Genomic DNA, 72,089 nt, shown 5'->3' with positions numbered 1-72,089 from the left:
TATGAGCCAGATAGTTTTGGTGGGTTTACATTGATTCGGTTGATGTCCTCAGGAAAGCTTGAATCACAGAGATATTATGCTTCATGGGATCTTGTAAAGAAGTCAGAAATAGCCCACAATAACTCCTTGTCTGATTTTAAAGATTATATGTACAGTATGGGTGATTTGGAATATGAATATATTAAGAAATTTAAGTATTTCAAACTTGCCTACCTATACGAATATTTTTGGAATGCTGATCTTGCTAAACTCCTCATTTGGAATATGAAGAAGCCTTGTGGGGGTCCCCTACAAGAGCCATCTTTTAATGTAGACTTTCGTGATCTTATTCTTGAAAAATTGAAGGCTTGTGGGTTCTCAAGATCATCTTCAGTTTCTGATGTTTTTAGAGATATTAGCATTCCGACAAGCATACATGAAGTTACTTGGAGGAGACTATGGTCAGGACTCCCTGTTGGTCTTTTACAGTGGGCATTTTCAAGCTACTCTGAATTCCTTGAAGTACTTGTGGACAAGAAGCAGGTATCCTTGGAATTCTTAATTGTACCAGACTCACCCCAGTTGCCTCCTTTCTTCTTAAGAAGGCCTTCATGCCGTAGCAATAAGTGGTCTCACAAAGTGCAACGTGATGATGCTCTTGTGGGTCCAGTACTTCCTCTTCCTATTTTATCTTTGCTTCGAGATATTCATGATACTGGGTGCTTTGATTTGGAAGAAGCAGATGGGTTTTCATTTCAGGAAGAAGTTTCCCTAGAATGCAATGAAGTCATGAAGGTCACTAGTGAAATGGCTGTGTCAGACTCTAGCTCTGAACTTCATGGTGACCATGCTATCTCCCTTGCTAATGACAGGGAAGAGACATGGATTGACACTCAGAATCTAAAGCCTTTCTACTTATATGATCAGCAACCATTTTCAGCTAAATGCTCTAGACTGGATCCTAGGCAGGATACCTCTGGTTATAAGGATGAGAGATTTGATACCTTGATTTTCAAAAAGCCTAAGGAACTTCTTGTTGATGGTGAGGTGGAAACAAGGGTTGGGCTAGAATTGTTTGATGACCTTTCCTCAGTAGAATTGAAGTTTGATGCTCCTGCTATGAACTTTGAAGCAAAGGAATTGCAAGCGTACAAAGCATTAAAGAGGCAGTTCTTGAAATCAAGAAGTTTTGACTTATATCAGGACTTCTTTAATCGATACAAAGTCCAAGACCAACATCCATAGTTTTCATAGGGAATCCTCAAAAATTTTGGTGAGTATTTAACCCCTGTTTTAAAAGAAATGCGAAAAGCCATTTTGATAAAGTGTAAAAAGAATAGAAAAAACAAATAGCTTTATGTACATCATACATGGATGAATGAAAAGGTTCCCATTTCCATTGAAATCAATGATGATATTAGTCTACTTTGTATTTCTCTACATTGAGATAAATTCTTCACAAATTTCTAGTCATGTTTATAATTGCTTTTGTTGGGAAGACTTCCTTGGGCTTCTTAGCAGTTTGACTGGAGCCTAGCATGATGTTTATTTGTTTATTTATTTGTTTTGTTGCTTGTTTCTTCTTTTGCCTTTTTCAGTTTCTTGATGCATAGGTATAATTTGTATGATTTGAGCCTTGCCTTTATACTAAAGAAATTAATGAATGACAAGACACTCATAAGACATCTATGTGCATGTGAGAGAACGGATTTTGCTTGGTGTATTTTTCATAGATAGGAACATTATTCACAAATCATTTGGTAGCTCATAAGATATTGATATTTAGACAAGCTAAAGAGATAAAAGGTAGTGAAACTGAAGATGTGTTAAAATTAGTTATATCTAAAAGAGTTTCAAGCATCCATTGCAGGTTATATTTCAAAATACTGGTGCTGAGGTGGTCAAGGACAAAGATGGAATGAATTCTTAGGAAAACAAACTGAATCAGTATTGTCAGAGTTAAGTTTCCTTATGGGTGGTGATTTTGATGCTCAATGTTAGAAGTTTAAGGTACACTTAAGTGACGCGGGATCTTAAAATTTCCAGTGGTGTAAGAGACACTCTCTTAAGTTGGTATGTTTCTTTTAAGGACAAGAAGCATAGAAAGGTTTGACGGGCAGTCCCTCTTTGTTTATTTTGGATGGTTTGGAAGGAAAGAAATAGGATAGTTTTTTATAATGAGGTCTTGTCAATTCAAAGATTGAAAAATTCCTTTGTTTGTAATATCTTTTCCTTGGCTAAATCTTCTATAGTTGTAGGCCCCTTAACTTTGTTTAACTTTGTGGACTGGTTGGGTTCTTGTTGAGGGCCGGTGAGTGCTTGTCCCTTTTTTTTTTTTAGGTGACGCTTGTATACTCCTTGTATGCTTTGGATCGCCTTTCAAGCACCCTTTATCTAATATATCTTTGTGCGTTTATATATAAAAAAAAATAAAATTCCCAGCGGTGTATAATTTTCTTGGGTTATAGAATGAAGTGAAAAGAAACATTCGACAATCACATCAAGTTTCCTAGGCAATCACACTTAGGGTTTCCTACACAGGCAATACTTAGGAAGAAGACAATCACACCCTCAAAAGAAACATAATAGATGCTGAAACTTTAATTAAAATTCTGATTATCCACTTTGAAAGACTACATAGGCATGTATAATTGACTCTTATGACCTTTCCCTATTAGGATAACTTCTATAATTCCTTCTCTTACCTTGTAAGCATAGGAAAGAGACAGAAAAACAATGTTATTTTGAAACTAAAAGAAATAGAAACTTTTTTAATGTAAGAAGAAGACTAAAAGAAATAGGAGCTTGTCAAGAAGTCAACCACTAAAGTGGTTTTTGTTTTTTTTTTTACTTAATTTTAAATAGAACTTAAAACTAAATAGTGCTTAATAGTTTTAAGTATTAAGTTGTTTGTTTTTTTAATATTTTATTTTTATTAAGTATTAAGAAGTAAAAATAAACCAATAGGTTACTTTTCACATTCAGAAAAAGCCAAATATTTTGGATTTTTCTATTCAATAAAAAATTTAAGAAATAAGTAATAAGTTAAAAAAAAGGAAAAAAAAAAAAAACTATCTAAAATTTGAAAGCAAGTCAATAAAAAGTTAAAAAAACAAGCAATACCTAACTAAAATAGAAATTTGACAAACTAAAATAAAACTAAAGAACAGGTAAGGAATGTTATTGACATTGGAAATGGTTTTGCATCTGAAGCTTTAAGAACATTATGTTTGGCTTACAAAGATAAGATGAAACCTTCAATGGAGACAATATTCTATGCAATGGTTCTTCATTGATAATGGTCAAAGGAATTAAGGATCTAGTGTGTCTGGAGTCAAGGATGTAAGTCAAACTATTTTAGCAGCTGCAATTGTTGTGCATACTGTAGAATTTGGTATACTTAAGATGATGGTTTTGGTCATATAAGAATCTAAACTTCACAAGCATCTTGAAGAGATGAAGGAAATAATATCAAGAATTCAGGTTTGTAACTGATTATAATGAAAACTTTAAACTTTGAATTCGTGGTTTGGAAGACCCAGAGATGCATTTACTTACATAATTGCTCAGTATGGATACATGTTAGCTTGGGGGGACCAGCAAACCTCAGCAGCCCATCCAAATACTATGCATGGAAAAGCTGTTTCAGTGACTAGTGATGAGACCAACGATGCTCCTGCTTTGCATGATTTTTGACTTGCCCTGAGCCTAGCTGGAACAAAGGTTTGCTTTTCTTCTTGGAGGAACTATTTTGAAAGTTCCTTCATTGTGTTCATCCAATCATCCTACTTTGTTTAACTTTTCATATTATGTTCACCTGTGGAGCTAAATTTCAAATTATCATATTTCATTTTTGTCTTTTTGTTTTTTCTGACATGGTCTATTGTTGTGTTGTTATTTGCACATCTCTTGTTTGTGTTATTTTATACTTGCTTAATGTTGGAGGCCATTTAATGATATGAATTTTTTTTCCTACTCTAGAATATTTTGTATGCAGTGATACATGCTGTTCTTGAAATACATGCTGTAAACATATAAGTGGGCTTTTACCAAAAAATAAAAAATAGAATGAAAAGAACAAAGAAAAAGAATGTTCACAATAATTTTCTGAATGTCATAAGTGCTCTATTAGCTTTCCGATGTATGAAGAGTATCGATAATGGAGTTCATCTAGTTCACTTTTGTATTTGTATGGATGCCACTATTTCTGCATGTTAATCCAGTTATCTAGTCTTATTCCTACTTTTGCATTTCCTGAACTTAACTGAATTCATGTATGCCATCTAGAGGTTGCCAAAGAAATTGCTGAGGCATCATAATGAACAGAAAACTTACAACTATAGTAAATTGGCTAGATGGGGCTGCACAGCATATATAAAGCATTCAAAAGTTTGTATAACCTGTATGATTTAGTCCAGTGATCTAAGAGTAAAAACAAGGTAGTCCTAGATGTTAAAGGTTTAGCCAAAAATTTCAGAGCAATCATCTTTTCTAGAGAAACACCAATTCAGGATCTACAACCACCCCAGTGTTACTCGCCTAGGGCTTCTGTACATCCTACTTGGTAGAGTCCTAAATTCCAGGTCACAGTTGATGTTGTTACCCTTGTAATAAATTTTATTTCTGCATGCTTCTCAGCATAGTTGGTTGCTGTGGGTCAACATGATTATCAACACTCTTGGGGCATGGGCGTCCGCTATGGAACCTCCAAATGATGGACTAATGAAAAAGGACTCCTGTTGGGACTAGAAAAAAAATGGCAGTAAAAATTGACTAAAAAAAGGCTTAAAACAAGAACATAATAATATAAGGCTATAGATGGCAATAAAAGAATAAGCTTTGAAATTTGATGGTGCCATTGTAGTTAAGATTAGGTGTTCTCTAAAAATGATGGGACAATGTGAAAACATCAATATTTGATATATAGGTTGAACATTTACATTGAGGCCTCAAGGTTGATACGACCATCCACTTGGAGGCCTTGAAGGCATTTCTTCTGTAGAAAACCATCTTTAACCATTAGTTTTATATGGTTAAAAGTCAGTACACAATGTAAATTTTGTAACTCTCTTTCCTCATAGTTTCATTATTTATTTGTTTATGCGGTTTTGCAAAAGAGATCACTGTTTCTTTCTTTATTCTAAAGAACACATACAATATTTATAATAACTCAGAGCCTGTTTCCAAGAAGAATACGTTTTATACACAGCCCAGATATACCTTAATGAGTACACATTTTCCTTTAATGAGATTTTATGGTGTGACCTTTTTGTTTGGTGGTTAGTAGTTTTTAAATTGATCTCATATTTGCTAAATTACAAGGAAGTGCATTTGTCAGTTGAGTTTTATTCAGCGGAGCCACTGAGAGTGGTCTATTTTGTGGGCATTTATCTTATCCTATGAGAGAAATTTATTTGATATTTACATTATTTCAGGTATATTAAAGACCATGATAGATGAATCCTTATGGAATGCAAAATCCATCTAAAGCTCCCATGCAGTAAGAGACTATGATTTTGCCATCAGAGGCAGGTAAAATCAATTTCTCTTTCTGATAAACATCTTTTATTTACTTTTTTTCTTTCACTGTTAGGTTCCAACCTCAAACATTCCTTCCCCAACCCCTTGCCATCTGAACTGTGTCAAGGAGATAAATCAAATTTTGCATACTCGATGTGGCATTTTACAGTTGTTTGTTTTGTACTTTAACCGAGTTTTTCTCTGCACTGTTTGGGTCTCTAATTCTTTACTGTTTTATTTATTTATGTCTTATGCCTTAAATTCTGCTTCCATGCGGAGCATGTTTCTGGAAGTCTTTATTTCTTAGATTCTGCTTGTACTTTTAAAACTATCATAACAAAGATTTTCTTTAATGAAGCTTATATATGGAATTTTTTCTTTAATGGAGTGATGGAAACTGACATGTAGGAAATTGATAGAAGATCACTGCAGAAGTTGTGTAACATCAACACAAATAGTGGAGATTAGTTCCCTTTGCTTTTGTATACACCCTTAATCACCTAGATGATTGGCCATTCAAGGAACCAGTAGACTCTCTTGACATGCCCAATTATTATGATATCATTAAGGACCCCATGAGTTAGAACTGTTTTATTAAATATTATTCCAGCTCTTATATAATCTTATGCACCATTCCCAAATGGTCACCAGTTCGAGTCTCCTCAGGGCCACTGGAGGTTTACCCGGTCGTTAACTTCAGGGCCCCGTGGGATTAGTCGAGGTGTGCGTAAGCTGGCCCGGACATCCACGGTTATAAAATATATATATATATATATATATATATATATATATATATATAATCTTATGCACCACAGTTCACTATTCCTTGTATGAAGAAAAGCATACCATTTTATTCATGATTTGTGTAATTGCATACTATCACTGAAGTTGTCAAGGCATGTTTTGCTGGTAAAAATGATGATTTCTCATGTTTTCAGGAGCATTGAAAATGAAAATTGTGCACAAAAAGTTTCTGGGTAAAGTAATAAATTTTTGGAGGATTGAATTTTAGTTAATGGACACATATTTCCCCCACCAAACTAGGTAGTATTTTGACTAACTTTGAAATCCCTAGCCACTCAGTTGAAATACAAATTTTTGTTAATATGTCAGGAAAAATATCATTGTTACATAATCAAGATTCAAGTCAGATTATGCTTTGGTTTAACTTCTCTGATAAAAATAAGTTCAATCACTCTGCCTGAAGGTCACTTAGTTTCAATAATTTTCTTGGGTTAAGAACAGTTCTTGTGAAGTCAGTGGAAAGAAATTATCATATTAAAAATTCTTTTGATTGCTCTTATCACTGTTCATGACCATGCTGTTATTCTTTCCCACTAATGTATCAGTTTACAGAAAAAAGAAAAAAGAAAAAAAGACAGAAAAATCCCTTATTTAGGCTTTGTTTGAATCATAGGAAGTGTTGAACATCGCATTCGGTCAATTGTGCTAGTCATCAATTGGATGCAAGAGACTACTAGAAATGGCTTTAACTGTCAGATAGTTGATGCAAAGATGTTGGACAGATAATGATATACAAAGTACTAAAGTATCTTTGTCTATCTTTATCTGGGTAATTGGATAGGGTTAATCACTTCATAAAAAATAGATGTAGTGTCACTCTCAAAGGAAGACATATATAAAGTAATTGCACACTACTGCTTTAACTAGAAAACAGGCGAATTGGTCCTGATGTGGGAAAGTGAGGTTGTTAGAATATAGCTATAAATAGAATAAAGGATGAAGGAAAAAGGACCTTCTGGAAAACTCAATTTTGGAGCTCTTACATTTTGATGCCATATATGGGAAAGAAGCATTGAAGAGGATGTCTCAAGGAATGGAGCAGTTGGGTAGATTGGATGGGGGAGATCAAGTCAGAGAAGGAGATTCATTCCATCGACTGTAAGAGTGTATGGACTAGCAAAACAAGTGTAGTTTGATCAACGAATATGCTCTTTGATGTAACAGAATGAAATGTTAATAAACAATAATGCAGAGTTGAGGGCTAGGGTGAGATTAAGGCACTCTCCTTTGCCATTGACCATTTCAACTCCCACTACTGTTGAGAGATCCCACTGGGAAAAGTCTCCTTTGTCTTTGGAGGAGGATAAGTCAATAAGAAATGAAATCATTCTGTCTTTCAAAGATAAAGGCTTTCTGGAGATGCAATTGGACAAATTGAAGGCCCATGTTGATTCCATGAGGGGAAGGAATGCCCATCCATTGGTGAAGAGTTTGCAATTCAACTGAGTGGTAGTTCGTTTTCTTCACATATTTTAGAGGCTAAAGTGTCCTCTAGGTTGCTATTCCCTAAGTTCCATGTTTACAATGGTATGGGGATCTGATGGATCATGTGATCCATTTCTGTGAATTAATGGCATTTGTGCATGGCAATTATGCATTTTTTTCTTTTTTCTTTTTTCTTTTTTTTTGTTTTTTGATAGGTAAAGAAAGCAAATATATTAAAAGCACTTGGAAAAGGCACACAAAGTACACACGAAATATACAAGTAGCAGTTGAATACAACCGAATACAAGCAAAAGAAAAAGGGAAAGAAAGAACAAACAAGGACAATGACCCTTCACTTAAGTACACGCAAACCCAACCTAAAAGAATACAATGGAATGAAACTTTTATCAATTGGACATTTTGTTCTTTATCTTGAAAAGCACTTCCTTTAAGCAAACCAAGCCCGTTCTTTGCAATTTGATCAGGGACTGAAAAACGCTTCTTTTCTCTTTTTCATTGGCCCCTCTAACATTCCAGGAAAGTGCTCACAACTTCATTGATTAACTGAAACTAACTCCTGACCCTTCTTTCCATCCTTCCCACCCCTTCCAGCTTTACGAAAATTGATGGAGCATTCCAACTCCTCTTCAAGTTTTGACAAGCCAACTTTCCTTTTCCTAGGAGCGCTAGACTGACTCTTAAACTCTTTCCTCACCTTCAATTTCCTTAAGAGATTCAAAATCTTCACCTCGTAACCTACAATTGGCATGCCCAAACACTTGCTAAAATTTGTCAAATAACTGTCAGCCCAATCATCTAGATGAGAACCATCCTCATCACTCCTCCCACTGTCCTCTATCTCTCCCAAAAAAAATTTCTGCTTGTCATCACCAACTAACCCTGTTGAACCTTCCTACACGATCTCACTACATCCACCCAAACCATTTTAATCAAGTCAACTTCCAAACAAGACTGCCCCTCTCTAGAATCCTAGGTCCCATGGAACTCCTCCCATCCACTAAAACCACAGAAACACCCAAAGAAGAAGAAAAGGCACCTAAACCCCCCAAAGGAAGCACTGAAAGGGGAGAAATACCTAGAAATCTTATGGCTTCCTCCAACAGGGCATCGTTAGAGAGCAGAGGGCCTATTTGCATCTGTAAGCCAGACCTTGAGGACACCCAGCCCCGTAATGAAGTGAGCATCACAAAGTCAGCATCTTCCCCAAAAAACCTCTCCTTCATACTCAAATCACCAATCTTGCAGCTCCGCTTCATCACAATACCCACTTTTCTTGTTTCAAGGGAAAAAGAAGCAATAGGAGCAATGACTCCTTCAACAGAGGTGAGGCCTGCCTTATGCACCTCTCTGGCCCAACACAAGGGCTTCTTAAAGACTGCCCCTCACAACTCTTGGGTAGGGCATACTAAGAGGGCCCAACAAAGCCCTCATTAGAAACATAATCAACTCACTTCCCAACTAAGGGCTTGTTCTCCTCTTTTTAGGCTAAACTATCAACCACTCGGTCCATCCCACTTCCCAAACCACTCTTTGCAGTGCCAGCTGCATCACTCCTGCACAGGCTTGCAGATCCCTCAGACACATCATAGCATGCCTCCCCCTCTCGCACAACGCCTTTCCCCTTCCAACCTTGAGAAGCCACCTCACCCACAACTTTTTGACTTTCTAGAGAACCAAATTTAAACTCCTTTAGGGTGCATGAACTCCCGTCACCCTTATCCCTTATCTCTCGCCAGTTTCCTTTTGAGACCACTTGCGACATCCATGAGGGGACTTCCCACCATAGCTGCACTGCAAAGCAAATCGGCCCCACCACTACTCTCAGAGAGCCAAGAAGCTTTCTCCCATCAGATTTTACAAGAACTCTGGCCCATTGTTTGTTGCGACTTTGGGCAGTATCTTCATCCACCGCCCCAAAACCACCACACCTATCTCCTAAAAGCTGGAAAAGCTTCATGCTCCACAAATGCAATGGAAGACCTAAAAGCCTCACCCAAACTTCTTTGTCATGAAACCGATTTCGAAAGCAACCCACTGGAGGGTCCCACTTGCTTAAGGACAAATGCTTGTTTTCAAACAGTCTCAACCCCTTGTTAAGCATTGAATCTGCCTCTGAAGAAGTTTCAAAGTCAAATAAAATAAAAGAGCTCCCAAGCAAAAATAAAGACAACCCTCCTCTTAATTGCCATTGAATAGCCCACTTCTTTACAGCACCCAGGTAAGGCACTGGGTCTGTGAGATCCCACCACCTACCCACCAAACTGGAATTTAAAGATTGGACCCCTGAGAGAACCTCCCTTTCTTTGAGTTGAATCCAAATTGCCTTCCCCACTTCACCCAAAACCTTCCAAGCTTTGTCTGCATAAGTCTTGGCCATAGGTATAACTCTCTTGCTCCCCTCCTCCGACCACTTCCAAAGAACACCTTCCCACCTTCCCTAGATCATTGAGAGGGAGGAACCACCCCAAGGCTACAAAGCTTCACAATCAACATACACCAACCCTTGAAACTCCTCTACTTTCTATAAAGACAAGAATGAATTTCTTTACCTCCACAGAGGCCACTGAACATTGGAGAAACCTGCCAGCACCTTTGCTGCAACACTGCAACCTAAAACTTCTCCCCCCTTCCTCTCACTCCGAAGAAGCAAAAAAACCTTTCTCCTCCCGATAGCACAACTCCACTATTTCCAGTAGCTGAGACAAGCTAAACTCCCCAAATCCTACCTCCCTCCACAATTTTCCCTTGCAATCTGCCATTTACCTCCTCAATGGAGATTTCAATTGTGCAAAACTTTTCTATCAAGTTTGCAGAGACCTACCCTTGTGTGGCTTCTCAATCTTCCAAGTGGAACCATAACTTCTTTTGCTAGTTTGTATACAATGTCCATGTCACAGTACATGTGTTCCTCTCAGCAGAGAAGAGAAATGGGTTCTTTATTCAATATTTGGATGAATGAAGTGAATGGAGTAAGAGAATACGTCTGGCATTTTAGCACAATGTTAGTTTAAGGGTAGGCTTATAACAACTTAACTACTTGGATAGCACTCATTGTAAAAGTTCTTTCACAAGAAAAAACCTGCCATGATGGAAGAATCTTTCATAAGAGCCTATAAGTATGTAAGTTTGGAGGAGGATACGGCCATTGCAACTCCTAAGGTGGTGTCAACCTCCAAGTAATTAAGTAAGAAGCAACTTGGTAGACAAGATGTATACCAACATGGTAAACAGGCTTGATAGAATGATAATTGGAAATTCAGGGTACAAGGTAGAGACATTGAAGCTGTCTTCTCCAAGTTAAATGCTCCTTATTCCCAAGTTTTTGCAGGAGCTATTTGAGTTGTAGGATTGCAGTTTGCTGCCTTGGGCTGAAAAAGACCAAATTAAAGAGGAGAAAAAGACCAAATTAAAGAGGATAAAAATACATTTTGTTCCTATCATCACACTCCTGGTCGCAAAATAGAGGTTGTAGATGCCTGAAACATGTTGAAATGTACCAACACGGGGCAACTATTGTAGTTCTTGGATATAGGCAATAACAGAATTGAGGAGGCCAAAAAAGTTGGGCAAAATGTGGGAGGGGAGTTAACTGAGAGTCAAAGGCATGTGAGTTATGTTATTCATGGTGAGAGTTGATATCCAGTAACCTGGATTGGGAGATACCATATTTTAATTACCTAAAGAGAGTGGGATTTCCCAACCCCATAATGGCGCTTTAGTCATCACTCTACTGATGGCCAATTGTGAAGTCCAACAGATATTGATTAACTCTGGTTCCTCTGTTAATAGCTTATTCCTTTCTACTAACCAACGAATAGGCATCTGAACAGAGCTGCTAATTTCTAGCAGCAGCTTCTTAGTTGGTTTCAATAGAAGATTGTTAACTAAGAAGTCTCATGGTTACTTGATGTTAAGGTTTATAAAGGCAGTACATAATCCAACTTGGTTCACCAATATTGTGATGGTTTCAAAGAAGGATGGGAAGTGACATTTTTCTGTGGATTATATATACGTATATATATATATATATATATATATATATATATAAGGCTTTCCCACTCCTGAGGATAGGTCAGTTGGTAGATATGACAAGGGTCGTCAAAGATTATTCTTTATCAATGCATATTTTGATTATAACAAGATAAAATGGAGCCAAGTGATGTAAAAAAAATGCTTTCATTACTTAGAGAACTTTGTTAGTTGTTTATGTCCTTTGGATTGAAAAACACAGGTGCAACCAATCAAACTTGTGTTATGAGTGTTTTCTATCTTGCTAGGGAAGACTATGGAGGCTTGTATTAACGATGTGCTAGTCAAAACTAAGTTAGGCTCACATTTCTCAGATCTTAAAGGCATGACCCCATTCCATCAAATGTGCTAGTCATCAGTAGGACACAAGATATTAGTGGAAATATATTTACTTTTCAAATGGTCAATTCAAAGATTCTGGATAGATAAATGATGTACAAAGTGCTGAAATAGCGTGTCTGAGTACTTTGATAGGCTTTAATGAATCTGTAATAAACATATACATTTGTTACTCTTAGAGAAAGACATCTAGATAGAATAACTATCCATTATTGCCTTAGGTAGAAATTAGGAGCAATGGGGCTAATGTGGGAATTTGAGCTTGTTAAAATAAAGTTATAAAACAAGTAGAAGTATCAAGGAAAAAGAACCTTTTAAGCCAACTCAATTTTTGAGCTCTTACAAAAAGTATTAATAAAAGGAAAAAGAAGTATAAAAAGTAAGAACAAATATCCGAGTTCTCATATTTGATTTTCAATGGGAAGTACCAAGGAAAATCAGCTGTAATAAACACTATTTAAAAATTTTTATATTTTCAAATTCTTCTTTTCTTCATATACAAAAAATAAATAAATAAATTTAGAGAAATAGGTAAGAAAACTTATTAGGTTTGAATTTATTTTTTGTTTTTTTATTTATGTTTTCTTTTCTCCTAGTTTAATTTTCACATCCATTTTTCCTTCACGTTTCCTCTTAAACTTTATAAGAGCTAAATGGAGCTTCCTAAGTTATGCATTGGCTGGTTGCACACATGATCCAATAGCTAGAAAAACTCCTATTTGTCTATCTTTACCCCTTTCTTGCCTCCTTCAGCCATTTTACAAGCAAAATCCCCATGATATCCATGCAATCTGTTCAAATGTAGGCATTATTATTATTTATTTTTTCTATACACACACACACACACACATATATATATATATAGAGAGAGAGAGAGAGAGAGAAATTTATAATTGCCTCATGCCTTAATGGATAATATTTGTGTGCAGACTCAGAGAGTTCAAAGAGGATAGGGTGGAAGCAATATTAGATTACATTGGAGATGTGTGTGGCAGATAAGAGGAGAATGCTTTGCCAATGCCCTCCCATAAAACTTACATGATACAACATTATAAATGTTCACATGCCCTCTCTTTTGTTTTCATTTTCTTTTTCTTTCTTGTGCTTCTGTATATATGTATGGCAATTTCTCAATTTGATGGATAATGTACAAAGTTCAAATTCTTTTCTCAACCAAAATTCAAAATCCATTTGTCAAATTCAATAATAATTGGTTTGTTCTCATAAGTGGAGATTTGGACTTTAGTTTCAGCTGTTAGATGAGTAGGGATTGTCATTTTACCCCTTCTATAATATTTTGTGTACCATGTTTCATGCCCCTATTATGAGAGAAATTGTTGCTTGTAAATGTATTAATGATTCAATTTTGAATTTTAATGTAAATGGAATTTGGATTAAATTTGGACAATTTTTCTCATGTGATTTATTTCAACCCTCTTTGAGAGAGCTTTTTATATGCTAAAAGCAAATATTAGAAGATACTGATGTTTGGATAGAACTCTCAAATATGATCCCAAAAATTGAAACCTGATTTATTGATTTATTTACATATAATTGATGAATTGAGATCTGATCCATCTATGGTGAATTGGGGTGTTTGTGCTATGGACTATTCATAGTTGAGATGACTTATCCTAATGTGGTGTTAGGCAGGCTGGAGAATTACGGAGATTTACTGAGAAAGTTTCAGGGGATAATTGCCAATTTAGTATAATTTGAGTTTGGTTTAGGTGTGTTTGAGACCCGAGTTATGGTTTTAAGTGGGTTGTAAATGAAAAGTTAAACCATTTTCCTAGAAAGCTGCATGAATACTATTATTGGTTTAGGTGATTGTTGGTTGCAAATTAATAATATTAATCTTTGATGTTGTTTAGACTGAACCCATGCTACTGAAAGTGGTATGCTCGTTTGGTTTCCTGGAAAGTGTAAGAAAATTTTCATGACTCTGCTGTGGATATTTGTTGCAATGATGCACGAGTTTAGCTTTTGTAACAAGTCAGTTCCCTTTGTCAGGGCATAAAAATACATGTAATTGTATAGTTCAACAGAGTCGACTATATGCATAAATTAAAAACTATTTCTATTCGATATGGGATATCATAACCTGGGATATCACAATCTTAACATCCCGTTTTATCCCATGAGAATGTATGATTACTCAAACATTCGTTCAAAGTATATGGTTAACACAACTTTGATATCCCCTTTATGTCCCAAGAGATTGTATAATTACTCAAATATTCATTCCATGTATACGGTTAAATAGGGTCAATTATATACATAATTAAAGATTTTTTTTTTCATTTGATATAAGATATCATAATCATCCTTGGTTTTTATTTATTTGATATGAAATATCATAATCATCCTCCATGCAACCATCGACATCTTTGTGTATGATCAACCAAACACTTGTGTAAAGTCCCACCCCAAGATTGAAATCGACTTTAATAGCATTCATTATAAAATCTTTGAATAAAAACTTTGAAAAACATAATATATAAGCAATTTATATTTTCAAATTTTGTCAATTAAAAACCAAATTTAGTCTTCTAATTTATCATACAAACCACCCAAATCCTCGTCTAAATAATTAAATTTGATAAAAAATTATTTTTAATCATTCTGGTGGTATAAAACCAGAATGAAAATAAGTTTATAACTTGAAAATAAGTTTAATATTCAAATCACAAAAAATGCAACTTTATTTCACTTGTCCAAAAAGGTTTTTATATGTTTATCTAATATTTGGTTTCTAAAATGTATGTGAGAAAATAAATTGAAAAGAAAAATATAAAAAAAATGTGAAAAGAAATTTATAAATTTTTTATCTTTATTTACTCATCCATGAAAAAGTTGGAAAATGGAATATTAAATTATTAAAAAATACACCTTTTTAACATTTTTTTTAAAGAAAAATAGGAAACAAAAAATTTTTCACTACTCCATTTTTCCTTGATATTTTTCTCTTACCTTTTCCATGGTGTTCAAAATCATAAAATCACATTTCTTAATATTTTCCAAGAGCCAAACATAGCTTAATAAAAATTTTACAATATCAATACCAATATGATTCTTACAAAATTATGATTTTGCTTTCAATTTTAACTTCTTCCAACCAAAGTCCCAAACAGAGTCTTAATGCCCCACTCAAAACATGATGGCAGATTGCCTTAAATTTCACCAAACCTGGACATAATCGTTTTCAATGTAATAATAGAAAGCCAGATGCTTCCAAGAGATAGTTGTAAAAGTCTTGGATTGAACAAAAGTTTCAATCCAAAAATGATTATTAGGGACAAACCCCATCACCAGAAAACCAAAATACAAAAGCCATAGCTACATGACCAGGCTAGAACTTAAATTAACAGTGCTTAATCAAATCATCTTCTTTGAGCAAATTGACTGATAACCCAATTAAGAGTGTGCTTCACCTTTTATCTTCCCTCTTCCATATTTTTCCTGAAATAAAATAAAATAAAATACAGAATGAGCTCACAACCCAGAAAATTAAAGTGGTAATATCATAGAAACGGATAAGTAATGGCATTTTTCTGATACCAACCTAACTAATCTGATTCCAATGATCAAGATATGGGTTTTTTGCAATGTGATGAATGCCAAATAATAGAGGGGAGCTTATCCAGGCAGTATATGTAGTCACAATGGTTCCAGAGATTCATGAATTTCAATTGCCTAATACTTTTCTTTAATGCTATCATGATAGCACTTCCAAGTTGTATGGTATCCAATAATGTTGGTAACTCCTACCAACTCCCTAGAAAAATATGAAACACTTGACAGTACAAATTTAGTTACCCGACCTGTAATTGAGGCTGTTGGAAACAGATTTAGAGAAGAAAACAACTCTGGATTGATCCTAAAAATAACTCTCTTAATGTTTCTGTGGTGGGATCATTTTATTTGGTGCTAAGATAATTTTTTTCTTTCCATTTTTTTCCTCATCTTAGATGTTCTCCAATTTTTCCATGAACTTGTAAATTCTAAAGCAAGGCATAGTGTTTTGGAGCCCTAACCATAAGCTTAGGCAAGGTTTCAAGAATATAAACTTGGGAGGGAACTGAATTGTGATGACACTAGAATCTCAACCCTGAATACCTCAGAATGAATACCATCTTAGTCACTTGTCATGTATGAGGTTTCAGAACAGATTCTTTCCTGTTATATTTTCTTTGGTTGTAATACCTAATTCACCTCCCACGGTGCATTTTATTAGTTGCAACATATATGATAAAATACCACATGAGAAAAAAAGAAAAAAAAAAAAAGAGTTCCTTTCCTCAATTTTCTAATGATTTCTCATCAAGGATTATCAAAATTTTACTACCACCACTTCCCCATGGGGGCCCTCTTATCTTCAGTTTGAGTTCTACTTAACCCTACCAGGTGTGCTCCTACACCATACTGCATACAGGCCCTTCCTGCTCTGAAAGCTGGACATGGTTCTAAGCATTTGTTACATTATGCGAACCAACCCAATTACTTCAATTATATATACAGATAGAGATAATGCCATCAGGAAACTAATGGTTGATCTCTTCCCCCAGATGCTATGCTACTTGGACTCAATCACTGAGATGCAAGAACTAATTATTACAAACCTTAGTCAAAGATAACAGGGTCACTAGATGACATCTTATCTCAGCCCACACCCACAAGGGTTGTCCTTCCCAAATAGATGGTTCACCACCAACTCCGCTCCATATTGAACTGAATGTGGCTTGCCCAAAGGAAATATATCTTTCTACTTGCTCATACTCAACCAGGTAAAGTAATTGATAGACTATCTATTGTTCCATTGCTTAGCCGCCCACTTCACTAGTTTGCAGGTGGAATGAAGTTCCCTAAATCCTGGAATCAGCTTATGCATGTTTTTCATCTCCTTCATTGAGCTACAAAGACAAATCCCATACATTTTACTTTTGTAAAATGAGATACTCCATACCAATCTATCTTGGGTATATAGGATGCCCAACCATTCTTCGTTAATAGAAGTTTCTTCAAGCTTAGTAGGCAAGGGAAAAGATGATAAATAATTTTTATTAATATGACTCAATGAATTGTGTACATGACTGCTGCTAAATATATGCACAAGGCTAGGATCAAGGCTAAAAACTAGGAAGAAAAAATGGGAAAACATCTATAAAATTCCTACAAATAATTTACAGCTATACAACAATCTAAATATAGGAACAAATTAGCCTAATTAATCCCAAAATTATATGCTATTCAACCAAGTTTGACTTGTTATCTATCTTTAACAGCAAACTACTCCAGCCTGTATGGCCTGATTTGATTCTAGATTCTCAGCACTCTCCCTCAAGCTGGTTTGTAGACATTATTCAGTACAAGCTTACCAAGAATTCCTTGGAATTGTGGCTTCACTCGACCCTTACTCAGCACATTCAATAATTGTTTTTCAATTGACATGAATGGTTTACCAATGAGCCTGTTATCTATCTTTACTTTAATGAAATGTTGATCAACTTTACGTGCTTCATTCTATCATCTTGCACTTGATTGTGAGCTATACTTATGGCAGCCTTGTTGCGGCAATACTGCTTCATAGGTCTATCATTCTCCATATTTAGTTCCTTTAGGATAAATTTTAACCATAGAAGTCCACAAGTTCCCAAGGCCATTGATCTAAACTCAGCTTTTGCACTAGATCTCACAATAACTAACTGTTTTTTGCTTTTTCATGTCAGCAAATTGCCTCTAATAAATGTGCAGTACCCAGAAGCAGATTGTCTGTTATTGATACAACCTACCCAGTCAACATCCATGCATGCCTCCCTCTAGGTTGCTCGTTTTTTAAAATAAGTCCTTTCCCAATTGCTCCTTTGAGATATCTCAGAATTCTCACCACTGTATTCATATGTTCTTCATTTGGTGACATTCATTGGCAATATGGGACAAATACATCAACTTGCCCACTAACCTTTAGTAACTCTCTTTATTAACAATTGGACTTATTGTCGATGTTCTCACTTTGTGATTGACATCAATTGGAGTGTCCAATGGTTTGCATCCAAGCATTCCAACTTTCCTTTAATAGGTCTAAAAGTATACTTTACTCATGACAAGAAGATCCCTTTATTTGATCTAACTGCCTCAATGCCTAGGAAGTATCTCAAATCCCGCAGGTTTTTAATTTCAAATTCTTTAGCACAGGAATCCTGCAAATTTCTGATTTCAGCCAAGGTATTTCCAGCCATGATTATATCATCTACATATACAATTGGCATAGTCACCTTACCTCCTACATTCTTGTGAAACATTGTGTGATCAACTTGGCTTTGCAAGTATACTTTATCATGGGCTAACTTGATAAAATTTTCAAACCAAGCACATGGTGACTGCTTCAATGCGTAAAGAGATTTTCTTAATCTGCAAACTTTCTTTCTCCCAAATTTTCCCTCAAAGCCAAGTCCATGTATACTTCTTCCTTTAGGTCTCCATGAAGAAAAACATTATTTACATCTAGTTGGTGTTGGGGCCAGTCTTGAGCAATAACAAGTGATTACACTTGAATTGTGTTTATCTTTGCAACCGGTGCGAAGGTTTCTAGGTAGTTGAACTCTCAAGTTTGTGTGAATCATTTTGCAACTAGCCTAGCCTTGTACCTATCAATTGTTCCATCTGATTTAAATTTCATTGTGAACACCCACTTGCATCCTACAACTTTCTTTCTAGTAGGAAGTTCCACCAAGTCCCATGTCCTATTTTTGTGTAGGGCTCTCATTTCTTCTTAAACTGCTTCTCTCCCTTTTTAATCTTTCAAGGCTTCCTAAATACAATTTGGAATACTCACACTAGAGAGATTAGCAATAAAAACTTTAAAAAAAATGGACTAAGCCTACTGAGGAAACAAATTTGGAGATAACATGAAGTCCAAACCCCTTTTCTAAGAGCAATAGGAAAATTCAAATCAGATGAAGAGTCATAATAAAATTCAGAACTTGGGAAATTTGGGAAAGTTGGGGAATTGGGGAACTCACCTAAGTCGTCTAAGTTTTCCATGTTCTATTCAGGAATCAGTAATGACTGAGGAGAGTTGTTAGCTCCTATATTCCTTCTCGAATACACTATCTCTACTTGTTTTCCTAGTCCATTATTTAAATCTTCTCCTCTTATCTGATCTTCCCTATTTAGTATTTCAGAATCTGAGATGGGCCAATAAGAACGGAGTTTTCAAGAATAGTAACTAGTAGGACTTCCTAAAATCCATCTTCCTCTCTAAAACTCTCCCCCCGAAAGAGAAGGTTTGGGGTAGTAAGGTTGGTTTTCAAAAAAATATGATGTCCATTGTTACTTAGAATTTCAAAGACTTTGGATGAAAGCATTTGTAGCCTTTTTGAGTTGGTGAATACTTGACAAAGACACATTTAAGGGCTTTTGGATCCAATTTACTTTTAGTATCGTTATCATCATGAACAAAAGCAACACAACCAAAAACCATTGGTGTAAGGGAGGAAAAAATGTGGCTAACAGGAGGGAAGAATTTCTTAAGGACGTTCATAGGTGTCTCAAATGCAAGAGTGTGGGATGGCATTCTCGTAATGAGATATGAGGCTGTCAAAATAGCTTCGCCCTGATATTGTCAAGGAACCTCAGAGAAATCGATTTTTTCTTTTGGCTACTCTATTTTGTTAGAGTGTTTCAACACCTGACTACTAGTGTATAACCCCATGGGCATCAAGATATTTCCATAAAATCTCTGCAAAATATTTTCTCCCATTGTTGATTATAAGGATTTAATTTTGGTTTGGAACTAATTTTGGATAGTTCAACACACTTGAGTATGATTATAGATAAAAGTAATGAACTGCCTAGCTTCGAATAGATAGGTTACACAAGAGGGACCCCACATATCATTATATATAATGGAAAAAGGACTAGATGGAGTATAAACATGAATAGGAAACGTAGCTTGATGATGTTTTGACAGTTCACTCACTTCACATTCATAATTAGTGGCATTTTTATTTAGAAATAGAGAAGGAAACAACTTTTCTAGTTAAGCGAAGCCTGGATGCCTAGTCTAGAATACCACAACAAAATTTCACCCTTGAAGGAACTTTCACATTATAATGCCTTTGGAACCTTCTCAACCTCTTCCTCTAAAATACATAAGTCTTCCAAATCCCCAACACTGTCAATCCTCTTCCTTGAACACAACTCTTAAAGTACATAGCGAGTTGGAACCCGTCAGAATAGCCCAGTTGGTCAAGGCGAACACTAGGAAGTGTGGTCCCAGTAAGTGGCATATGGTCTTGGGTTCGAATCTTGCCACTAATGATACCCTGAATTTACCGGATGCTGGTTATTGTGGGGCGGTCAGCACCCCGAGATTTGGGTCCCCATGGAGAATCCTAAGGGCTTGGCTATGGAAGGTTCTTCGGTTATCAAAAAAAAAAAAGTACATAGTGAGTTGGAGGGAATTTAGCACAACAATTTAGATTATGAGTGAGTTTACTAATGGAGATTAAATTGCAAGATAAATTGGGAACATGTAGGACTAATTTTAGGACGAGGTTTTTTTAGATGACAATAGTTCCTTTTTCAGTAATAGATGAAAGAGAGCCATCTATTATTTTGACCTTTTGATGTCCTGAACAAGGAGAAAAGTAGAGAAAAGACTTGTCATATAATTTGAAGCCCCTGAATCTATGATCCAAGGCCTAGATGTGTGTAGGGCAAAGAGAAAATTAACTACTAGAGCCACATTTCCTGTAGATGGAGTCATGAATTTTGGAGAAACTCTGATTCTTTCTTACTGAAAACTAGAGATTCAGATGTAGTAGTTTATTCAATCTTCTACCAGTCAGCCACCTGAAATCCTCTGCTGTTTTTGCTTGTTGGTTGTTTCCTCTCCCACATCCTTGCAGCTTCCCATTAAGCTTCCAGCACATATCCATGGTGTGGCATGGTTTATTGCAATGATCACACCACAATTTGTCCTTGTCATCGTTTTTCATACTAAAATTCCATTGGTTACAGACAAGTGCAATTTCTAATTTCAGCAATAAACCCTCCTTTGCTGGATTTTCTTTTGTCATCATAACCATCAGCCAGCTTTCTTCTCCTCTGATTGCTGAGTAAACTTCTTTTATTCATGGAATGGGCTGATCAAATTCAGCATTCAAACCAGAAAGAAAGTCAAACACTTCCTTTTTCAAGTACATTCTTTTATAGCGTGCTATCCTCAATGTTCTTCTAGTTAAGATCTTAAGATCTTGATAAAGATCTATTTGTTCCCAAAGGTGATTCGTAGTGTTGAAATAAGTTGTCACTATCTAGTCTCCTTGATTTCATGGGCCTTACGTTTCAAATTGTGCAACATTGAGCCGTTGTCCATATATGAAAATGCAATATTAGTAACATCCCATATTTCTTTTGCAGTTCAGAAGAACATAAACCGCTGGCTGATTTCGGTCTCTATGGAATTGACTAGTCATGACATCACCATGAAATTTTCAGCATCCCAAACATAATTAGGATCAATCACACTTGGAGCCTCCTTTAAGCCATCTAAATATATCATCTTACCTTGACCTCTGATAAAGAACCTTACTAATTGTGCCTAATGTAACAAATTGTTCCCATTGAGCCTATGAGTTGTAATCTGAATAGTGTTGCATTTTGTGGAACCAGAAACTTGTCCCATAGTGACTTCCTTCCCATTAGATATAGCTTTAGACATTATCCTCTAGCGACACCAGCAATGAGGACCACTTAAAAACAAATCTAGAACCCAGAAAAGGCTCTGGTACCATGAGGGAAAATATGAAAAGAATTTCTATTAATCTGACATAATGAAATGTGTACATGACTGCTGCAAAATATATACAGGAGTAAGGCAGGATCAAGGCTAAAAACAAGGAAGAAAAATGGAAAAAATATCTATAAAATTCCCATAGATAATTTACAACTATAGAATAATCTAAATATAGGAACAAATCAACCTAATACATCCCAGAATTTTAGGTTATTCAAACAAGTTTGACTTCTTATGTTTAATAACAAACTCATATAGGCTGTATGGCCTGATTTGATTCATTCTCAGCAGTATAACAAAATTCCCCCAAGAACTTGCTTAGTCTTTTGGAGGCACTCCATAACTCTCTGTTAGAGTGTTTTTTACTCTGCTTTTCTAAAATCCAAAGAGCACATCAATGGCCATTTTTTATATCCAGTAGAATGGGTCCCCCCCCAAGCTCATAACTTTCCTAATTGCCAAACCACTGAAAGTTTCTGTGTCATTGTTCTTGGACAAATCATTTCTTCATGGAAACCATATCACTTGAGCCTTCTTTTGCAAAGATTTTCCAAGAAAATGGCAAAAAGGAGAGGAAAGAGGCAAGTTTTCTCAGCCATGACTTTCCCTTTCCTCAATCATTCTCTTTCACCTTTTAGGTGATCCCTGGAATATACCAGTAGTGCCATACTGATTTATCTGGGTGCTCGATCATTTTGTCCTCTATATTAAAACTAATTGATTTCTTAGACTATATCTTTTTTTTTTGATAAGTAAAGCAAGATATATTAAAGAAGAGGCAGAAAGTTACAAGTATACAGGGGGTATACAAAGCAACAACCCCCTCTCAAAGCAAAAAAAGAACAACAAGGCTCACCACCCCTTAGTTGGATGCCAACCATTCCAAGAACCCTATAAGGGACACACGCTCCTCACCAATATACAATCTAGCCCAGCTCCACAAACTACAAACAAAAAAATTCTTAAGCTTTTGGATATCTAACACTCCCCCCCTAAAAGCTAGCCTATTTCTTTCCTTCCAAACCGTCTAAAAAATACACAACGGTATGGATTTCCATATCTTTTTCTTTTTCTTTCCCACAAAAGGGCCCCTCCAACTAGTTAAGACCTCCTTTACAGTTTCTGGAAAGACCCACTACACACCTGATAACCCAAGAACAATATCCCACAGAACTCTGACCACTATACAATGAATAAGAATATGATTTACAGTTTCTTCTTCACAACCACATAGAAAACATCAATTAGGAAGCTGCCATCCTCTTTTCTGAAGTCTATCAAGAGTGAGCACCCTCCCCCAAGTAGCCTCCCAAGCATAGAATGCAACCTTGGTTGGAACTGAATCCACCCAAATGCATCTAGAAGGAAAAACAATATCATTGGGTCTGGTCACCAATCAATAAGCTTCTTTGACCCTAAATTTGTCATTCCTTCCTCCCTTCCAACAGACTGAATCTTCCTCCATAGAGGGCTTGTAATCCCTCAGAACATGTAGCAAGTTCCCTATCATATCCATCTCCCAATCATTAAAGTCCCTCAAAAATCCTAGATTCCACCCCCCTTGACCAAAATTCTGATCCCACATCTCCTCCACCGTCGCATTCCTATGAGAAGCCATAGCAAATAGGTGGGGGAAATTTTGGGACAGCCTTGTACCATTACACCAAACATCAGTCCAAAAATTGATTTTGCTTCCCTTCCCAACTATGAACCCCATGTTATCCCAGCATCAATCAGTTTCCTTCCAGATTTCCTTCCACACCCCCACGCCGAACGCCCCATAAGCCCTCTTTGTTCTCCAACCATGACCTTCTTGCCCATATTTCGTTGTTATCACTTGCTTCCAAAGATTATCTTTATCATAAGCAAATCTCCAGATCCATTTACCAAGCAAAGCTTTGTTCAAGAGCACTAGCTTCCTTAAGCCTAGTCCTCCCTTGCTCTTATCCTCACAAATCGCCTCCCACTTGATTAGATGAGCTTTTCTTTCCACACTTCCCCCTCCCTAAAGGAAATCTCTTTGAACTTTATCTAATCTCCTAGCCACTGACTTAGGCATCCGGAACAAAGACATGTGATAGATTGGCATGCTAGCCAAAGTGCTTCTTATGAGAGTGATTCTCCCCCCTTTTGAGATATATTGCCGTTTCCACCGCGCTAGTTTCCTCCTCACTTTCTCTTCCATCCCATCCCAAACTGAAGGGGCTTTGTTAGAAGCCCCTAATGGCAAGCCCAAGTATTGAGAAGGCAGTGAGCCCACCCTACATCCTAATTCCACTGCCATCTCCTCAATCTCCTCCACCACACCAACTAGGATAATTTCACTTTTGTCCAAGTTAATCCTTAGGCCTGAAGCTGCTTCAAACCACAAAAGAATCCAACTCAAATGAGTAAGGTGCTCTTTGTTAGCCTCACAGAACACAATTGTATCATCAGCAAAGAATAGATGAGAGATTTTTAAATTGTGTCTCCTATCACCCTGAATACTACAACCTGAGAGGTAGCCCCCCGCAACCGCCCTCCTAATTAGGGCATCTAGCACTTCTATTCCCAAGACGAAGAGATAAGGAGATAATGGATCCCCTTGACGAAGCCCTTTAGAACTCGGGAAGAATCCAGCTGGAACCCCATTAACTAGAACTGAAAACTTGGCAAAAGATATACAACTCCACATCCATCCCAACCACTTTGAGCCAAATCCCATTTTGTGAAGTGTCTTCAACAAGAACTGCCAGTTGATGCTATCATACGCTTTCTCAATATCCAACTTACAAATGAGCCCTTTCTCTTTTCTTTTCTGCCACGAGTCTATCACCTCATTCGCAATTAAAGAAGCATCAAGGATTGGTCTTCCCATCACAAATGCATTCTGAGTTGGGGCTACCACTTTGTTTAACACTCTCTTGAGTCTATTAGCTAACACTTTAGCCATCAATTTGTATAGCCCCCCCAGGAGACTAATGAGTCTAAAATCTCCCAAATCAGCCGCTCCCCCTTTCTTAGGAATCAGAACCAGAAAAGTGTTATTGAGACTTTTGAGAAAGGAGCTTTGCTCATAAAACTCCTTAAACATCTCCAAGATCTCCCCTTTCACAAAACCCCAACAACTTTGCCAAAACGCCATAGTAAAGTCATCCGGCCCAGGGGCTTTATCCCCACTCATCTCCATTAAAGCTGAATGAATCTTATTTTCAGAGAGCGGAATCTCAAGATTCTCTGCTTCTTGCTGGCTAATTTGATCTAATTGGATCCTCTCAATATCCGCCTTCCACCCCAAGTCTTCTGAGAGCCTCTATTGATAAGCATTTGCAATCCCTTCCCTTACCTCCTGTTCCTCTACCAGCCAAACCCCATCAATTTTAATTCTGTCCAAAGAGTTATTGTTACGGTGGGCATTCGCCATCCGATGAAAAAATCCCGTATTTTTATCCCCTTCCTTAAGCCATACCTCCCTTGAGAGTTGTCTTCAATGACTTTCTTCCAAAAGGACCCATTTTTTATAGCTTTCCTTTGCTTCCTTTTTTAATTCTGTCTCTTCCAAAAACAATCTTCTTTCGCTTTCCACACGGTCCCAATAATCCACTTGCTGCAGGGCTGCACTTTTGTTACCTTCCAAATTTCCAAAGACATCTCTATTCCAAGCTTTTAGTTTCTGTTTGAGCTCCTTCATCTTTGCTGCCAATCTATAACTAGCAGTGCCTCTGACCTCAATTTCCCTCCACCAATTCCGGATAAGGTCTAGAAAACCCTCAACTTTTAACCACATGTTTTCGAACCTGAAGGGAGATGGACCTCTCCTTAGCCCGCCTCCTTCTAGAAGAATGGGAAAGTGGTCAGAAACAAGACAAAGCAGCCTTCTTTGAATCACCCCACTAAACTGATCTAGCCAGCTAGGAGACTATATCTTAATAGTTCCTTCTCATTAATCATGGTTATAATTTTTTCTGTCTAAGGTTCCCTTATCATTTTGTTTAATGAATTTCAAGCTCTCTACAAGTGGCCTCTTTCGCATATTTAGCCATGATTGTGTCTTGTGCACAAAGTTGAGGTTTCCAACTGCTGATGTGCTTGTGTCAAGAGACTTCCTAGGTACACCTACATTCCAGCCTTCCTAATAACAAGAAGTTAAAAATAAAACAAAACAAACATAAACAAAATTGCAACAAAGGAATAAACTACCTGCCTTCTTCACTTCACATGATTTTTTAGGGGGGGAAATTGAAAGAAAGAGAAGGAAACCCAAACAAAACATTAGAACCAAATGTTTTTCATTACATGGTAAGAACTTGGCAAAAAGCACATCACTTACGTAAGTATTAAATTACTTGCAATTAGAACATTAGAAACACATTGAGGCAACTGTAAATGTACATAGAAGAACAAAAAAGTTTGAAATCTTTCAGTAGGTTGACATATGAGTGACTAACTTGAGGCTGCTTATATATAAAAAAATAAAAAAATAAATCCCCTAAATTGACTTTAGTCCTACACCCAAGTTCAGCAGAAAATAGAAAACAAAAAAATTACCAGTTTGAAGACAAAATAGATTCTCTTTTGCAACAATCCACTTGAGAAAGAACCATTGGCCAGAGACTTGTAATCTGAGGAGCTCAGTATTTATGGTGTATCAGGTTGCCACTGGTTTCTTTCTCATTGTCCAAAATGCAGCAAAGTATCGGTTCTGCAATTAAAAGAAGATAAGAATTAACATGTTCAAAACATCAACAATTTTCTTTGTTCTTTTTTCAGATACTATTAACTCAGTAAAAGCTGCAGCTTCTCAAGCAGGAGATTTCAGGTGGAACTTGCTGAAGTAAACAATTAGGTCTAGTTGGCAAGCTTTTAACCAAATCCACCAGGTCTAAATGGGTTAAGGTTTGCGTAAACCTGATAATCTATACTAAAAAAATTTCAAATTTTAAATGTTCAAAACCATCTTATAGATATATTTTAATGTGTTTTTTTTTACTAATTTAACATAATTTTCAATATAGACTGGTTGAAGATTCCATCTGGCTAGGGCAGTTCTAAAACCCCTGAAAGCCATCTTGACGTAAACCCATCTAAACCTGACCTTTTGCCAGCTCCAATACTATGTTGCTAGCGGTTCCTGTACCTGTACCACTTCCATAGATATCTAGGGATGTGTTGATCATAACATCCCAATTAAATCAAATGTCAAAGAAACTCTCTCTCTCTCTCGTCTCCTTTTTGTCCTCCTTTGCTTTTTCCTCCTCCTGTTGGGGATGCAGACAACTGGGAAAAGTAAATCATGCACCAGGTAAGAATCTTACTTGCATCATGGATCGAGGATTCGTTGTGTAGGTCGTCTCAATGGTCCTTTCTTTCTGTAATTCATGAACTAAGTCCAATTACAATTTCATGTCGTTGTATACAGATGCAAGACAACATAAAACATGTGGATTGAGATTACCTCCATTTGAAATCCATAGTGTAAAGCAACCTTCTTCACATCTTCCAAACTTAGTTCAATGGACATCTCCTAGAAGGAGAAAAAGAAAAATGAGGAACATTTATAGAAAAAAATGAATAAACAAACATACCAGCTATTGCATCTTAAACGTCATGTAACTGTCATTTAAACTGTGTGTCTTAAGGGAAAGAGTCTAACATCTTCTTGTCCATACATATCCGCAAAGTGATACAGCAGGGGTCCAAAATTGATCCAGACCTGCTATGAAACAAGATCAAGTAACACTCATCAAAAAAAAAAAAAAAAATGGAACAAGATCAAGTAATGTATTCCAAAGAAATTGATCCAAACAGCCACAGAGAACTTACACCACCATCTTTGAGGATTCTTGATATGATTTCAATGTATTCCACGATGTTGTGTGCTGTATCAATGAAGAAGCAGGTCACAACTGCATCCCAAACTCCTGCAATTACCATAAAAATTCCCTTAACAATGACTTTTAAGATGAAAAAGACTATGACGAAGTTAACTAGTTAACTTGGTCAGGGAACTTATGTCCCATTGAGTTTTGACAGTCTATTTCCTTAAAGAGTGGAAAGCCAAAGGCTTTCTGCTGTGTGGACTTCTGTATTTCTCTTTTATACATTAGTGCATAGTTCCTTCCTTTGAAAGATTTCTCACTTTTCATTCTTATGTTCAAATCCTTTCTTTTACCTAACATAATACAACTATAGTCTATCATTGAAAAACAGAAAACAAATAATAATGCCGGGTTCAGTATAAAGCTACAGTACCAGCAATGCACATGCACATGCCAGAATTGATATTTCTAAAGCAACCTTTACCAGCATCAAAGCAAAAATGCATATACATAATTCTCCAATGTCCAAAACACAACTTTTAGTGTTATTGAAAAGATATGTCCCTGATACACGGTATAAAAGGAGAATCTGAAAATAAACGAGAAGGAAAATAATTAGGAGGAAAAAGCCCTCCAAACAAAATCAGACCAGACAATCCAAAAAAACAAATTAAATTTAGCATAGAGATTTTCATCCTCTAACAAAGACTTGAACCATTGAACCAAAGTTTAGAGACAGACACTTTAACCTCAACAAAGACAACTCCACCCTTTTAAGATTCATTTGGTTACACACGTCCCAGATGTTCAAAACAGGTGAAGAGAGGCAACTTTCCAAGTTCTAGTCTTCACCTTGCCTGCAAAAATCACCTCAGCAACTAATAAGGGAACCATTCACAAAATAAGATAAACCCATGATTCCCCCAAAGATGGAGAAGAGCAATGCCTGCAACGTTCAAGATGCAGTACAATAAGGAGGCTATCCTAGATGCCTCCATATACTGACAACACCAGCAGCAACCTTTAACCAGGACAAACTGGCTTTCAATCAACTGATCAATTGTAAGGATTTTTTGCACTAAACCACCTCCCACACAAAGAAACAAACCTTAGACTTGACACGCAAGCCCCAAGACTTCAAACCTTGTAAAGAAGGAGAAGGCCTAAGAACTGCCTCAAGGAGATAACCAAAAAAGAAACTCCTGTACTCAACTTCCATTTCAAAATATTCCTCCCTGTCCTCTTTGGTACAAAAGCATGAAACCTCCTAATTAATGATACACAAACTCTGTCACCTACTCTTCCCTTCCAAACTCAATTATTTAGCTTCCCTATTAGTTGACAAATAAAAGAGACAAGGAAAAACATCCTTGAGAGCAATCTCTCCACACCGTATATCAACCCAAAAATGCATTCTCTCACCATTTCAGACATTAGAACTATCCCACCCATTTCATCCCCCAACTTATAGTACCCCAACACCAAACTTAGCCATTAGAACTTTCCTCCAAAATCCATCATTTTCTTTCTCAAACCTCCAAAGACCCTTCCCCAGTGGAACTCTATCAAGATCAAGCACATTTTGGATCCCCAATTCCCTATCATCATAGGAGAATGCATAGAAGACCATATAATGAAATGGATGATCTTTCAGTTACCTCCTCTCCTAAGTGCCATTATCATCTATGCAATAGTTGTGTGCTAAAAGTAACTGACTATGACCCTTAGGAAGGTAACAATGTATACAGGATAATATCAGCCAAAGATTCTCCTAACAAAGACACAAAAAATCAATCACATTATATGCATCAAATAAAGTAAATATACAGAAACAAGAAAGAAAGAAGCTATACTATTTCTCCTACCTATTTGGCTTGGATCGCTATAGACTTCAACAAAGTCACCACCACACATTGAAAAGCCTTCAGTGATCCCTGCACTGCACGCAAGGCAAGTCAATGATTACTGAGTAGTAAACCATTGCAGGTGCAAATAAAAATAGAAAAACACTTCTCCAACTGGTGTTGTTTGTGCAAGCAGGAACAAGAATTGGTCAACCACTAACTTATCCATTTTATTACAGCACAGAGATTAAGGTCTTTATTATTCTGAACCTTTTATTAGTTGGGTGCTTCTTGAGACACTTGAGGATACCAGGAGTAGTTAGTGTGGAGGGATGGTAAAGGAAGGCAAAAAAGAAAGTATGGCTTACAGACCCAATATATTTATTTTGGTGAATTTGGAAGCAACACAATAGAAGGATTTTTTATGGCTTGGATCAATTGGAATTGCAGCTGACAAATGTTTTTATGAAAACATTTTCATAAATTCTTTGTTTGAATGGACTGAATGATCATTATGAAATGGAAGCTTCTCTTTGACAGATTTATTGATGTTTTGGATATTACTTAAGAAGTGAAATACCTTTTTCTTTTTCTTTTATTTCTGTCTTTTTGCTTTTTCTATGCATTGTGTACATGGGTTGCACCCACTTTGGCAATTACTTCAAAAGGGTGTACAGGTGTTTCCCCATCTAAGTCTCCACCTTTAACTCTAGTGCTTTATCCATCAGTGAAATGGTTTGTCAATCATTCTCCAGTACCTTCTCTTTTTTTCCTTCTATGATAGGCATATTTTTTTCCTTTTATTTTTCACAGCAGGGTATCAAACCTGGGACCTCCACGTCCCCACCCTAACCCATTGCTGCATGAATCAGGCCTTAGAGGCCAACACCCCCCCTTATTTCTCCCCAGTTGCAGAGACGACCACCTCAGTTCAAGTAAACAGCTGTTTCAAACCACAACATTATAAAATTTCAACAACAGATCAATGGTATTCACGGAAGAATCCCATACCATAGTTGAATCTTCACTCTTGAAGTCTTGATATGGTTTCACCTCATTAAGTCTACTGAACTCTGCTGCTCAATCACTTAACAACATAGAAAATTCATTTAATTGATGAGAAGGGAAACAAAACACAATTCCTCTGCTCCAAAGTACTGGCCTAAGATATTTGGTTATTGTAGGCTAATCCACCTCATTCCAGCCCTTTTTATGAACAGCCCACAACCATGGTAGGGCTAGGTTTCTTGCTGCAAATAATATAACTTTGGTGCTAGATTGTTAATCTAATACTCCTACACATCTCTTCTCTGTTATTTACTGCAGAATACAAAGCAATGTGTAGAACCTAGTAGAGGAAAGATCTCAGCACGAAACCCATTTTCACCCAGCCAGTGCAGTTCTCTCCGAACAATCACAAGCTAAACCTTAACTACCCACAAATCTCTGCAGTCTGCACAAATCTCCCAATTTCAGCTGCTGATGATCCAGTATGTGCATTCTGCTTCTCCCTCTGATCATTCTCAAGAAGCTCCAGACATGATGTCTGGTTCAGGCTGTCCATCCATTTTTTCCATCAGCCTCTGTACTCCTTAGACCTTAAAGTTCTAGGCTCACCTTTGCCCTTCTCAATGATTCTTATTGCCATCCCCATCCCAGCATCCCCACCCCAATGCCATCCCCTACCTTGAGTTCAAAGGACTTTCCTTAAATACTGCAAAACCTCTTATACAAGCTTTCTGTGTACTGGAATGCATCAAGGTCTCACTGTATATTCACATCTTACCTTCAGACTCACTTATGTTTGAAATATTCACCCCATACATCAACCAAATGATCAATTGATGGTTGAATTCAGTTTCTCTCTCTTTTCTGTCTATATAACCTTGTAATCTCTAAATTTTCACATCAATGGTTGATTTGTCAATCCTAAACTGGTGATACATGGTTGAATGAACCTAAAAGTCTTAGTTTTCATTTATATTTCATTCCTTCTCTTTTATTTTAATTTTTTGTTTGCCAAGATTTGACAGTTCTGTTTAATAAACTCAACATTTACTAAGCACTGATATGTACACCTAATAATTTGCCTTATGGAATGACAAAATGCTTCCATCTGCTTTCTAAAAACTATGCATTGCAATGTTTTAAAAGGCTAAAAGTGGTCTTGAGGCTTTTTATCCAAATAAGACGAGCCGTAAGACTTGAGGTAGAACAAGGCATAAGTCTCAACTTGAACAAATAAATAAATAAATTCTCAACAAATCAGAAAAATACTAATAAAATCACATGAAGTTCATTATAACAAAATTAACAGTTTGTCATTGTCAATAGTTTCCGATTTAGTTCATTCTTCTCTCTTCTAAAAGTCAATTCCCATGGTTTCTTCAAACAATCTTTAGTACTACCGTCACTATCACTTATGGGATCCTCCAAGGAATCATAATTATGTCTAATTATTGCATTATTCTCCTCATGAGTTTTAATGCCTGCCCATTCTTTTTCTTGATCCATCAATCGTAGTGGCATTTTTCTTTATCTATTATTAACAGTATGATAATGATTATATATAAGTTTAGCCACTAGAGCAGATTCCCTATTCTTTTCTTTTCAATCACCCTTTTTCCACTCCCTTTGAAAGATTAATTAAAAGTCAACTAAGTCCTTATTTTGTAAAAAGTTTAACCCAAGTTTGGACATAAAATAAAACTTACAAAATCTACACCAACAAAGCCCACAAAAGCGTATCATATATATATCAAAAGCCTACAATGGCCCCAAATCCATTAAAACCCTTTGAATATTTGAGCCTTAAGCCTCAACAGCCTCAAGGTTATAAGCCTTAATTGCACTAACTGAGGCTATAGTCTCAAAGCTAATTTACAGTCTCACCTCAACTCAATAGCCTTTTAAAACACTGATACATTGAATGTTATGTTTTACGATTTATCCAGCTTTCATGGTGAACAACTAGAGCCTGATCTGAATGAGAAAATCTGATTTGTTTGCTTGTGACTCATAAATCATTTTGAAGAGTAAAATGAGAACAGAAAATTAAAGAAAAATCACATAAACATAAGCACGAATACCTGGCTGGATGCATATCAGGAATCGAAACAGGACGAAGTTGGTCGTTTTCTGATAGTGAATTGCAATTGCTGTGGATCCAAGGATAAATTGTCCACTCCTCAGCAGTTTGAGCACTAGTTAAAAATAAGTAAACCCAAAGAAGGGCATGTAAGGATAACAAAGCCTGAGTATGGAGAAATAAATTCTTGTGTACAGGTAGAAATATGCATAGAGGTGGCAAAACTAGAGGTCGCCATGAAGTTCTCACTTATTGAGAATAAAACTTGAGCATATCATCATGTAATATGAAAATTCGTTTCCTTGGCTTATGAAACCTGTGACATAAAATAGAATTGTCAAGCCCTCTGTAAAGAATACATCAGATTAGATGTGTTAACAACTCAACATCAAATACATACCAAGACAGGAAATCTCCAATGCCAGCCGCCCAAGTCCAGCACCAGGAACTAAACAGGAAGGAGGCCTATTCAACAAAGTTTATGTTTTCAGTAATTACAAAAACAGGACATAATTCTAGTAAAAACAGGATTTATCATGATCACAGGAGATGTGATGGTAGATACACCACTAAGATACTACTCTTTAAGATTTATAAAGAAATTTAAAAAAATAAAGAAATAAAGAAAGCAACAAGAGAAAATAATATACCTATCCTTAGAGCGATTTGGGAATAGACCATCAAGCTCTTCAAGAATAGGCTTGTAGCACTGGTCACGCTCCTTTTGTCCCTGGATTAAAAAAGAACAAGTATTATATTGTTTCAGAGATCATAAATGACAATAAACATTGAATTTGAAGTACAAAAGGAATTAACAAGTACCTCTGCAGCCCAATCTCTTACTATGTTTCTTATAATACAACGAACCTGAAAGAAAAAACTAATAATAAGAAACAACCCCCTTGAATAGTGGAATTTATAGTCACAAAATCCACTTACATAAAGATTATAATAAGATAAGCCATCGAGACAATACATTGTGACCAGTGGTGGATCCATTTTTACTCTTCACAGATCAGAAACAACACTTCTCAAATGTGCCTGAAAGCAACCTCCCTAGACTTACTCCAAATCACTTTCCCATCCTTCTTGATGGTGGTGGTATGAGACAATGGAACACTGGTTTGAGATTTGAAATATGAGGTTTAAAGAGGATTCAGGCAGCTGGTCAGTTGTTGGTGCAGAAATAAACAGCTAGTGGGAAGCATGAGTTATTTTCTAACTAGAAACAGACCTCATCAATCTCTCATTTGTTAATGTTGAAAGAGAGAGAGAGAAAACCTTAATTCTCATTCATATTCTTAACTTCTTACAATAGAGAAATATATATACAAGGCTAGGTTGAACTAACTACCATATATGTGACCTATATTAAGAAAGGAAAGAAACTTGTACACTATAAATATATTATATTCAACACTCCCCCTCAAACTGGAGCATATATGTCATATGCACCAAGCTTGTTACAAATGTATTTAATCCTAGGACCTCTAAGAGATTTAGTGAAGATGTCTGCTAGTTGATCATTTGAATTAACAAAACTTGTAGCAACACACGCTGATGCAATCTTCTCTCTAATGAAGTGACAGTCAACTTCAATATGTTTGGTTCTTTCATGAAAGACTAGATTGGATGCAATATGTAATGTGGCCTGATTGTCACAGACTAGCTTTATCTGTTCATCTTTTCCAAATCTCGATTCCTGAAGGAGTTGCCTCAACCATATGAGTTCACATGTTGCCAAAGCCATAGCTCGATACTCAGCTTCGGCGCTTGATCTGGCCACTACATTTTGTTTCTTACTCTTCCAGGATATTAAGTTACCTCCAATAAAAACACAATACCCTGAGGTGGAACGCCTATTTGAGGGTGAACCAGCCCAATCTACATCTGTGTAACCAACAATTTGGGTATGGCCCCTGTCTTCATACAACATACCTTGGCTCGGTGTTCCTTTAATATATCGAAAAATGCGGATCACAGCATCCCAATGGTTGTCACATGGTGATTGTAGAAATTAACTAACCACACTCACAGGAAAAAAGATGTCTGGCCGAGTGATGGTGAGGTAGTTCAGTTTGCCTACAAGTCGTTGATATCTCCTAGGATCTCTTAGAGGCTCCCCCTGTCCTGGTACAAGTTTGACATTTGGATCCATAGGAGTGTCAATAGGTTTACATTCTAACATACCTGTTTCTTCCAAGATGTCTAAGGCATACTTCCTTTGTGACATAACCACACCTGAACTGGATTGAGCTATTTCAAGTCCCAGAAAGTACTTGAGTTTGCCCAAGTCTTTGGTTTGAAAGTGGTTGAAAAGGTGTTGTTTTAGTCTTTGGATACCCTCCTGATCACTACCTGTAATGACAATGTCATCCACATAAACTACCAAATAGATGGACTGGCTCGAAGAGTTATGATGATAGAAAACTGAATGATCTGCTTCACTCCGAAGCATTCCAAACTCTTGAACAACTGAACTAAAACGCTCAAACCATACCCGAGGAGACTGTTTCAAGCCATATAGAGAGCGGCATAACTTGCACACTAAACCAGACTCCCCCTAAGCAACAAAACCAGGTGGTTGCTCCATATACACTTCCTTGAGAAGTTCACCATGAAGGAAAGCATTCTCAATATCCAACTGATAAAGAGGCCAATGACACATAGCTACCATGGAGAGAAATAAGCGAACAAAAGCAATCTTGGCAACAGGAGAGAAGGTGTCACCATAGTCACAACCATAAATCTAAGTATAACTTTTAGCAACCGAGCAGGCCTTAAGGCGATCAACCTAACCATCAGGACCAACTTTAATAGTGTAGACCCAACGACATCCAACTAAAGATTTACTAGGAGGTAAAGAGACAAGATCCCATGTGCCATTGGAGTGTAGACCAGCCATTTCATCAACCATTGCTTGTCGCCACCTAGGATGAGAAAGTGCCTCACGAGTGCTCTTAGGAAGAGAAACAGAGGATAAAGTAGAGACAAAGGCAGAATAGGATGAAGATAATCGATGGTAGCTCAAAAAATTATAAATAGGATGAGGATTACGAGTAGATCAATTACCTTTCCGAAAAGCAATAGGCAAATGGTCAGTAGATGACAGGGCTGGGGTAGGAGAAATCGGTGGGACAGGAGGTGAGTCATCAGGTACCTCAACTGAAGAGAGAGGAGGAGCAACAGCACGATGTCGACGATGATAAACCTGAAGAGGATGAGAGAGTGCATCTGAAGGGGGGGATATATAGAGAAGTGGCAATACTTCAGAAATGGGAAGAGATTCAGAGGATGAGAAGAATGTAGAGTCCTCAAAGAAGGTGACATCAGCGGAGAGAAAATAACGATGAGTGTCAGGGGAATAACAATGATAGCCCTTCTGAAGTGGAGAGTATCCCAAGAAGATGCATTTCGTAGCCTTGACGGAGAGCTTGTCCTGTCCAGGTGTGAGAGTATGAACAAAACAAGTACAACCAAAGACACGAGGAGGAAGGAAATAAAGAGGTTGGGTAGGAAAAATGAGAGAATGAAGGATTTGGTCATAGATGAGGGTATACGATTAATCAAGTAACAGGCTGTAAGAACAGCATCCCCCCAAAAACGAAAAGGAACATGACTATAAAGAAGGAGGGTACGAGCTATCTCAACAAGATGTCGATTTTTACGTTCAGCAACCCCATTTTGTTGAGGAGTATGAGCACAAGATGACTGATGGAGGATCCCATGTTGGGACATAAAAAAAGTAAAAGGTGTAGAAAAATATTCCCGAGCATTGTCACTACGTAACACTCGAATAGAAACATTGAATTGTGTTTGGATTTCAACACAAAATTTCTGGAAAATAGAAAATAACTTAGCTCGATTTTTCATTAAAAATAACCAAGTACATCTTGAATAGTCATCAATGAAAGTGACAAAATATTGAAATCCTAAAGTAGACACGGTCCGACACGGACCCCAAACATCAATGTGGACAAGTTCAAAAGGAGACATTGCCCGATTATTCAAACGCTTTGGGAGACACGAGTATGTTTTCCAAGCTGACACGACTTACACGCAAGCGACGACAAAGTGGAAAAACGAGGAACCATCTTCTGGAACTTGGAGACTAGGATGACCCAGACGACTGTGAATAAGAAGAGGAGCATCAGTGGAAATGCAAGCTGCAAGAGATGAAGGTGATGTGAGGTGATAGAGGCCTTGAGACTCACGCCCTATGCCAATTGTCTTCCCCGTACTCCGGTCCTGTAACATCATAGATTTATCAGAAAAAGTGATAGAACAGTTAAGAGTGATGGAAATAAGATTAAAAGGACACTTAGGGGCATAAAGGACAGAATGGAGAGGTAGGGAAGGGAGAGGATGAGTCAAACCAATACCTTTAGCTATAGTTTGGGAACCATTAGCTAAAGTAACAGTAGGTAAGGCAGAGGTAGTAGTAATAGAGGAGAAAAGGTGTTTACTACCAAAGATATGATCAGATGCTCCAGAATCTAGAATCCACGGGCCAAGAGAAGGAAACTGAGTAAAGCAGACAGAGACATTATCGATCTGGGCAATAGAAGCAACAGAAGCCAATGTGGTTGCCTGATATCGGAGATAGGCATCATAATCACTACCAGTAAGGGTGATACTCTGAGATGTGGAGCTCGCAACGGAGTTAGGTCGAGATAGCAGAGGATCAGATGACTGAGCAATGTGGGCAGTGCGAGGAGACCGTCCATATAACTGATAGCAACGATCTCGAGTGTGACCAAGCTTATTACAATAAGTGCACTGAGGACGTTGTCCTCGACCCCGATTGCCACTACGTCCTCCTCGAGAGTTAGTCTGAGAAGCTAACATAGATGAATCTGAAGGACCATTAGTCGATAAGGTCTGAGTAGAGGAGAGGCATAAGAGACGAGCGAACACATCATCCAAAGATGGTATTGATGGACTAGCAAGAATCTGATCTCGGACAGACTCGAGATTTGGACGGAGGCCAATGAGGGTTAACACCATAAAGAACCTGTCAGTCTGTATTTGTTAAGCTTCAGCACCATTAGTGAAGGGCATCAAAGTTAAGAACTCCTCCTTAAGAGACACAATCCGGCCAATATAAGTAGACAAATCCATGTCCTGCTGTCTCACATAAACAATATCAGAAACCACCTCATAAAACAGTTGAATATCATTCGTGTATAATCCTTTAGCCTGAGTCCAAAATTTAAAGCAAGTTTTGTAGGCACAAAGATGATGGAAAATTTTGGGATCAACAGATTGCCATAATACGCTGCATAATTGTGCATCGATTTTCTTCCATTGCACTTTGTCAACATCAAGTATAGCATCCTCAGGTGTAACAAGATGATCCTCATAACCTTTTCCCATAAATCAGAGTTCCACGGACACTGACCAAGAGAGATAATTCTCACTACCAATCAATTTTTCCGATGTGATAGTAGGAGATCCAAAGATGACGGATGTAAAAATAGGATTTTTAGTCACCATATCCACTTCACCTAAGATTGAATCACGTTTGGATCGAAGAGAGCCCTAAAAGGAGGTCGGATCACAGCTGTGGAAGAAGAACCTGGTATGTCGGGACCCAAACAAAGGAGAAAAGTGACTGGAGATGAAGAAAAGGCCTTCCCAAGGCACACACAAGTCTCGACCAAGGAAGGGAGCTGCCGTCGGAGGCCGAAAGAAGACCCGCGGAGGCTGAAATGCCAAAAAAATGGAGAAGCATGGTTCAAAGAGGATTGACGGAGGCTTAGAAGTGCAAGACGGCGCCGGACGAGCCTAATGGAAGAAGCTCGGCACTAGAAAGTGGGCCACGCGCCGACACGTGGGATTCAGGCCACTGGAGAAAAGTGGCGCGTGGGTGGGTTTTTGGCTCCGGTGCTTTGAGAAAAGTTGCAGATCTCCTCTTTGCGCTCCTGATGATGTGGTCGGTATCGGAAAATATCGCCAGAAAAAAAAAACGTCGGAAAATATCGCCGAAAAAATGTTGACGGTAATGAGGGTTTTCTGACCACGATATGACTGATCGGAAAGCTTTGGGAGATGGAAAAGGTGACCGGAATGAAACACGGTCACTGGACGGATTCCCGAAATTAATTACATGGGTAAACCAGAAAAAAAATAAAGTTTTCTCCCTTGGCTCTGATACCATGTTGAAAGAGAGAGAGAAAACCTTAATTCTCATTCATATTCTTAACTTCTTACAATAGAGAAATATATATACAAGGCTAGGTTGAACTAACTACCATATATGTGACCTATATTAAGAAAGGAAAGAAACTTATACACTATAAATACATTATATTCAACAGTTAAATTGCAATCAAAGTTAAAGTTTCCCAGCGAATAAAAACTTAAAATATAAAACTTCCTAATAAGTTTACATGGTCTTCAATGAGCTCTTAAATTTTAATTACCGTGTTATCAATGCAAGAATATATATAAAATACAACCAATATCATTCATTGATTGATCTTCATTCAAATACATAATTAATTTTAGACAAATGCATAATTTCATTAAGAAATTTCAATAGAAAATTTAGAAAATTTTTATTTAAAAGGAAAAGAAGAAGTCAAAGAAGGGAGGAAAAACAAACTACCATAAGAAATTTCAGAATTTTTTAAATAAAAAGGCATAAGAACAACAATTAAGTCCTGAAAAGTTTTGGAAATAAGGCTTTTTATTTGAGAATGACGTGTTGTATGAGTAGGGTTTTTCATTGAACATGTGACATACAAACTAACACTCAAAACTCACAATGGCTAGCATACATAAATACTTGGTTGAGGTTCTTGTTAATAGGTTGAGGTGTGTGTAAGAAAGTTGTTTAGGAGTTCCAAAGCGTGGACAATAAACAGATTTTTTTTTTTCTTTTTTTCATAGAGTCAAATAAAAATTTATTACAAAACTGCCTAACAAAAAAGAGGGTTCAACAAAAAAACACCTGCAAAGCCCCAAAACATTAAGGAGCTCCAATCAATCAGTAAAATCAAATAAAGGGCAGACATTTATGAACTAACTGCACTAAAGAAACACGGTTGAAAAAAAAACAAGCTTTACAAGATTGAACCACTCCACTCCTTTAAAAGCCATACACTTACAATCTTGCCAAATAGTCCAAAAAAGGCATAATGAGGCAGTCCTCGAAGCTTTTACACTCTTTTTGCCCGCAAATCTTCTAGGGAGCACCCCATAAACCCCAAATATAGAGAACAAAGAGCCTATAAATTCTTTGCTTTCCCCTGATTAATAAGATGATGATTCCTTGATTCCTCTTGGCTTTGCACAAACAACAACAATTTGATAGTGAACACCCTCTTCTTTTGAATTGATTCAAGGTTAAAATTTTTCCATATACTGCTTCCCCACAAAATATCACCCTTGTGAAGTCACCAAACCCCACACTTCTTTTGCAAGAAACACGGTTCCATCATTCAACAACTCTAAAGTCACATAGACAGCCTTAACAGAAAAATTCTCCTCCCTAAAGCCCTCACAGAATTGTTTATAATCTCACTTTATGGTCCTTGCTCACTCATAAAGTCTCCTTAATAGACAAACAACATCCAATTCCCACTTAAAGCACTCACAGTATAGCTTATAAACTCACTTTATGATCCTTGGTCACTCATGAAGTCTCCTTAATAGACAAACAACACCCAACTCCCAATCTTGGAAGTTTCTAACAAACCAGGGGTTCCAACACCCTTTTTCCCATTCAAAGCCTCCCAGACAACAGCAACTCATGCCTCCTTAGAAGCTGCAATCAAGAAAACAAAGGGAGAAGAATCACATAAAGGCGAGTCTCTACTCCACACCTCCTTCCAGAACTTGACTCTCCTCCCATCTGCCACTACTCCATTTTGAGGTGGTTCACTCTTCCTTTTTTGATAGGTAAATAAGCATATAGATTCAAAGCACAAAAAAAGGTGCACCAGGTACACATGGAGTATACAAAGAGTGCCAAAAAGTAGACAAAAAGAGAAATCAACAAACCACAACCCAAGCCAAAGGGCTCCCAAACTGAAAAAACCAAGCCCTAACAAAGCTAAGGAGTACAAGACCATCAAAACTTAGCCGCTGCCTCGCTCCCAAACCCACAATTCCAAGAAAGCCAAGGAAGCCACCCACTATGAAAGTCTAACACACAAGGAAGAAATTGAAAACAACCTTTTCCTCTCCACCTCCCATCCCCATTCAAGGCCCTATCCTGGGCACTCAGAAACCAAATCCAACCCACACTTCCTACTTTATCTTCCTTTACCGCTTGAGAGGTTGTGATTAACAGAGCAATCCAACTTTCAAAGTTCCCTTTCAAACCAAGAAGCAGAGGAAGGCCTCCTCTTGGCTCTCGATCCCACCACTCTTCGATCTTTTCGGGCTTCCAACTTTCTCAAAAGGGAGTCAACTTCTTTCTCAAAGCCTTCCACAGGCAAACCCAAGTACTCACTGAAGGAAACAAAGTTCTTGTAAGAATTGACGAAGTTCTCCTCACTCCACTCTTCTCAGATTTTGGAATCTTCTGGATGCAATGTTCTTCAATGTTGAGTTCTTTCTGTGAGTTGGCATAGCAGCTTCGTGGACTAAACAGAAAGATGTGGGAAACTGCATCCTAATATATCAATAAGGACCAGATTTGTAGGATTCTTTAATGTGTGGAACTTCAAGAGTTAAGACAAGAAGACCTTTACGGGAAATTTTTATTCCAGCATTCAAGTCCCACAAGTAAATATATAAAAAAAAAAAAAATGTTACCTAATTAAAAAAATAAAAATTGAAGGAATTCCTTAGACAAAGGGAATTTGTGTTTCATGGGTTTTATTGTAAGTTTTTATTAATTTAAGGACCGTTTGTTCTCTCTCTTTTATTTCCTTAGGTGTTTCTTATATAACTCTTGTGAGCTGGGCATGCTCCTTCTTGGCATCTTTTTCTTAACTACCAAAAAAATCAAAAACAAAAAACAAAACAAAACAAAACCTAAAAAATAAAAAGAAAAAATAAAAATAACGCAGTATATCAAAGAAGAAAATATTTCACAAGCATATAATAGAAGCGGTATTGTAAATTAGAATCAATATCAAATGGTGCTTACAAAACTAAGCAATATGAATACTTCAAAACAAGTTGAGTGTCCCATGTAATTCACATGCCAGAACTGCCACTAAATCAAACACCAATACAGAACTCTAAGATTACCTAATTTGCAGGTGAATACTACAAGCATTATTAAGTTCATTAAGCCCCTGTGGAAATATAAACCATGCAATCCATGTAACAAAATGATGTTAATCTAAATTAGAATATAAATTTAATTGTTTTCCAAAATAACTGTACATGTGTCAATCAGTCCTAGTATCCTGAAGTTTCTGAATCCAACACTTTCTATCCATGTGGGTTCCAACATGAACAGTGTACCACACTTTTGTACACAAACTTCTCATGTCCAACTATCATGAATTCAAGGCAACCTTTAAACAACAAGGGAAAAGGCCTTCAGAATGATTCTGATTATAATTACAGCAAAACATAAGCCCTAAACAATTTTTTTTTCTTTTTTTCTTTTCGATAAGTAAACACGTCCCTAAACAATTGAGAATCACTTTTCATCAACAGGGGAATAAATATACCTTATCAACATCAACTAGAGGAACATTCAACTGAAATGACGGATCCAACCACTCATGAGTTGATGAAGATACCTGGATAACAAATAGAAATCAATATATCTATTCATTGAAGGTAGGTTTGAACAAATTAGACTGATTAAAAGATAAGATGCACAAGTAGGTGTAATAGGAAAGAGTAAACCAAATAGAAGGAAATTAAAACAATCTTCTAATGTCTAGTGCAAAGAAAAACCTCCCAATCTCACATATAAATTTGTGAAATCCCTAATGATTGCAATTGAAACAAATATAATATCGAAAAAAATAAATAAATAAATAAACTTTGCACGTACAAAGAACCGCATTGCTAATTGGATCAACATGGAATGAAGGTAACAACCCTCATGTTCCATTACCAGGGCAACTATTTAGCTTTTCTCAATCTCAGTATTACGAAAAGATTGATACCACTTCTTAAAACAACATTTATTTTCCAATGATAAAGGGAAAGAACATATAAATTGATGGGGAACAACATTATAATACCCTTTCAATACTTATGAAAGAAATCAGAAAAATATTCAGCAACAATAGTCTAGCTTATGAAAGAAATTGGAAAAATATTCAACAAGAATATTTTAGTAATGTTGGCATTTCGTAGTCTGAGCTGAAGTCTTTACTTTTTATGTTCATTGTAATTGGTTTTAGTAGTTTCTTTTCTAGTCAAATTTCCATTTGTTTTAGTTTTTAATTTGATTAGGAAAAATGTCATGCTCATATTAAGAACTAAAGCCTTGTTCATATTAAGAAAAAGAGTTCCATTAGTCTATATAAACCTATGTAGCATTTCAATTTTATTGATAGTACTTATTAAGAAATTTTTTTTTTTTTTTTTTATTTTTTTTTATAAATAAGCGCAGAATGTGAGGCAAAAAAGTCACAAAGCATATAAGGAGTATACAAGGCAGCTAAGGCCTCGCAACCAAAAGATGAAAAAACAAAAAACTCACCAACCCTTAACTAGAAGCTAACCACTCTAAAAAGCCTATAAGGGAGAGCGGCTCCTCTTCAATATATAATTTAGGCCAACCCCATAAATTACAAACAAAAGAATTTTTAAGCTTCTGAATTGCTAACACAACCCCCCCCCCCGGCACGTAAAAGCTAGTTTATTCCTCTCCTTCCAAACCGTCCAAAAAATGTACAGTGGAATGGATTTCCAAATCTTTTTCCATTTTTTTCCCCATAAAAGAGCCCCTCCAGCTAAATAAAACCTCCTTTACAGTTTCTGGAAAAACCCACTGAGCGCCAAACAAACCAAGAACAATATCCTACAGCACTCTGGCCACTGTACAGTGTATTAGAATATGATTTACAGTTTCCTCTTAGCAACCACACAAGAAACAACAATTAGGAAGCTGTCACCCTCTTTTCTGGAGTCTATCAAGAGTAAACACCTTCTCCCAAGCGGCTTCCCACGCGAAGAACGCAATTTTGGTTGGAATTCTATCCACCCAAATGTTACTTTTTGGGAAAACGGCGGCAATGGGGCTTACCAACAAGCTGTACGCTTTCTTGACTCTAAACAGCCTGTTTCTTCCTTCCTTCCAAAAAACCGAGTCTTCCTCCAAAGTAATCCTGTGACCCCTCAAAACAAAAAGCAAATTGCCTACCATATCCAATTCCCATTCATTAAAGTCCCTAAGAAACCTTAAATTCCAGCCGCCTTGGCCAAAATTATGGTCTCACATCTCTTCCACTGTGGCATTCTTATGAACAGCCATAGCATAAAGATGTGAGAATCTTTGGGACAGCATTGTACACCCACACCAAAGATCAGTCCAGAATATGATTTTAGTGCCTTTTCCCACTTTAAAACACCATATTTTCCCATCACCAAACAAATTCCTTCAAGATCTCCTTCCAAACCCCTACTCCAAGCGCCCCATTTGCCTTCTTTGACCTCCAACCAAGATCCTCTTGCCCATATTTCACCACAAGCACCTGCTTCCAAAGATCCTCCTTAACACAAGCAAATCTCCACATCCATTTTCCAAGCAAGGCTTTGTTGAAGAGGGCTAGCTTTCTTAAGCCAAGCCCCCCCTTTTCCTTATCCGCACAAGCCACCTCCCAATTGACTAAGTGGGCTTTCTTTTCTAGGTTACCCCCTCCCCACAAAAAATCTCTTTGCAACTTTTCTAACCTCCTTGCCACTATCTTTGGCATGCGGAAAAGGAACATTTGATACAAGGGCATACTAGCCATCATGGTCTTTATAAGTGTAATTCTCCCACCTTTGGATATATATTGACATTTCCAAAGGGCAAGTCTCCTCCTCACTCTCTCTTCCACCCCATCCCACACGGAAGAGGCCTTATTAGGCGCCCCCAATGGCAGCCCCAAGTAGACTGCAGGCAGCTATCCCACCCTACACCCTAGTTCCACTGCCATCTCGTCCACCTCTTCCACCTCCCCAACTGGTATAATTTCACTTTTGGCCAAGTTAATTCTTAACCCTGAAGCAGCTTCAAACCAAAAAAGAATCCACCTCAAATGCGTTAAGTGCTCTTTCTTTGCCTCACAAAAAGCGATTATATCATCAACAAAGAGTAAGTGTGAAATATTGACAACCTATCTTCTACCTCGCTGGATGCTACACCTAGAGATAAAACCCCCTTCAATAGCCCTCCTAATTAGAACACTTAACACTTCCATTCCCATGACAAATAGGTAGGGGGAAAGAGGGTCCCCTTGGTGCAGCCCCTTAGAACTTGGAAAGAACCCGGCTGGCACTCCGTTCACCAAGACTGAAAACTTGGTTGTAGATATACAACTCCACATCCATTCCAACCACTTTGGCCCAAACCCCATTTTTTACAAAACCTTTAGCAAAAACTGCCAGTTAATGCTGTCATACGCCTTCTCGATATCCAATTTGCAAATTAGGCCTTTCTCTCCCTTTTTTTGCCATGAATCAATCACCTCATTTGCAATTAAAGAGACATCTAGAATCTGTCTCCCCATGACAAACGCATTCTGATCGGGGGAAACCACTTTTCCTATCACTTTCTTGAGTCTATTGGCCAGCACCTTAGCCAACAATTTATACAACCCCCCTAACAGGCTGATGGGTCTATAATCCCCAAGGTCCTCAACCCCCCCTCTCTTCGGTAACAAGACCAGAAACGCATTGTTAAGGCTCTTGAGGAAAGAATTTTACTCATGGAACTCCTTAACATATCCAATATCTCCTCCTTTACGAAATCCCAGCAGCTTTGCCAAAAACGCACAGTGAAGCCGTCCGGACCTAGGGCTTTGTCCCCATTCATATCCATTAAAGCAGCATGGACCTCAGTCTCAAAAAAAGGGAGCTCCAGCAACTCCACCTATTAAGAATTTAGTTGCTATCTAGCTTATTAATGGTGTAATTGCCTAGGAATGTTAGTGTGATTGCCAAGGAACCTTAGTAGCTATCTAGCTTGTTAACAATGAAATATCTTCTTTGATATGTCATCTCGTTATACAACATTGAGAGAGAGAGAGAGATTAAGAAGGGGAAAAAAGAAAAACCTATTATAGTGCTAGAAATCTAAGAATCTAGCATCAGATCTCATATCAGAGCATATGGACAGCGCCATTACATTTTGAAGCAGTCGGATTTTGGGGAAAAACTGATGGATCGACATCTAGATTTTGAAGATGATGATTTCTTAGGTAAAGTTGATTTTAAATATTGATGATCTTCACGAAGCAAGGATTTTTCTTTCTTTTTTTATCACTTGTGAGACATGTTCTCACTGCACCAAAACAAAAAAAGTGAAGATTTGAGGCATACTTCAATATTTTAAACCATTGTAAGTTGCAAGAATGGTGCACATAAACTAACCATTGACTGAGGCAGCAGCATGAGTGTAGTAAATGAAACAACCATTGCAATATTGAAGTTCCCAAGGAAACCACATCCTTAACCATACAAGGTAGCATAAATCATAATACTCCTATTCTGGTAAGGTGGTGACAAAGCAGCATTTGGTTTCCTTGTTTTCATGGACGTTACAATGATTCTATATGGTGAGATGCGACTCCTACAAACATTACACATTTTTTTGCTTGCTTTTCCTTAGCTATAAAGATTAAGATGTCTATCAACATGAAAAGGCAAACACATATTCTTCTACCTTTAGCAAAGTGGAAGTAGTTTTGAAGCCTATGAGTAAGGAACAAATGAAGAAACATCAAGAAGAGAAATAAAAGGATGTTGTTGAAACCCAAAAGAAGCCTTTGTTTGTTCTCACTAAGAAGTTTGAAAAAATGCTAAGGAAAATGAGATTATTAATGCTATCATAGCCAAAGAAAACAAAGATCCAACCCTTCTATCACCTTAAGAAGTGCCTCTAGAATCTTCCAAGTTGCTATTTGATTTTTTGAAATGTTGCATCAAAGGCTTTACCCGATGAGTGTGATGTCCAACATGTTTGCTTCACTATAGGTTCTCAATTACCTAACTTACTAGCAAACTGTATGAATCCATTAAGGTGTTGTTTGAGCTTAAGAGGCAAGTGAAGAGTTACTTTCAAAGAGGTTCATTCATATAAGTTTTTGCTCATGTATTGTACCAACTTTGTTTATGCCTAAAAAGGATGGTGGTTGGTGTATGTATGTTGATAGTCATGCGATAAACAATAGGAAGATCAAATACAGGTTCCCAATACCTTGACTGGATGATATGTTGGATCTGATGGTGGATTCTAAAATCTTCTTGAAGATTGACTAGAAGACTGCATATCATTAGGTACGGATAAGGCCCAAAGACGAGTGGAGAACTACTTTCAAGACAAAGGATGGTCTATGAGTAGCTAGTTATGTCAATCAGTCTCAATGAGGCAACTATCACCTTTGTGAGGGTCATGACATGGGTTCCAGTCCTTTATTTGTTGCTTTCTTGTTATTTAGTTTGATGATATACTCAAACATAGCAAGTCCAAGGAGGATCACATTTTACACATATAACAGGCAATGAGAGTTCCTTGAAAGGAAAAGTTGCACATCATTTTTTTATTTTAATGTTTGTTTATACTAATCATGTTATATTTTTGGGCTTTATTCTATCATCCAAGGATGTGGAATCTAATTCTTCAAAGATCAAAACCATTTTAGAATGGCCTAAACCCACATAAATTGCAATCTTGTACTTTCCATGGCCAAGTGGGGCATCTGGTCGCATTCTTTAGTGAGAAAATAAATGATGCAAAGCAACAGTATTCAACTTATGACAGGAATTCTATTTGGTGGTGCAAGCATTTTGCTATTTGCAAAATTATCTTACCTATAAGGATTTTTTTATATTAAAATCATAAAGCATTGAAGCATATTAGCACCCAGAAGAAGCTGAATTATCATCATGGAAAATGAGTTCCTTAATTACAAGAATACTCTTTTATTCCCAAGCAATGTAACAAATTGGGTGTCCTATATCCTTACTTTTATTGTTGTATAAGTGGTTGGATTTTATTAACTCATAAAGGATTATCCTTCTTGCAAAGATTTTTGTGTTACCTTTTCCTATTTAATGTCTAGACAGCAAGCATATAATCCAAATTTCACGACCCTTCATAATTATCCCTTTAAAGGAATTTGACTGTCTTTTTCTAACACTTCATTTGGAGAACAAGTGCTATGGGAACTACATGCTGAAGGGATGGTAGGTCATTTTGGGCGTGGCAAAACAATCACCATGGTGGAGATTGTTTCTATTGGCCTGGCTTAAAACGAGATGTTGCAAGGACTATCTCTCATTCTTGTACTTGCCAACTAGCAAAAGGAAGAAACGAGACTTTACACACCTTTACCTGTATCATATGCCCCTTGGGAAGACATTAACATGGACTTTTTCCAATGGCTACCAAGGACCTTTAAGGATTTTGATGTCATATTTGTGGTGATTAACCAATTCTCAAAAATGTTACATTTCATTCCTTGTGTAAAGACATTAGATATCCACATTGCTAAAAAAAACAAATAAAATTCAAAAGGTCATTCACTTCTATGGGTTGTCTAAGCGTATTGCTACAAACAGGAATGTAAAGCTCACATGCTATTTTTAGAGAAAGCTAAGAAGGCTGTTGCATGCTAAACTTAATTTATCTTCATTCACCCATAAATAAGATGGGCAAATTGAAGTGGTTAATCATAGCATTGACAATCTTTTAAGATGCTAAGTGGGTGACTATGTTGCCAATTATTTCCCATGGCAGGATTAGCTTATAATAGTTACATAAATAGGACGACAGTAGCATCTTTTTGAAATTATTACCAATTTGTAGCCCTAAAAGCACATTGCTTTAATTCCTTTCCCTTCAAGTGCAAGATCAAGTGTTGAAACTGAAGCTTTTGCAAATCACATGAGCGAGGTTCATAAGGAAGGAATTTATTCTTTATATATAATATACTTTTGCGTTTTTACCTATTAAAAAAAAAAGGTTCATATGGAAGTCCAAAGGAAGATTACACTTAGCAATGAATATACAAGGCTTGAGATGATCTTAGGAGATGTTTGATGAATTCAAAGAAAGGGATATGGTGATGATTTGTATAAGACCACAATATTTTCCTACAGGTGCTGATAAGAAGCTACATTCCGAAAAGGTTGTTCTATATAAGATTGTGAAGAAAATTAGTTCTAAAACTGATGTCCTTGAGTTAATAGATGATATGGGTATTAGTAATGTGTTCAATGTTGAGAACGCATTACATAGAAGTCATTTTTTTTTTTTATCAGAAACAAAAGATATATTAATAATGCTCAAAGTACAACAAAAGGATGAGAGGTCCTCCCCCTAATATACAAAACCTGATCAAAGTAAAATTAGACACCTCTTTTATACAAGGAGAACTATACACATAGGCATACACAAATCTCCTTAAAACCAGACTCAACTGCTCTCAATGTTATCCACGCCCTTTAAAAGCGATGGTATGAAAGGCCCATGGGGAGGAATAGAAGTGAAGTAGATCCCACATCTCCATTCTCCACCTTTCCTTAAAAATCCTAACATATATCTCTTACCACACAATCCAAAGTATATTGAGGCAAGTGATTTGCCAAAGGGTCTTACCTTTGATGGAAGTCCTTGACCCTCTAAATGAGATAATCATCATATCACCAATACTCTTGGGTAGAACCCAATCCATCTTAGCTAAACTGAAGAGCTTGTGTCAAAGCCTCAATGTTAAAGAGCAATGTAGAAAAAGACGGTCAACCGATTCTCCACTTCTCATGCATAATATGCACCAATGAGGACAAAGAGACTTGTAGAGTCTTCTCAACTGTAGCATCTCATTGGTGTTTACCTTCTTGTGCACCACTAGCCAAGTCAAGGCCTTAACCTTTGAAGGAGCTTTTGATTTCTATAAAAATTTGGCTAAAAGGAACAGAAAGGGGCTTGAGAAATTGGACAAGGCTAAGAAAAAAAAATTACTGAGAATAAACCTAAGGAGGATAAAGACCAAACTCTTAAATATGTAGCAAGGGAGACAAGTGCACTGAAGTAAGTGAAGACATGAGGCTTTCAAGATTTTCAATTTCTATATCAGTAAGATTACAGCGAAAGTTGAAGTTCCAAGAAAACGGAGAGGAGTTACCGAGGGTGGCTTAAATGGTGAAATTTTTCACCATGATAACTCTATAGAGACCTGAAAATTGTGAACACAATGGTTGATCACCCTACCACAAATCTTCCCATAATCAAATTCTCTCCCCATCACCCACCACATTACATATAGGTCATTACGACCATTCCTTTCAAGATGAAGCCATTATTCAATTGCCACCAACATTAAACATAAAGGAAGGGGTCGAAGATGTGCTTAATGACAGTGTGATTACCAAAAGTATTTGGTCAAATAGAAAAGTTGTCCTCTTTTTTATTGCACTTGGATTACATCCAAAAAAAATTGAGTGGGAAAAAATGACCCTTATGAGATTTATCAATCCTTTTACTTGCTAGAGTTGAATTGTTCCAAGTGAAGGCAAAATAATGCAAAACAATGTTGGAAATACTCTTTAAAAAATAATGAAAAAAGAGGGGAAAATATTCAGCAAGAATGGTTTGGTAATTTTAGAATAGTTTTAGTTGGATTTTTTTTCTTTTAATATGGTTTTAACAGTTTATTTTTTATCAAATTTCTATTTTTTTTAGTTTCTAATTTGATTAGGAAAAAGAGGCATATTCCTATTAAGAAATAAAGTCTTGATCATAACAGAAAAAGGTGTTTCATGATTTTAAGAAACATATGTAATCTTTAATTTTCTTAATAAAATTTATTGAGAATTTAGTAGCTATCTTTTTTTTTTTTTTTTGATAAGTGAGAATTTAGTAGCTATCTAGCTACTTAAAAATATGATTGTCTTCCCTAAGTCAGATTGTTTAGAAAACCCTAGGTAATCAGACCCTTGGTATGATTGCCAAGGATCTCTCATTTCTTTTCTGTCCCTTCTATCTTCTTTGATATCTCATCTCATCAAACAACACACAAAAGCCCCTATTGTGCAGGAAATCTAAAGATCCAGCATCATAAATTAAATGAAATTTAGTCAACTACAGTTTTAAAAATATCAGCTGTATATGACTTTAGAATCATTCAAATATAGTCCCAAGATTATTCACAAGATATGATACATTAGTACAAAGAACAATTTAAATACTTATTTAGTTTAAAACCTTGAGCAAATACTTCTCCCTTCCACTAGTCATTGTGCCTACATTCTATCCAAGCAGAACCACTGATTTTAGGGGTTGTAAAGAAATGGATATAGAGAGAGGGGGGATGCAGGGGGGCAGGGGGGCGGGGGCCGGTTATACCATGCATCCTATCACAATCACCTCTGTGTCGGAAATTAGAAAAAGTACAAGTATACATTGGGCAGAACAAATAAAAAAAAGTAATAGAGATGATCATGCAACAAGTCTCTCCCTAATTCCATTTATATGTGTCACAGGCTTAGTGCCTAACATTCTACCACAGAGAATATCCTATCCAAAAACATCCTATGTCCAAGGAAACAGCTTGATCTGAGAGGTATCCTAGCCATAAAATCAATCTGAATGCATTAAACCAACTTCTGAAGAAAGAATAATCCATGAAAAGAAAAATAGAAACGGTGGTGGATAACAAGAAAATCTAACCAGGTAAGTACGAAATAGCCTAAAAATGAAGGTTTGAACCATAACATATGAATTTTGGCATATCTGATTATGCAGAGATATCCATTTTCAACCATTATAATTCCAATGGAAACCTTCATCTAATATTTTTTATTTTATAGAATACCAGAATGAACAAAGGACCTTACATTTCCATTGGAATCAGCAAAGGAATATGGTGTCGCCTCATCATTATTAATCTTAACATCACTACTACCAGCTTGATCCGTCTCTCTGTTATTTCCTGGGTACGCATTACAGATCCCAGGACCAGACTCACAGCAACTTTCAGTTCCCAACTCCTGTTGTTACAAATAGAAGTCAAATTTCTAGATGAAAAAGATATAAATGGAACTGACTACACCAGCAGTAGAAGTCAAATTTCTAGATGACAAAGACATAAATGGAACCTGACCAGACACAGCAGTCTCACCACTTCACATTTATGCCAAATAATAATAATAATAATAATAATAATAATAACAAAAAACAAAAACTACTGGCTTGCATAGACCTTATTATTAACCCCTTCTGGTGACTTGCATGTTATATCGCTCTTCCCATAACTGGCTTGATCAGATTGGGGAAAAGATATTCTCCCACTCGTTGAGGCAGCCTCGCAAGGGCAAATATTTCTCTCTCCAGAGTCAAGATGATCATCCAGAGCATTTTCCAGATGTGGGTTTTCACACATATCTGTGTCCTGGCTCATATCAAGAGGGGGCTCAAATGCCTGCAGAGCAATTCATTAAGAAATTGCAATCAAAATACTACATCAACCAACCATATTAAGATGTAACCAACTCCAGATAATCTTCAAAGAGCCCATCCGCAAGGAATTCAAGTACTGGATCATATAAACAACCAAACCAAACCAAACCCAAAACAGCAAAAACAAAAGGAGGCTGAAGAGGTGGAGCTGCAGATCACCTGAAGCATGTTAAATATGAAAAAAGAATTCACTGAAATACACCTGCAACAGAAAAAATCCAACTAGTTATTAACTGGTAAGATGTCATTACACACAAAGTTTTCAAAGGCAAAGTGTTTAAGTGCTCATGAGGCCAGGAGTAAGCCTTAGAAGACTCTAATTTTCATAGTTAATAAATATTTAAATTTAAAAAATATAAAATAAAATAAATGATAAAGTTCATAACAAATTCATTTGTCACAAAAACCATATTAATAATTCCATAACATAAATGAAAAAAATAAGAATAATTGGCTATCTTTTGCTATTTAAAAATAATAATAATAATAATAATTGAGTTACATAATTATTTTTATTTGAAAAAATAAGAAATAAATTATATAATTGACACATCGAAAAAATAGTACAAAAAGAAAAAAGAAAAAAATAATAATTTAAAAAATAAGTGACATGTATTTCTATTTCCATTAGAATATCCTTATAAATTTGATAATGATTTAATGGAAAGGAAAATTTTTCCTTCCAACAAACTAAATTATACAAAAAAAGGGGGGTTAGGGATGGAAATTCAACCATAGGAAATTGAAAATAATGATTTGGATGCATTAAAAAGGCCTGTGATGGTCTAATGGTCAGTTTGACTTTCCACACAAATGAAAGGGAAAAAAAAGGAATGAGACAGATGAGAAGGAGAAACAGAAACAGGTAAAGAAAACAAGAGATATGAGGCGGGGAAATGAGAGAGACGAGGTGGAGAAATGAGAGGTATGAGGCGGAGAAATGAAAGAGAAGCAAAGGGAGAAATCTGCAACCTGGGAAACAGAAAGGTGGCAACCCCAATGAGAGCAAAAACAGACCAAAACAATGAGGATTCAATCCCTAAAGTTACTTCATGATCTACTCCCTACCAAAGATACACAAAACATTTACTGAACCAAGTTCTATGAATCTGGACAGCTTCTATGTTGTTCTTACTAACACTCCCCCTCAAGCTGGTGCATAAATGTTATACATTCTTAAATTGTCAACTGTAGATTCAAACATTATTGTTGAGATTTCTTTTGTGAAAATATATGCAATTGGAAACTTGGTTATTATAAAAGGTATGGAAATTTGTCGACTCTCAATTTTTCTTTGATCAAGTGTCTATCCACCTCAACATATTTGGTACAATCATGTTGAATTGGATGTGTCATATTGATTGCGGCTTTTTATTATCACAATAAATCTTCATCGGTTATTTAGGCCCCAATTTAAACACTTATACCCTTTTGTTTAGGTGATTAACCCAAAAATATGCACTTAATGGCTCTATGGTCTAAATAGATTAGATTGATCCAAAGGATATGAATGATAGGACAGAGGATATGATAGATCTTTTATGTAGTTTTAAGATCTATCTTAGAAAAGTACAACAAATCTTCAAAGAATTTTACAATCATAGTGACAAAATTTTTCTTAGGAGAGTGAAAACACTTTTACACTTTTGTTTAGGTGATTAGCCCAGAAATATGCTCTTAATGGCTCTAGGATCTATTTTTAGAACATACCTATTTGGAAGATGAAAAAAGGTTGCACACTCAAAAACCTTAAGAGGAAGGGACCTGAAGTGAAAAAGTGTTTTTAGAAGCTAGACAAGAGATTTTGGAGTTTAGAGTCTTAGGACATGCAACTGATTAAATAGGCAACAGCCAAGACAACATCACTCTAATAAATTTTAAGGACATTGTGGGAAAACCGTAAGGCTCTAGCAACTTCTTTTTTCTCTCCTCTACTCCATTTTGTTTGAGTGTATCAAAACATGAGGAATGGTGAACAATCTCATTTTCAAGAAGATAAGATCTCAAACTATTGTTAAAATATTCTTTCCCATTGTCTATCCGAAAAAATTAAATATGAAATTGATTTTGAATCATTGTGTAGAATGATTTGACAATGGTAGTAACTTCATATGTCTCTTTAATAATGTAAATCCAAGTTATGCAAGTGCACTCATCAATGAAGTTTATGAACTATTTAAGACCAGAATAAGAAGTAACATGAGACAATCCCCATATGTCACTGTGAATGATAGAAAACGGGATTTTAGATTTTTTATTTTGCGCATGAAAGAACACAATCAAAAATTTCATACTAGAATTTATAAGAGTCTAGAACAAAAAACCTTTAGGAAAGTTTTAAGGGAAACAAAGTTTGGATGTCCTAGTCGTTAGTGCAGCAACCAAATCTCCTTCTCTTTATTCTTGAGTGCCTTAGTGACATGAACTTGAGCACTTTTGTGCACTTCAAGATGTAAGTAATACAATTCTCTCTCTTTAGCAATTCCAATCCTCTTCCCTGTAGCTAGGTCTTAAAAAACACATTGAGTAGGAAAAAAAAAAAGTTACAGAACAATTTAGTTCTTTTGTAACCTTACTAATGGACAACAAATTACAAGCAACAGTTACGACATAAGAGCAAATGGTAATGTCAAAGAAGAAGACAGAGAAATTGAACCCTTCCCATGAATGGGAATAAAACAGCAATTGCCAACCTTGACTTTCATCTTTTCTTAAACATAGAATATGAATCACAAAGGCAGGTAAATCACTAATCATATGATCACTTACCCCTAAATCAATGACCCAAGGATTTGATGAGACATTGTCAAAGGCACTCAAAGTTGTATGGGTATTACCTAATTGAGCAATATTACAAGAGTTTAAGCTCCCAATCTATCCCGAAATTTTGTACCAGGCTTCCAATTGACTCTTGGTGAAAAGGGCATCATCTAAGTGTTAAGTTGTCCCACTAAGCGTGTTAACTGTAGGTTCAGAATTCTAGATGGTCACACTTTGATTCATCTTCTTATAAGACTACCTTCCTCCTTTGTCACCAAGAGGAAGAGGTTTTCCATGTAGTTTCCAGCATGCTTCACTTTTATGTCTTGGTTTTCTATCCCTAGTTTGCTTGACAAGTGGCAACAAAGTTGGCAGTCACTTGAACTATTTTAAGTGCTAAGCTTTCTTGTGAAATGGGCTTCATCATCAGAGTCGTACAATCCTCTTCACTTCTCACATAAGAGAAAGTTTCATCTAAATATGGAGAAGGTTCATTACCAAGCATTCAACTTTCACCTCATCACACTCAGTATTAAGCCCCACTAAAAATTAAAAAACTCTATCTCATTCCAACATTTCTTCCAACATCATCGCATCATCTGGTGTTGTCATCTCTAAATGAAGATACAAATCCAATTCCTGTCATAAAACCGTCAGTGTTGTAGTAGGTAGTCACAATGAGATCTCCCTGCTTTGTATTGTGAAATATTGTATTCAATTCCAATATAGGAGCAACATTTCCTTTCTTAAAATATGTACTAGATATTGCATCTTTCAAACTTTTTTGGTGGTAGAAAGTAATAGAAAAGGTTTATTGACCTCAACTTGCATAGAGTTGATCAACCATAAGATGACTTGCCTATGTCCGAGATATTGCATCCCAAACTTTTTTGGTAGTAGAAAAGAATAGAAAAGGTTTATTGATCTTAGGTTTCATAGAGTTGATCAACCTTGAGATGACCTAAAAATTGTAGCAGGTAGTCAAAATGAGATCTCCGTGCTTTGTATTGTGAAATATTGTATTCAATTCCAATATAGGAGCAACATTTCCTTTCTTAAAATATGCTCAAGATATTGCATCTTCCAAACTTTTTTGGTAGTAGAAAGGAATAGAATAGGTTTATTGACCTCAAGTTGCATAGAGTTGATCAACCATGAGATGACTTCCCTATGTCCGATATTGCATCCCAAACTTTTTCGGTAGTAGAAAAGAATAGAAAAGGTTTATTGATCTCAGGTTGCATAGAATTGATCTACCATGAGATGACCTAAAAGTTTTCAACCTCCCATAATTCGAAAGAACGATTTGAATTTTTTGGTCTCTTAATGGTACCATGAAAATACCTCATCTTTCCTCTACTCTAAGGAAACATTGCACAGCTTGTGACCACCAAAAAAAAAAAAAATCTAAGCATTTAATTTTTTTTAGGAGCAATATGAAGGTTTTTTCTTTTTCTTTTTATTTTATTTTATTTTATTTTATTGATAACCAAGGAACCTTCCATAGCCAAGCCCTTAGGACTCCAGAGCAATATGAAGGGTTTGAATATCACAATGGTGCTGATCTAGGTTGTTGGGTTGTTTCAGTATGAGTTTTTTTAGAAATTCCCACCATTGAAGAAACAAAAGGTAGAAGGAGAGGAAGGAGAAGGAATATAAAGGCAATGAAATGAATGAACGTAATGAAGGCTAGTAAAAAGTTAGGAAAAACATTAAAATATCCTTTTAGGATTTGATACCAAGTGAGTGGAAGAAAGAAAGAGAGAAGAAAATGATTTCTCACTTAATTAGACCAAAAAAGTTTTACAAGGTATAAATACACAATTTGTACAATGATTAGAGGGGGAAAAAAGTCTAATATACAGCTATTCAATCCCTTGAATTGCTCCATGATATACTCCTTACCAAATATGCATAAAAAATAAATGAATTTATATTGCTCTTGCTAGCAATTTTATCTTTATATTTCAAGAATTAGGTTAAGGGAACTGTACCGTCTCAGCCTTTGAAATTTTGAAGGGTAGTGAGACAATAAAGCCTGCAAACAAGTAAAAAATGGTATTAAAAAATAAGATAGCTTGAGAAATTAATTACTTAAAAGATCGTGGAATGAATTATTTAAATATTTACAACAAGCAATTACTTATTTAAAAAGAATGGCATGAATTATATAAATATTTTAATTTTCAACAAAACACTAGGCAAAGTTCTTAGCATCAAAAATCCTAATTCTGAAAAGAAGACAAGTGTTTTTCTCCCAAAGATCAGATAATGCAGCTAAGACACTCTCCAAGCCTACTCCATACAATTCATCAATAGCTCTTAAAACAACCACCTTAATGCAGAGTCTTAAAATCCTTGGATCAGAGTAGAGACAATGAAAGAAGCTTGAAATCCCCATCCAAATATGTTGGGACTTAGAAAGACAACAGTTTATAAAAATAAAAATAAAATTACTCAATTAGTGTTTCCTATCTTTTCATTTTTTTTTTCCCTGAGGTATTTTTTGGATTTTTTGGCATTGCTTATTACATAGCATTTAGATTTAATCCAAAACCAAATCGTATCTCCAATTCCAAGTCAAGCAAAAACACCATGAATCCAAGACCTAAATCAACAATTTGAACCATTTGCATCACAATCTAACTTGAATAATTGATATCAGTTTCATACATTTTGGATAGTTTTTGTACTTGTGAGCAGTTATCCATGTCTTATTTGACTGAAAGTATGCGAAGTCCCGAATATGACAATTAATGTGAGTGTTAAAGACATTTTTTAAGGAAAATGCATTAAAAAGAGGAAAGAGAGAAGGAAGTTTCTTTGAGGGTAGGAGTAAACCACACTTATTGATTCCAAATTCAATGGTAGTGGATTGGAAAAGGAAGAGTCAATAAAGGCATGAATTGCTAATCCACTAGCTAGTTGGAAAATGCTGCCAGTGGATCAAAAGAAGAACGTTAAAGGCAGTATATATGCCATTCCACTAGTAAAGTAGCTGCAAAGGCAAGCAAGAATTCCTGAAGATCTATGGAAGACAATTTGATTTGATCATCAATTGAATTAACCTAAGGGAAAGATGAATGCTTTCAACTTAATATTTTCACCAACTTAAGGTAAACATATTCACAACAATAAGTTTTTTACTTCTAGCAAACATACTAGTTGTAAAAATTATTATAAAAATGATTATAAGACCTAATTTTACAAAAACAATTCTAGGGGGCCTAAAATCAATCTCAAATGAGCCCTAGCCCTCCAAGGATGTCCTAATCACAAAAAGAATCTTGGTCACAAACTCATATCTTCATTTTACAACTCTACCTCTTCCAGGGTCTTGTTTTCTTTACACAGACAAAAAACATATTTAAAAGCCTTATGTGTTTTCTTTGATAAAAAATACGATCACAATGAGATTGTTAATATTTTTTTGAGGCAATGGTCATTCAGTTGTAGAGCAGTGATCTATAGAGCATTATATCATTCTGTGTGGGAAATAGAACAACTGAAAGCACAAAACAGCATGTTATAAAAGGGTGTGAAATTCTTCTAGTGGCTCTTTTGGGAATGGAAATTTTCCTAGATTTTTAAGATTGTATAGCTAGTTCTTCGTTTTTCTTTGGAGGACAGCTCACTCTTCCAAATGTACTTTAATTCTTTCATTACTTAATGCAATGGGTTATTGATGCAGGCAAAAAACAACAGGTATAAAAGGGTCATTATGGAATTTCTCCCAGATTTTTAGGATTGATATGTAGTTCTTTCTTTCACTGATTAATGCATAATCCTAGTCTGTCATTGCTGTCATCATCAGGATGATCATATGGATGAATAACTCTTTTAAGTTCAATTTCCCAATTACAACTTCAGAAATTTACTAGAAAATGTAGACCACTAGGAGAATGAAATTACCTTGTGGGCAGGTGGAAGCCTTCTAAAAGATCTTTCATATCTTCTGACATCATCTTCTGCAGCATCTGGATAGCTGTATATACAAGAAGAATAGATATGGTCAAGACTGGAAAAATTCATTGAATGGCATATGTAAAACATACCAGTGATTTAGACAGCTAGATTAGTATAACGACCAGAAAGTAACGTGATTACAGATAAAAATTAAGATAAACCTGTATAAGCCAGCACAATCAGGAACTAGATTTGGAAGGGTGAACAGAACAGGAAAAAAAACATATTAGTATAACAGGGAAAAGCATCATGTGACTTAAGTACACATGAATAACGAAGAGAAAGATTACACAAGGGGCAAAATTCAGGAAATATCAAATTACACCAAAAAAATTGAAAAAAGAAAGTGTAAAATAGAAAAATCCATGAAGGAATGTGAACCTACAACCAGACGCAACAGAACAATCCTCATCACCCACTACAGCCCAAACACCCCAAAACTAAGAATTAAATCGAAGAAAAAGTCCATTCCAGATAAACAGAGGTGCAGCATAATAATTGCTTTCCTTTCCAAGTTCTCAATCCCTTCAATGAAGACACAATATTTGGTTCAAGCCAAACACATCATGCCAGGCAAAGGGAGCTGAACATAAAACCTTCATCCCATCCCATTGGACAAACTTATCATGCCGTCTGAGCATAACTTCTTTCCTCCTCTTTGGGAAGACTTCAGGACAGCAGGAGCCATGCAATATCAAAGAGAATAAAGAAGCATGGACCACAAGTCTCCAGAAGTAGGGTAGTTACACAGTTAAACAAAGTTTGCCCTCTGCACATAACCTAGACCATAGTCAAATTTTTCCCCCACAGAGTCAAAAAAAAAGAGAAAGGGCGGGTTGTCTAATATCACTACTCCTCATTAATTAAACCTTCATGAATCCATTTTTGTTCTTTCATTCCAGGTAGTACCCGAAACCGACACAAGTGGGTAGGTAGAGAATACCTAGGGGCGCGAGACAACTCTCTCTAAGGAACTCGGCAAAATGCGCTTTCACATCTTCTTAACCCGAAATGTCTGGAAGTTGTTAATAATAGATTACCTAGAGAAATAGGTAAAAGAAATTTCCATCCAAGATTTAATAGTTGGTCCATTCTCAGCCTAGGTAAAGTCCATCTTGTTGTGATAGAAATGAACAAGAACAAATAAGTTTTGGCTAATGTAATAAAGATACCAATTGTCGTTCCAAAGACTTCACCCGCTTTATTTATTTCAAAAAACTCAGGAACAAATATGTACGGAATAGAGAGATCCCAACCTCCCAAGTAAAGAACTGTTACAAATAATGAAGAAACTAGTAGATTTAGATAAGAAGCAACGTAAAATAAACCAAATTTGATACCCGAATATTCGGTTTGATAACCTGCTATCCAGATACTGTAATTTTGCAATTCTCCCCCTATCCTCAACCTACAGGAAAAAGTTAACAATGAAGCAACCATCTCTAGCTAACCTCCATCTTAAAACACACTCTATCCCTGCTAAGCTCCACTCTCAAAATAGCCTCCAAAACAGCAATAACTTGACTCCAGGTTCGTATCACTCTGACAAAACCTTGCATCCAGTTATTCCCTGCAACTGACACATATTGGTACTCCACCTTGGCATCCTTATTATCTTAATTATATATATATATATATATATATATATATATATATCCAGCAATGATGAGTTATTAGGTGCTTTCTGGTTTGGTAGATGTCCTGTACTTGGTTCATTACCATACACCAAGGTTGGAGCATACTCTTACAACCCATCTCCATGGGCTTAACAGTCTGATCTGATAACAGGAAGGCACAAAGAGCAGTGCCCCTTGGCAATGTTCCAATGCTAGATGAGTTATTTTAATGGCAATCATATCATCTGTATCACAATATTTAATGCATCCTTCTTTGTGGTACTGGTATCAATTAAGGATTATGTAATTCAAACATCAGGTTCCAGATTGGAAGGTAATTTAAAAGTCTAACTATAAGAGACAATTGATTTTTCATCATCCCAGTATGTTCTCACTCTGCCCATCCAATTAATCATAGTTCTATTTGTAGTTTTGGTTTTTTTGGTACATCCCCTGGCATTCTGTAATGCAGTTTGGCATTGCAGTTTGTTTCACTCTCTACAAATAACATAGCCATTGTTTTAGAATTCAGCCTGGACATAACTATCTCCTAAAATACAAAAACTTTCAACATGACAAACTAAAGAAACAAAGAATAATAGCAGTGATTTTAAATTTCAAAAGCTAAGAGATTGTTTGACAACGGATACGATTTTTTGAAAAATGTCCTTGAGCTCTCAGTTTTTAAAATATAAGAAACAATAGTTTGATTCTTTAGAAAAACAACAAGCAGATCCCATATGATTAAACTACTCAACTTATTTCATACAGTCAATTTTCATAGAATATTTAAACATTTATTTCCAAAGCTCTATTCACAAAATACATAACCCAGCAGATCCCATATGATTAAACTACTCATAACTTATTTCATACAGTCAATTTTCATAGAATATTTATACATTTATTTCCAAAGCTCTATTCACAAAATACATAACCCGAAATTTTCCAGAATTGCAAAATTATAAACTGAAAGGAGAAATTTTTTGGCTATACAAAAAATAATAAAAGTATCAATTGCAAAGATAATCAGCACCAAGCAAATGCCAACTTTCTGATTCCATCTCTACTTTACACAAATCAATGACAACTTTATCTAAGAAAGATTGGGAACTTAATATCAGAATTAAGATTTAGGCTCCTTTTGGACCCCACTAACAACAAGGGAAAGAACAAAAAGGTAGAAAATTCAGCAATTTTGAAGCTTCGCCTTTTCTTATTTTCTTTTTCCTTTCCATCACAGTTTCTTGAGAACCAAACAGAACCAACATTTTTCCCAGTGATCAAACCACCCAAACGAACAACAATAAAAAACCCAGAGATAAAAAAATAAATAAATAAATAAAGTGATTTATTACCAAAATTATGGTTTTAAAAATCAAAATAGAACATTTCAAGTTCATCAGAACCCACATGTTTGATAAAAAAAAAACCGGCAATGTAGATAAATTGAAAAACTGAAGCAATAGAAGAACTTTATGTGAAAAGTAAAAAACCAAAGTCTCAAATGATTACCATTTTAAGAAAAATATTATTTGACCGAAACTTGCATTTTATTTTCCCTCGCATTTTCCCGAGAACTAAAAGCAGCCTCTGGGGGAGAGAACCAACCGTTCCCCCATTGCCAAATCACCAAAAGAAAATTCTAGAAAAAAATAATCAATAAATAGGCTAAAAAAGGAAAAAATAAATAATATTTAAATCAAAATTTCTCAATTTCATTGATAAGAATATTTTATTTTATTTTTAAAAGGCCAAAATACATATTTAAGCCAATTGAAAAACAAACATCTTATCAAGCTCAAACGAGAGTTCCGTTTAGTACCATTTTTTTCCTTTCCCTCAGTTTTTCTTACCAACCAAACGTAGCCTTAAAAAATAAAACAAATGAATCAAAAGCCCCTACTGCATCAGTAGCTCATTAAAAAAAACAACTGAAGTGAAAAATGAAAGCATCGAAACCTCTGATTGGATAAGTAGAAATCAAAGTAAGAAATGAATTATTTTCAGAAAAATTCAAACATAAAATAAAATTGCAAAAATAGAAAAAGATGAAAAGTACTTGAGATATGCGCTGATGATGCGTCTGAGAGACTTGACTTCGAGGGCTTCTTCAATCTCCCTCTGGCGCCTTAAGCGACGTCTTTCCGCCTCCTCATCTTCGCTCATTGACATCTTCTCTTGTCGCTGCGGAACGGCTGCTCTACTATCTGGGTTTTAAGGCCCAAGGATGGGCCGGATTTTCTTGTGTTGGGCTTAAATTGAAATTTGGGCCGGTCTTAAGCAAAAAAATGTCAACCCAATATAAATTTGGGTCGAGCTTAGGTTAAGGGCTAAAGTAACAGAACCAAGCCCAAACCCATTGTATATTTATATAAAACTTAAGTTATAATGCACATGCATATAAACATATATTATTTGATGGTATTGTATTAATATCCATTTCATTTATATTAAGATATACTTCTCGATCTGAGCTTGCAATCAAAGTAATCTTTTTTGAAAAAAAAAAAAAATTAATCTTGATTTATTTTGAAAATATTCATCAAAGTAGTACGTTCATGCCACTTCAGGGTCTATATATTATTTTTTTTATTTTTTATATAAAAGTTATAGTTGGTGATTATGATTTTAACCTTAAAGTTAAAACTTTTTTTAACATAAACAAAATTATAAAATGGAAACTGATGTGACTTAAAAAATTAATTTGGTGTCTATTTTGAAAAGTAATCGCGATGTAGAATTTTTTTTTATTTCTTTTGGAAAAAGAATTATAATTAAATAAATATTAGTGATAAGTTTTTATTTATTAATTTTTGGTCTATTAGTAAAATATTTAGGGAAATTGATATTTAATTTATATATTGTTTATTAGCCTCATTGTATATCTAACAATCCAAATGTGACACCCTGAACTTAGAAGCCAAGGGCTATAAGATTATTTCACATGTCCTCGATTGATTCAAATAATTAAAGCATAATTAAAACATTATAAGTTTTTAAATATCTCAAAAATAAATTCAATGATTATCCTATTTTATTCAATTCAATTTATAACATTTTGCATGTTCAATTTAATTTAATATTTAAACCTAATCTCGTTTTATACTAAAATTTTCTTTTCCTTTTTGGTTTTTGCTTTTATACACTATTTCGTCTTTTCAATTTTTGATAATGAGGAGAAATTAGAGCGGGATAAAAATAGTGAGTGGTTACAAAACCAAAAATATCTCACTCATCTTTTCGTTTTAAAAAAATTAATTTGTAAATTACATAAATATCCTTAAATTCAAAGTGGAATGTTACACTCTTCCCTCACCTTTTCCTTTTTAAAAAAATTAATTTGCAAATTACATAAATATCCTTGACTTCAAGGTGGGAATGTTACACTCTTCCCTCCTCACAAAAATTTCATCATCGAAATTTGTTATGTTATTATATTTTTACACCATTATAATACTTTCATTAATAAATCTAGAAACTCACTAAAGAAAAAGCAAATCTCATTTGAATATACACTAGAAATTATTCTAATTACTTTGATTTTCTTTCATAATATTCTTATACTTTATTTCTTTATTTATTAATCTCTCTTTGTTTCTTTGCTCTTTCCTCTAAATAACGAGCCTGAAACAAAGAGAATATTGATATCATTAATATATATAGAGAGAGAGAGAGAGAGAAAATTTTGGATGAAAGTTTGAGAAATAATAAAACAATGAATAATGACTAAAGTAAACTACTTTTGTTTTCATTGAAACAAGATATCTAAGGTAAAATTAGAGGTATTGGCTAATAACATGACATTTGTTTATAACAAATCCGACTTTTAAAGTGCATATTATTTTGTCCTTTATTGACTCGAAGTTATCCTCAACTATCCTTGTTCATGAAGCTATGAGTAGAAGATTAGTATAAGGGTTAGGCCGACTTGGCCAACCCCTCTCCTACTATCAAGTTAACCATGGCATTGATAAGAGAACAAACAAAAAAAAGAAAGATTTTTAGTTTTCTAAAAAATTTAATGGATAAAATTTGTGTAGTTAAAACACAAAAGTAATCATTCAAATGATTAGTCATAATTTGACTCGAAGTTTGATTGGGATTGATTTTGAAAGGAGTTTAAAAACACTTCCTATTTTTGAAAAATGCTTTCTTACAAAAATTAGATCATTATCTCTCTTTAAAATGATCAAATTAAATTCAGTATTTAAACTTAATATAACATAATTTTTTTTGCTTCTACCAATATAACACTTAATAGTTTAACTGCCATGCAATACTTTTTGCTTCTACCAATATAATTAAGCAATCAGCTAAATGATTCTAAAAAATGTTACAAATAAAAGTGCTTTGATGGGCTCTCGTTACCAACTATCAAATAACAATGGCTAATCTCAAGATCATCCGAAAAATATTTTTCATAAATCTTTTGGTTATGTTTGGTTCCTAGAAACTACTAAGAACTGGAAAAAAAAAATGATTTTCTTATATTTGATTTTATCATAAAAAAAAACAAATATAATTAAAATTAGTTAGAAATTTGTGTATTTTAAAATTATTTAATCTTTATATCAAACAATTAAAATAAGTTAAATAAATTTGAAGTAGTATATAAAAATAATTTAATGATTTAAAATTTATTTTTATTTTTCTTTACTCTTTTTCGTTTTGCATATCTTCTCTATTTTCTTTCTCTTGCATTATCCCTCAAATTTTTCCGAAAACCAAACAGTCTTCTTCTTTTCCATAAAGGTAAGAGCAATAGCTCTTAACAAACACTTTCATCATCTCACATGATAAAGATTAATGAAGAGGAAAATCCAAAATACATGGGGAGGATTATCACAAACAAAAGTTGTCAATAATGAGCATAAAACTCTACATTTAAGAAGCTTCTTTGATACATCTCAATATCTAAACAATAAGGTGAAAATTTGTATATATAGACATCATTACGTAGTAAAGACAAAACCATCACATGACATGCATATGCACTCCATTAGCAAGTTATTTAAGATCTCCTATGCATCCAAAAATCCTAAACTTGGCTCAGCATCATCATCATCATCATCATACCTTTGTCTTGTGCTCGGGCCTATGAGTAAACTCAAAATCTATATGTACAAATGCACGTTCTACTTCAGGTAGTTGCTCTAACTTCTCTTGGAGAGTCTCACCGATGTTATGTGCTCGGCCAAGGAACATGTCTTCTGGCAACACTATGTCTACCTCCACAAAGTAATGAGAACCAAAAGTATATGCTCTCACTGTGTCAATATGCTTGATATCTTCATGGTGGTTCCATATGAGATAGGTTAGTTTTGCCAAGAAATCCGGTGGTGCACTTCTTCCAATCAGTGACCACACATTCTCAATGACGGTCTTCGCCCAGGTACCAATTGTATATCCTGCAATCTAGGTTGACAATAAAAGATATCATCATGAACCATCACTAAAGCTATGTTTGGTTCTTCAAAAATTTGAGGGAAATATGTAAGTTTTATACTTATCGGCAATACAATCGAACATAAGAAAATCATTTTTAAAAAAAAACTTTTTCTTTGCTTGTACTTTTCGGTAACCAAACATATCCAAAGAGAAGCAGCATTTGTGGAGGACATTTAAATGGTTGTGAACTCACTATTAGAGCGCCAACAGGATCAATCCACCAGTAGAAATGAACAGCCAGGACTGCGGTTGCTAAACCGATGGAGTTTGTGATGACATCAAAGAAATGGTCTTTAGCATAGGCGCTAACTATTTCGTTCTTGAACCTCCGGCAGTAGACCATGAGCACAAACTTCACTACTGTGACAGAAACCATAATCCCAATCATCCATTTTTCCTTCTCACCATCCATTTTTGAACGAGACTGTAGAGAGCATTAGCAACCATTAATTAAACAGCACAAATTTTTCATGCACATTGGCTAAAATTCTTTCCAAAGTAAATAACATAAACTGTTTGCTTCCCTAGAAAATCTGACTGACCAAGATCAGTACATGACTGGCCTTTGCATAAGACTATTGACAGCCTGCTATTCTATGTTGCATAACAGTTGTGCCTATGTAACATAGCACATCTGAGAATCATATAAAATTCCAATTAAACCAGAGTGGGAACCTTGCCCTGCCTATGAATATTTGCTCCTCAACTCAGATTTTTCAAGTCAGTTTGCAGCCCTATATAGAGAACAGAAGAGAAAGATTAGAGGCACGTACCCCTGAAATGAGTTGCCGAACAGACTCGAGCAGTATCTGTAATCCAAGAGTTGCCATTACTGATGCAAAGACAATGATCCCCTGCATACACAAAACCCAATTGCTATTTTGCAAAATTATTTCAAGAACAAATTCCTAGGGGTTTAATTCATACTTTCTTTTGACTGGATTTCCATTTTGGCCTTGAACCCGGTATTTTTTTCTTCGTCTTTTTCATAGATCAATTAGCATTACCAGAAAAATCCAATGTGCATCTTCCAGTTCAGAGGAAAATCTTCTACCAAATGAGCAGTTCATTGAATTGCTTGGTAAAGAAATCTACAGACTCGATTCATTTCCATGGCTCATATCCTTTCTCCTACCACATGATTAGAATTTCTTTCACAAGTTTCTTTTCACAGGTATCTCAGAACTAAAATCATATACTAAAATTTAGTGTATCTAATCTTCTGAAGTGCTATTTTAAAAAATTTTTGAAGAGATGAATTAGCATTTTGATGACTTACCACCGGTTGCATCCGCTTCTTTCCAATGGGATAGCGATACTGGTTCGGTGTTCTCATGGCATGGGCAGTGAACCAGAGAATAAACCCAGACAAGAGATCCAAGAAGGAGTCGAGAGTCGATGCAATAACCGCCAATGATCTGCTCTCAAAAGAAGCATAAACTTTTGCAGTAAAAAGCACAAGATTAGCTATGTTGGATGCATAAATGGCCATCCTCTCATTCATTTCAAGCTGCTTCAGTTCATCCTACAAGAGGGAAAAAAAAACATAAGAAAAGCTCACAAATTGTGGATTTAGTCTTCAACAATTATGCCCTGTTTGGTTCTCCCAAATCTCAGCTTGAATTTGAAGAAAGATGATGAACCTCAGTAAGACGGCCAGGCAAACAACCCATTGAATTAATGGTTTCCATCTCATTGTATGCTTCAAGGAGCCTTTCCTGCTTCTTGTAATACTCTGCAACCTTGCCCTTTTTCCCTACAATAATGAAGAAACAGACCCAACAACATTCCATCAAGATGGATTAAAAATAAGCAATATCCAATGTTGAAGGTTGTTTGCTGCTGTCTGGAGGGTTGTGGACTACCATTTTCCATAATAAATGTTCAGTAAATCACAGGGAGAGTTCCTTTGTTCCCAAATTTCCAAATCTAAAGGAGTAGACATAAAGTTATTCTTTGTACCCAAAAGTTGGGTTGGGGGGTGGGGGTGGGGGGGCGGGGGGAAGGAAGTTTCCTAAAGCCTCTAAGCCTTTGAGTCACATAGTACAGAATTCAGAGAATCTGAGATGCAAATGAGGCCATTATTTTCCAAATTCTTTACTTAATTACATCCATAATAATAATAATAATAACATACTTTATAATTACTTAACACTGACCCAGCATCTTATCTCGTTCTAGAATGAACACTACAAGAAAAAAAGGAAACAATGACGGGTAAAAAAACGTCAACATTCAGGGCTAAAAAACATTCGATATTCGAATATGGAATCCAAAAATAACCCACCATATCATTTAGCTAGAAATGATATTTGTTTTCATATCATAGGAATAGGAATGTGAACAAATGCTAATATTCAGAGGTTGAAGAAGACTAAAGTTAATTACGTTTAGTTCATTTTTTTTCTTCTATTTTCCTCTTTATTTTATTTCTCTAAACTAAATTACATAGCCTAAGGATCTACAGAATTGATCAATTTTTTCTTCAAAGAAAAAAGACCCTCAATCTCCACATTAAAACATAACTGGAGTAAATTTTGAATAAGTACACATCTCATGAAAACCAAAAATGCAAAAAAAAAAAAAAAATGAAGAAGAAGAAGGAAGGATGTAGGTTGACATCAAGAAATATAGCTTCATTAAATTTTGATGGAATCCATGGAAAGAAAACCAAAAAGGAAAAAAGAGAGAAAACTCTTGTAAGTTTACATTTTCTTTCAAACAAAAGGAGTCTCCATCACTCCCAAATAACGTCTCTGAAACTCCCAAAAAAATCAAAGAAAGTTCATCATCTTGAATGCAGAAGCTCATGACCATCGCATCAAACTAACTACATAAAATAACAAGAGATTTACAGCAAAATCATACATACTTGGAGTCATGTGATGAAGAAGGCCTTTCAAACTGAAAGGCGGGTCGGCCGACCTCCGCTCCGGCAGCCGGAACTCTCTGAGATTGAGCCGCCATGACTTAGCCTCCGGCCGCGCCTGATGGAGGAGCTCCGTCCTGTAATCTTCACCTGTTTCGCTCTTCATTTTGATCACCTTTACAAAGCCACCTCCGTCCACCTCCACTTCATTTATATAAGACAGAGATGTGAAAACAAAAAACATTTATTTTCTATTTATTTTATAATAAAAAATAACGACTTTTTTTTCTAATTTTATTATTCTTTCAAATAATAAAAAGGAAAATAAGATTAATTATAAAAATAATAATATTAAAAAAAAATATCTCCCCCAAAAGCCACATCTCTAAATCTCTCCCTCATTTGTTAGAAATCTCTCTTTCTCTCTCTAAAAAAGACTTTGTCATTTTTCCCCTCTCTCTCTCCCAAAAGGACAATGCACAGTATGTACTCTCTCTATGAAAAGTTATGGTCCAAATTAATAATTACTTATAATTATTTTTTTTTAGGATTTACCCACTTTGGATCTTGCGATGGTACAAATAATTATTTATAAACATTTTGCTAAAATTAGCTTCATCCTAAAATGGTCATGTTACAAATAATAACTTATATTACTTTTGTTAGGAAATTTTTTCTATTTTCAAAAAGCCAAGATAAAAATAATTACTTATTTTATTAGGTATGATTCTCTACATCCAAAAAGTTAATGTAACAATAATTATGGGTAATTACTTTCCTAGAAATTAAATTTAGAATTTATTTTTAGAATAAAAATGAATGAAAATAAAATAGTGAATAAGTAATAGTGGGTTAGACTGTTTTTATTAGAATTGTTTTTAAAAGAACTATTAATCAAATATTTCTTCAAAAAATAATTCAAGTGATTTTTTCGACTTTTAAAAGTATTTCTTAAATTTTACTAAATACCTACTTTAAAAAAAAAAACCTCTTTAGAAAATCATCCCATAATAGACTCTAAGCCTTTTAAATCAAAAATAGTTTTATCTTGTGGAATTAAGGTACCAAATATATGCATCATATCATTAAATCGTTTTCGATATTAAATCTATTTATATTTCATATAAAAACGAAAATAAATAATTAGTTAGGCTTGAAGCTTTACATAATTTGTCTATTCTAAAATATAACACATATAGACATTCTTATATTAAAAATGAAATAAAAATAATAATACATTATTAAACAATAAGTTAGTTATTAATAAAAAATTAGTGGTATTTATTTTTTAACTGAATAAAAAAAGTCAAAATGTTTAGTTTTTTCTATTTAACTAAAAGTAATATGTTGACAACATCCAACACAATTAAAGTGAATTTGTTATAAATATATTTAATTTAATTATGTTGGAATATGTCAACAAATTACTTTTAGTTGAATAGAAAAAATAAAATATTTTGACTTTTTTATTTAGCCAAAAAATAAACACTATTTTAATCTTTTAAAATAATTTGATATTTCTCTAATTAGAGTAATTTTTTATTATATTTAGTTACTATTTATTTTTAAGGATGAAAATCTTGAGATATTTTCTCGAAATATCATTAAAAGTGGTCAAAGGGAAACGAAGGAAATGAGTTATAATAATTAGATAAAATTGATGAAAATTCAACAAAGGGCATGAATTTGGTGGAAAAATTCGCTACCAAGATGAAAAATTCTCAAAACAATCAACTATTAAAAACGGTGAAAAATTAGATATTTTTAAAAAATGCTTTTCATCTTTATTTTTTATTTTTATTTTTATTTTAACTTTATATTTATTTTATATTATCCTTTTATTTTTATTTATTTTTCATATTATCACATTAATTCTATTTTATAAAATTAAAAAATTATCTTTCACTCCACTTTTTATTTTTTATACTTTTATCCTTATAATTTTGTCTAATTTTTAGAAGTTTTATTTTAAGATATTAAAAAGAAAATTTTATTTAAAAATTGACTTAAATATCAAAACCAATAATGAAGTTCTATGGTCTTATAAAATACATTTTTAAATAAAAATTATTTGATAAGATAAATTATGAATATAATTTTTAAGGATTTTAATTATTTATATAAATATAATATCTTTTAATTTTTATTTTAACACTAATATTCCTTTATACTTCATAAATGTCACTAATTTCAATCTAAATACATCATTTTATTCAATAAAATAACTTCAATACAATATATATTATTGTTATTTTTAAATTTTAGAGTTTTTATCTATATTTTTATGAATTTTGATTAATTTCCATTCCATTAAATTTTTTTGTTTATGATACATTCTGATAATATATCTGTACAATCCCCAAATTATCCTTGAAAACCAATATTTTTATCAGTATAACTTTAATATAATTACTTAAATATATAAATAAATGGTTAGTGGATTTAAAAATAAAATTTGAACTTCTAGAAAGCAAATAAAAGATTTTTGAGCCAAAAGTACCTTGCAAGAATCTCTCTAGAGAGAATAACAAACACCCAAATTTCCTTTATAAAAAGGCATATGTAAGGAATGGCCCTTTATGTACAACTCACTAGGGAATTTGCATGAGCACAAAAACATATAGATACAGATTATAATAAATAAATAAATAAAATCTTGCAATATTTGAGTGGAAAGTGAAAGTTTATGGTGTCATGTAGCAAGAGGGACACTAATACTTGTTGCTAAAAAGCTATACAAGGCTACAACATTATTTGTTGGGACAGCATATTATTGCATTATAGAGATACCTTATAAGCATAAAAAGCCAAGAATGGACTCACCACTTAATTGGATTTATAAAAGCATTATCCCATCTAATCTTCTAAATTAATCTTCTAGATTTGTATTGTGTGATTAAGGTCACATTCGATTGAGTAGAATATAAAGTTAATTAAGATAAAAATGTCGATATATGTTGATATTTCAGTAGGTTAAAGCTAGATTTGATTTTCAAAAAATTTAAGAGAAAAAGTAGAAAATTAATAAAATATTTTCATATGTTACTTTAAACCCATTTAATTTATTTTTTTCTTTTTTATATAAAACAATTTAAAATATATAAGTTAATTATTAGTTTTAATTATATTTGATTTTTTTTCTATTTTCCATTTGATTGAGTAGAATATGAAGTTAAATTAATTTTCT

At 35.3% G+C, this 72,089-nt stretch overlaps 3 protein-coding genes across 5 annotated transcripts in view; 1 reads left to right on the top strand and 2 right to left on the bottom strand.

Annotated features, from left to right (window-relative positions):
• LOC104882767 (hypothetical protein) overlaps positions 1-13,344 on the top strand; it is a 15,048-nt gene extending 1,704 nt beyond the window's left edge. The window contains exons 1-4 of one of the 2 annotated variants that reach the window (XM_019226732.2): positions 1-1,252; positions 3,550-3,702; positions 5,415-5,511; positions 13,047-13,344. The exon at positions 1-1,252 is cut by the window's left edge and continues 1,704 nt beyond it. In XM_019226732.2, the coding sequence (XP_019082277.1) occupies positions 1-1,224 (1,224 nt within the window). In that variant the 3' untranslated portion in view covers positions 1,225-1,252; positions 3,550-3,702; positions 5,415-5,511; positions 13,047-13,344. The remainder of the gene's footprint in view (positions 1,253-3,549; positions 3,703-5,414; positions 5,512-13,046) is intronic. The other variant, XM_019226733.2, reaches the window with a different exon arrangement.
• A 1,915-nt stretch (positions 13,345-15,259) lies between these two features.
• LOC100852521 (uncharacterized) lies at positions 15,260-62,775 on the bottom strand. 2 transcript variants are annotated; one of them, XR_788445.3, is made up of 19 exons: positions 62,645-62,775; positions 58,913-58,985; positions 56,995-57,038; positions 52,400-52,442; positions 51,984-52,202; positions 51,619-51,771; positions 42,288-42,359; positions 33,472-33,516; positions 33,300-33,379; positions 33,050-33,114; positions 32,899-32,965; positions 32,651-32,764; positions 29,583-29,656; positions 27,722-27,819; positions 27,552-27,611; positions 27,354-27,422; positions 27,214-27,267; positions 26,447-26,600; positions 15,260-15,579 (listed from the first exon to the last, which is right to left on the bottom strand). XR_788445.3 is itself a non-coding variant. In XM_010667121.3 (18 exons), exons 1-18 carry the CDS (start codon positions 62,755-62,757, stop codon positions 26,547-26,549), a joined length of 1,497 nt encoding a protein of 498 aa, XP_010665423.1. In that variant the 5' UTR covers positions 62,758-62,775; the 3' UTR covers positions 26,446-26,546. The 2 variants fall into 2 exon arrangements, 1 of the variants encoding a protein (XP_010665423.1); XM_010667121.3 differs by lacking the exon at positions 15,260-15,579 and having other exon boundaries at positions 26,446-26,600.
• Positions 62,776-65,440: 2,665 nt separating this feature from the next.
• Positions 65,441-69,132, bottom strand: LOC100853409 (metal tolerance protein 10). Its single transcript, XM_003634524.4, has 6 exons — positions 68,906-69,132; positions 67,677-67,789; positions 67,313-67,558; positions 66,807-66,887; positions 66,227-66,457; positions 65,441-66,000 (listed from the first exon to the last, which is right to left on the bottom strand). Exons 1-6 carry the CDS (start codon positions 69,066-69,068, stop codon positions 65,656-65,658), a joined length of 1,179 nt encoding a protein of 392 aa, XP_003634572.2. The 5' UTR covers positions 69,069-69,132; the 3' UTR covers positions 65,441-65,655.
• Positions 69,133-72,089: the final 2,957 nt, after the last annotated feature.

This window comes from Vitis vinifera, chromosome 18, assembly GCF_030704535.1.
Source record: "Vitis vinifera cultivar Pinot Noir 40024 chromosome 18, ASM3070453v1".
In the NCBI taxonomy this organism is placed as follows: Eukaryota; Viridiplantae; Streptophyta; class Magnoliopsida; order Vitales; family Vitaceae; genus Vitis; species Vitis vinifera.
This window is presented reverse-complemented; position numbering and strand designations above follow the sequence as displayed.

Coding starts and splice junctions, on each gene's coding strand:
- LOC100853409 (XM_003634524.4), bottom strand. CDS start 69,068: ATGAAGAGCGAAACAGGTGAAGATTACAGGACGGAGCTCCTCCATCAG. Junction 67,559..67,676: donor TGCCTGGCCGTCTTACTGAG/GTTCATCATCTT, acceptor TCCCTCTTGTAG/GATGAACTGAAGCAGCTTGA. Junction 66,888..67,312: donor AGAAGCGGATGCAACCGGTG/GTAAGTCATCAA, acceptor TTGTGTATGCAG/GGGATCATTGTCTTTGCATC.
- LOC100852521 (XM_010667121.3), bottom strand. CDS start 62,757: ATGTCAATGAGCGAAGATGAGGAGGCGGAAAGACGTCGCTTAAGGCGC. Junction 32,765..32,898: donor TCAAGTTTTATTCTCAATAA/GTGAGAACTTCA, acceptor ATTTTTAACTAG/TGCTCAAACTGCTGAGGAGT. Junction 27,820..29,582: donor TAGCGATCCAAGCCAAATAG/GTAGGAGAAATA, acceptor TGGTAATTGCAG/GAGTTTGGGATGCAGTTGTG.